Here is a 64,826-nt window from a genome sequence, read left to right on the forward strand (position 1 = left end):
AGATCTCACCCTTATGTCAACCAAACTGGGTCTGGCATACCCTAGCGCTCAATACGAAGATCAGGAGTCAGGACGACGGCCAGTGGTAAAGCGTGAGTATTTGATCCATAGGTCTTGAACAGGTAATTTTGTCTTGCAATGTTTGCTTGAAGAGTTTCAATTGATTGCAACTTGCAAGTCATATTTTGCAGGATCCATTGAACTGCCATGGACTTGCAGTGGCATTGGAATAGAAGACTTTGAGAAATAAAGGGAAAAGTTTGGATAAATAGGATTAGGAGCCCTTGTTTTAGGGTTTAAATAGACCCTACTGTTAGATTTGTCATGTAATCTGAACCAAGCTTTAGTGGATGAGTTGTCATCTCTCTCATCTTTCCAAGTCCTTTAAGCCTTATATGATGAAATAGGATTTGACAAGGAAAAGATTCAGAAAGCAGGCTCTTAACACTTAGACTGGCTTGTCCATTGGTGTAACTTGTATCAGATTACGATGCCTCATTTAAAACATGTCGATCCATACCTTAAAACCAGCTTTCTGGATCACTACTAGTAACTGATTTTCTCTTAATAATCTGTCTAGTTCAGGAAAACCAAGTATAATAAAGATAAAAAGCTATTCTATATAACTAAATAGATCAAAATGTCCACCAAGAGTAAAATGTTAAGACATGCAACAAAGAAGCAAACCTAGTTAGTTAGATATCTACAAGGACTAAATATTCAGTCCAGGATGATACTATTACAGGATCTTTAGCATGCTCCATATGACTCTCTTAAAATGCTGACCATGTTACTATTACTTCATTGGTTTCTTGTATTAATGATTTTTACAAAACACTCCCCTGCCACTTATTGCATATTTCTTTTCAACTAGGTCAAAGCCTCAATCTGGATAGTGCAAACCTATTTTGAATGGTGGAGTAATCTGAATTTGTCCACAGTGTCTCTTTGTTTACTTGCCTGGAATGGCAATGTGCATGTCATTACAGTGAAAGGAGCTAGGCACTGCCATCCTTTTGATTGGAAGTTTGGAAGCTAGGGCAGTGAGATACTTCAACTAGCACTTCTTTGAACCTTTGCAATCTCTCTTTTAGACACTGTTTACCAGCTTTTAAGATCCATTATTATACATACCCAATAGAAGTTGTGACTATTCAGCTTATGTTAGAAGCTTATAAAGCTTTCTTATTCCACTTTCACCATGGACCTTTTACTAGTGTGAATGATAACAATGGAATGGTTACACAAAGAAGAAAAAAAATTAACTAATATAACTTTAACAAATATAGTTCCAGGCATTTGAAACCATGGAATAAAAGAAATAGTATTCCATTGTGGTGGTAGGGAGAAAAAAGGGGATAATTACCAAGGAATCTCCTGACCATCCCAAGCAAAGAACTTTCCATTGTCACTTCTCTTCACATTGTCGATAATGCCTAAGAGCTTCTGCACTGAGAATTCCTTGGTAAAGAGCTTGCCTTCAGGAACGTTTCTCTGGAATGGCCTTGAGAGATCCGTATCCACTGTTCCTGGATGCAATAATATACAAATGACTGGATCCTTCTTCTGCGCAAACTCCACTGATACAGTTTTTGTCACTGCTAAAATAAACAGACACATTAAGAAAAATACAAAAGACTTAAAAAACGTTATGAACTACAAAGATGCTGAATTTGCTGATATTAAGCTTTAGTTACAGAGATGCTCAGAGACAGAACCCACATGCACCTAATTGAACTGACACTTTATTATAACATGTACTTATTGAGAGAAAAGATAAGAGAGTGAAATTGATACTTTCATGTCGGGTATAAAATTTTCATCATTCATACATGCAAGTGTCAGATGTTTGTGTGCTGCCAGAGCAACTTATCCCTGTTTTCCATTCTCTGCCTTACCTGTAAGATCTATAATCTTAACGTAACAGTTGTTTCTCAATATCAAATTTATTATTTAGGGATTAACAAGTCTCAAATTGAGAGATAAAGTCCTTACATAATATTGCAGCATGCATTTATATGGTTATGAGTCGTGCAAATGAAATATTATCATTCCACCTGCAACCTGTAAGTTTACTGCGGTTGAGGCTGTGAAGTTTACAAAGAGGCAAGAACTTGATTTCCAAGAAAAATATTTACTATCAATTCATCACTGAAAAAAGAGTTTTCCATCCATATAGAGATCCGATACTCGAAAAATAAGTCGCTCAAGAAATGAACAACCACTAAAACTGGACCAAAAATCTCATTTTTGCAAATGCCCTATAATCGACAAAAAGAGATTTGAATATTTCCTAGATTCGTCCAACTTCTTTTGTTGCTAAAACAATTCTAGGATTCTAGTTTCTACCTTCAGGTCCTTTAGCTATTTGTATTTTGGCCTTTTGGGGTTGGCCATATTTAGATTTTACTTCTGAACTTTTAGAGTACCTCTAGAAATTTAGGACTTAGAAAGAGGAGGTCAACAATATAAATGGAGTCATTTATAGGGAGGGGGGGGTCTGTATATACCATGTCATGCTTCAAATTAAAGTGGAAAAGTAACTTTATGCTGTTATTCATGTTATTTTCATACATGCAACATCTTGTATCACCTCAATCTTGAACTAGAGGATCTAAGGTAAGACTCCAATCCATTCCTTCATCAAGTTCTATAGTCAAAGCTCTAGTCATATTTATAACCTATGGCAAACCAATTAATCTTGCGAAGATTTCCTAATACTCTCTGCTTTTTTGAAACATTAAATTCTGATACAGAGAACCTAGGGCATAAAGTTGCACCATACCCCTGAAGGAAAAATTTTCTTCCCCGAGAAAGCCATAGAATCAGCTCATTATCCTTCATATCACAATACTGGTGCAAGTGGGTTGGTTTAGGTTGGAGAAACAGATAAATTTTGAACCAAACTGAGCCCAAACCACACCCATCTGGCTCATCTTGGTTCAAAGTTGAGCCCAAGTTCAGCCTGACTGGCACCCTGCATCACAAGATATGACAAGAATTGCCAAATGGTTAAAAATAATACTTCAAGCTTCCTTCCTAGACCAGTATCCCAAGTTTGCCCTGTGGATTGAATGGTTCAGATTCCTTGACTGTGTTGCCAATTGAAGGCAGATGGGCAAGGGGTTATAGCCTTGCCTGCTAACCAGCCACAAAACTTGAAACTAGTAATACAAATTATAAAAAAAAATAAATTTAATCAGTGTGAATGATGTTTCAAAGTCAAGAATTTACACTGGTTAAGTGCTGCCTTTGATGACCGATATGAATGCCAACCCCCTAACTGATTGTCTCCGATGGACCCTACTCTTGCACTTAAGTTTGCGACAACTGCAACATCCCTTTCAAACCCAGAGCCTCCCCCAACTTTTAGAAGAGGCCACATGTGCTGATCAAGAGTCGTAAAATATGGGTTAGTTTTCTTTGACAACAATAGACACGACAGCAATGGATAGAGGTAATAAAACAGAATTTGAAAGACAGTTCAGGGACCAAACTCTCAAAAAAGGAAGGTTTTTGAACAATCATTGTACTAAACGATTAATTGCAGAATAAAACAAAATCGGTTAAGAATAATCTTTATAGATATTGAACAGTTAAAAACTTCTTTCATTCAATGATAAAGTTAAAATGGTAGGAGACAATAAAGAAAATCATATGAGATGCAAGAAACCAGTCTCTTACCTTGGTCACTAAAATGGGGCCTAGTGCATTAACCTCATAAGCAAACAGCAGAGATGATTTTTGTACCTTGCTCAATGTTGTTTCTGTACAGGGTATACAAGTGCATAAGTTCTACAAGGAGTAGGAAAAGGTGAGGAGATACCAGAACAAGACTAAATTGTTCAAGAATTCACATCCGTTAGTTAAAACTATTTAACTCCATTCCTTACTAGTATATGAGGTATTATGAATATTAAACTCCAAATAAGGTTAAGAAGCAGAGTCCAAAATCTGCACCTGGTTGCAACACATCAGGTATTGAAAGAACACCAGATGCATTAATTAGAAGGTTTAAGGCCCCATATCTTTCTCTTATGGAGTTCGCAGATGCCTGAAAAATGTGATTTTGTATCAGCCTATAAGGTGATCACAAAGTTGACTGTAGGAGGTGCCTCAAGACCAAAGAGTAGCTTAACAGCAAGCATCCAGCAACCAAGATTAAGAAACAAATCAAACTACCATAAGAGTTTAAAAGAGAAATCTATGAACTTTGCAAATGTCAAAGGCACAATTCATTTACTTGAAAATTGTAATTAACATAGCAAATCACTAGATGATATTATGAACATTCAACCTCGAGAAGCCGACTCTAAAAGTTGACGAAGCAAGATGTAAAATATTTATCTTGCCGTAGGCCCATAACTAATGGAACATTAGAAGCAAAATAATCCTTTGCAGTTTCATTTACACATGTCCTTGAAGCATAAATCTTTTTGGAGAAGTTTCAACAGGTTGTCATGTGCCATATGCTCTAATATTTATTATTGATCTAAAAGTTCATTCTGTATAGGTTTAGACATTTCTATTTGTATAAGACTAAAATGGAAAAAAAAAAAAAAAATGCAATTACAAAATAAAGCAACCAACAATTTTCACTTTGGCCTTTTAAAAGGGCATACCCAGTGCACGAGGCACCCACCTCTGCGGGGTCTAGGGAGGATCATAATGTACACAACCTTACCTCCGCTTTGCGGAGAGGACGACCACTAGGTCATAATGGAGAAACCTTACCATGGAATTCTAGAGGGAAAGAGATTCAGATATCAAAAAGAAGACAGTGAAATTACCTCTATGGTGTTTTCATTTGTCAAATCCAATTGTAGTATTCTAAGGCGTTCATCAAACTTCCTTTTCAAATCATGAAGGGCTGTTGATCCATTGGGATTGCGACATGTGGCAATTACATGCCCTTTGTCTTTTTTCTCCAACAGTTGTGTGACCTATGAAGCAACAGATAAGTTACACAAGTATGTGAGAGCAACATCAAGAGAACAAAAAATCAACAACAAAAAAATCTCCTTTAAGGAGAATTTAACAGAAATCAGGAAACTGGCTGGAAACAAATTTAATTTCTTCTCATACAAGATGCTGATGTTGCATGGAATAAGTACCAACACAAATCATGTACAACACCCATGATTTTTTTCATTAGCCAAAAGTGAAAATTTGTTCATTAACTAGCTTGAAATAGTTCAACTTTAAGTTGTTGAAAATTGACAATGTTTAAGAAATGAAGATGACTACTAAATTTTACTTGTCTGAGAAAAAGTAGTCTCAAGGAACTACTATTTACACATGTTTTTATACTTTTAACTGCTTATAACAGATTGAAAGCATTTCCTTTCTTTGATTGGTCCTTGAATTGAAATAAACTGGAGTCTGAAAAGAACTCTTAAAAAGGAGTTAGAGATAAATTTAAAATTTATGAGAAAGAGGAAAGAAATGAAAAAACAACAAAATTCTGAAGAATCTCATCATGGACCTGTTAAAATCAAATCAGCTCTTGTCATGATCGAAAAGGTGGATAGTACTCGGGCCCTAATGGAGTTGGTACAAGAGTCAGTAAGGGTATAATATAGAAATGACTTTATTATGGTTGTCAATTTTTATCTGAGTTACACTAACTAAAGGGAACCTGATCTAGGTCATCCATGACATAAGAACCATGAAAATCTGACTGCAGCTATGCATAAGTACTGATTGTGACTGCATTTGTCCAAAGGAATCTAATTTTGTTTCTGTTTTACTATAGTCTAAGGAGTCAATTTCATGGAGTCACTCTCATTCCATCATTTAAACATCAAATTCCAGATAGTAAACCCTAAAAATTACTTGCCTCTTTCACTTGAAAGTGACATTTCTCCTTGAGTTGCCATTAAACCATAGAAGAAAGTATTCATATGAATTGGACTTTGTGTTGGAACAAGGATAAATTAAAATGACAATATAACTGGAAGCCTACATATTATACGTTATTCTACAAAATAGAAAATTCAGTGCGAAACATTGCCTTTGAAAATGCACAGAAAAAAAAATTCTAGCCAAGGGTTAAGGGTTGAAAGCTAAAACCCGAATATAAAATTTTTAGTCAAACTACAATAGAAAAACGCGGTAAATCTGACTTAGAATATCAAATTCACCAAAACGAATCAAATTATTAATTAAAAATGAAACGGCTGTTGTACAAGCATTCCATAGATAAGAAATCAAGACAATTGAGAATATCCATACAAACGTGTAAGAATCAAGAATATTTTAAAAACCAAAAATCCACCTCTAGAGATGAAAAAAAAAATTAGAAATGCTAAGGATGTTACAAGAAGGCGCTTCCGAGCATGGGAAACATGAATAATAAAGAGGAGAGAAATACAATCCATCACAGAATCAAGAACCAGTCGTATAAGATAAACGCGGGAAGGGGGGGGGGGGGACGAGGGATTCATGTCAATAAGCCATAGAAATAAAAAAAAAAAAACCCATCAAAACATAGAAATTTTCTACTAGTGCTGCTCACAAATTCAAGCCCAATTCCTCTTGAAGCTCCCTGCACCATAGAAACACCACCTTCCCATTTAAAAGCAGAATGGCAGAAAGAAGCCCTGCGGAATAATCTCAGAGGTGCGGACATGAAAGTTCGCTGCATAAGGAGCTTCATAGCTTACCCACCACTCAGAATGGAAGAAAACTCTATTGAGGGATCTGGGTATCTCAAGAAAATGCAGAAATTTTTCTGCCATATAATCAAAACTTCAACTTTCTTAAACTACCCACAAGAGGAATTAAGTGCACCAGTATTCTGCTCTGTTTTCAACATCAGAGCTGCCTAGAACAGTTGCAATTAATGAAAAAATATGGCACTCAGATAATTTTATTTTTGGAGGTCGAAATGTCGAATCACTGCGATAAATTTATAGTTGAAGATGTGGTGTTGCTTAATGTAATTCACATTTCTAATATGAGTTCTAAAACCTAAATTAATGTCAACAGTACCCTTATCGTTTTCAATAAAGACAACTAAGTCCTCCCATGTAAGTTTCAGAAGGAATGCTTCCATGATTCCTTGTCACCTTTTCCACTACTTTGAGAGAAAATTTTGGATCTCATCCAAAGCTGTAGATTAGTTCTGTTCATACAGTAAAGTGAACTTTATGAGAATCTGATTGGCATTGTAAGGTTTAAAGGGATCAAGATCCTTATATTTTTGAGAATCACAACATAAACATCATAAATAAGCATGAAGGCCTCAGTACATAGAATTAAACCAAACAGTAGTGATGATGATGAGTTAGGAACATTGATAATGTGAAAAGAACCAATGCATGGAAGCGTTCAATCTCTAACAGATCCATGAAATTGATCAGTAAGTATAGAGCTCAGCCAACTCTTCTAGTGAATCAGAAGTAATGTTTGGATCTGCATTCTCAAGCATCCATAAAAGATGATCAAACAGGACAACTTCACACTTCACAGAGATACCTCCTCCACCAGGCTTTTCCTTTGATTTCTCAATAAGTGCATTTATAAGTGGATGATTCAAGTGTTTTGTACTGATCATGTAACGCTTCCTTGACCTTCCAACAAACACAATCTCACGTTGCTCTTCTTCTGTTGTGTCTACCACATGAAGTTCTTCTCTAGTTGATTTAGACCTCAAGCTACTGTAAGATGAAGACCTCCCCAATTGCCTAGATAAACTCTTGCACTTCCTTATTATCAAATTGATCTTCTTCATCCCTTCAACCATTAAACCCACTCACACATAGATGAACAGAGAGAGAAAAAGGGTAACTGGGTTAGAGCTTAGAAGGTTGAAAGAAGTGTACAGAAGACACAAACAGAGAAATGCCTTAATATACACTCACAGTCACTCTTTAACTGGTAGAGTGGAAGAGGGAGGTTGGTGTTCAATCGTTGTTTTCCGGTGCTAGGAATGTGTGGGGCCCAGATTACAACCAAACAATAGAAATATTTATAAAAAAAAAAAAAAAAAAAAAGTGATCTTGATAGAATTTTCATGGTGGGTGCAAACACACAGAACATTTAAAACAGAACTATTCATTGTCTGAGGTTCTTTGAACAAAGGCAATATATAAGGATCCAAAGAACTTGTGCTACCAAAATTGTATCAGCTTTTAGGAATGAGCCACGTAAGTTGGGCCCCACACATTTTCACTGAAATGTGTGTTGAAGGTGAAATGGGTCACAATGATGGGGCTTGACTGTCTGTCTCACCTAGGAATTGATCTGATAAGTTTTGCACGTGCACTAATTTGTCACATTCTTAGACTCATCATCCCACATGGACCATTCATGGGAGGTTTTGGTCCAATCTGAATAAAATAAATCTATAATAGAGTCATGTATAGATTGAGACAGTGCCAAGTTGCCAACATGTATGTTAATGGCGTGTTTGGGAAGAAAAGTGGAGAGGAGTAGGGGAGGAGGGGTGAGGATCCTCTCCTGTCCGCTGTCCGGATAGGACAGTTTTGTCCCCTCACATGGGGGTACGAAATGATGACCTAATCCCCTGCCCGAACACATTGCTCGAGCAAGGTTAAATCATCTTTTATGCCCCCGTGTGACGGGACAACACGGTCCTATCCGGATAGCGGATAGGAGAGGAAAAAAATTCGGGTGAGGAGAAAGGTAGAGGATTGCAAGCAAGGGATTGTGAAAGCTTTCACTTGTCTTTGACTAAAAATTGGACCTTTATTCGTTGCTGTGCCATCGTGCGGTGCAGCAGTGGCCATGTGTGCACAGCGGCACAACAACGGATAAAAATTCCTAAAAATTTCATTGGGACCATGATTTAAGGTATTGGAAATTGGATTGGGATCAGTCTTGGCCAATACTGATCTGGATTGGATGGAATTGCCCCAATTTTTTTTTTTAATAAAAATTAGTTTTTATTATTTTTTTTACCCTAGGATTGTACCAATGGATCGATCAGCATTTGGGATCATCCTCAATCGATATCGATCTAATCTCGAGATTACGAACCATGTTGGAGACTCTACTCCTCTTCAAGAGAGGATCTATCAAGGTTCTTGTTCCATTCATCTTTAGAGAAGGATTTAGAGGTAGTTCGTGATGTAGCTCAGAGATAAATGCAAAATAAGATAGAAAATGAAGAAATTAAGGGTCAAAGTGGACCACTTACTCAAGGGTGAGTGATGATCCTTTAACTTTAAGGTCTCTTTAGGACTCATTCATCACTAGAAGAATTCAAACTCAAAAAGTGAGACTCACATTGGTGCCCTAAAGTACAAAAATACTAAATCATTAAAACTATCTTCTAAACATGCCATATATATAGTGTCTAAATGACATCTCTATATCTGTAATTAGATTTGACACTTCTTTTAATTGGCCATTGTCTTATTCTAATTTTTTTTTTGTAAACTTCGGGATATGAAAGATTTTTTTTTAAAAATAATTTAAAAAATAACTTATCATATGTCATTATCATGCATAATTTTTAAGTGCACGTGTTATGACAGTATTTACTCTCATTGAAAAAAATTGTGTTATACTAGAAGAGCAAAAAAGTACGATTACAAATTATTTAACACCAATTCAAAAAAGGGAGAGAGACGTTGGGCATTGAGAGGACATACTATTTAATTACATGCCCATAACATCATCATGATTGCATGAGTTTTCTTCTCTGAAAGTCATCTTAGTGAATCATGGTGGTTTTAAGCTGATCATGATTTGGTTTGGTCTCCTTTGCCATGTTTAGTCTGCTTATTGGTGGGTGGTTTCTATGCATATCGCTCTTTAAGTCATCTTCAACAAGAAGGGATTTACAAGCTTGAAGATGCTCTAGTCTCCATTGATTGAACCTTTAATCTCCCTAATTGTGAGTTTCAGTCAAAATAGCTCATATTTGGTGGGCTTTTGAGAGGGGTGGGTGACCTGAGAAGACAGAGCACCGACAAAGAAATCTGATATCTAAGTTTGTCTGGATACTTTCCTACCCCATACAGCCAAACGTATTCAAATTATCATGTTCTTAGGAAAGTTGTCAGACTTTTCTTTACTATTCATTTCACCCCATTGCCTCCTTGCTAAACAAAACAAACAAGATAAGAGGAGGAAAACCTTTTTTTTTTTTCTTTTCTTGGGGTGATGTTCTCAGTTTGGGAGCGCACGGGATGTAAGCTACACTCAGACACATGGGTAGAACAGGACAGCCATTTCGGTCATTCAAGGGGCTGACCAGTCATTTCGGTCATTCTAGCAAATCTGTTCTAAAATCGTCCAATTTTATAATCAATCCCAAAATCAGTCCCAGAACTGTTCCGTTAGGAACAAGATAGATCGGTTCCACAGGCTTGACTGGAATCAATCTGATCTTAATCAGAATCAGCCGATCCGACCCAATAAACGTTATCACAAGTGTTTAAATGCTCTAGGCTCTAGCAATGTGATTGGGTCATCCAGTTTAAACCAGCAAGAGGCTGGTTTTATGGGTTAGCCGGTTCCTTCCACCGGTCTAGACCGGGTTTTGTTACTTGAATGGTAGAGTGAGAAAAGATCTTTGAATGGACTTGTTACCTAACTCTTCTACTAGGGTACACAATGTCAGCAATAGCCATGTGCCCTTAAGAGATCCAGTAGCAGTCGTAAAGATCTTTTTTTTATTGATCCAAGAGAGAGAGAGAGAGAGAGAGAGAGAGAGAGAGAGAGTATGGATGGCCCTTCCATAAATATCTTTTCATGGCCATACCTTACTTTTTAAGGGACAGCTTCAGTTTTAACGTAGAAATGCTAGTAATAGGTTCATTGGTTGTGGTAGGTAACTTTTTGGCTGAGGTTCTAAAGGATAACGTTTGGATCAACTCTATGGAATTGAATTGTTAAATTGATATTTTATACCCATTTGGGCTATTACCATAGTTGGAATTATAATTGGGTTCTACACATTTTACTATTTGTTTTTTGGAAGATTCAATGCTATCCGGCTGCATAGTATATGTTAGCATCTCTCATGTTTATCTCTTTTTTCTCACAATAGGGGAGAGATATGTTATTTTTTAAGGAGGAAGAGGAGAGAGATAGACAATGAGATACGCAAGCATACAGTTTTTAATTTTTTTATAAAAGAGTTGAACTCATGACCTCATAATTATAAGGTGTTGGTCTTTGAGTCATCGCTAGAAGACTATAGACTCGAAAAGTGGGATTCACATTGGTACTCTCAAGTACAAATAAATGCAAACAATCGCTTGGTTGGTTGGTTGGTGACTTGTCGGTTAGAATGCATGTCCCCAGGAGGTTAAGGGATTGACTTATTTGCAAATTGTGAGATCAAAGTTTGAGAGGAAGAGGAGTTGAGGAGATTGGAGGAAATGGAAGGAGGGAGTCATTGATAGAGGTGGTTGTTGTTGTTGTTGTTGCCGCTGCTGCTATGATTTTCGATTGTCTGCTATTGTTGCTGGTAGTATGCATCCTCTCTGTCACCACCCTGATGTTTTTGTATGTTTGAACACGAGAGAAAAAAGAAGACCGTTGCAACTTTCCCTATACTCTCATCAAGAATCCTATCATAATTGGTGGGATTTTGAGAGGGATGGGGTGGAGAAGATACAACACCTACAAGGAAAATCTGATAACTGAGTTTGTTTAGATACTTTCCCACTTTATTCATCCAAGCGTTTTCAATTATCATGTTCATGAGAAAGTTGTCAAACTTTCCCATACTATTCATTTTCAACCCCCATTAATTCCGTGCTAAATAAATAGGGTCAAGGGAGGACAACCAACTTTGATCATCCAAGAATGCGAAATTGACTTAGAATACGTTCCAAGAATGCATATCGAAAACAACTTTAAATGTTCCAGCAATGTGATGGTCATTCATTCTTTAAACCAGTAAGAGGCTGGTTTTATGGGTTAACCAGTTCATCCCACCGGTCTAGACCGGGTTTTGTTACTATGGTAGATTGGTAGAGTGGGAAAAAAGAACTTGGAATAGACTTCTTACTCAACTCTTTCTATTATAGGGTCATAGTGTCAGCAATACCCATGTGCCCTCCAGAGATCCAGTAACAGTCACAAGATCTCCTAATTGATCAAATAGAGAGATAGAAAAGGGGAAATGGAAGGCTCTTCCCATAGTATCTTTTCATGGCCACCATACCTTTCTTTCTTATTTGGGGACAACTTGGGGACAACTTTAGTTTACATAGACGCAAGATCTACTTGTTAATGCAAGTAATAGGTCCATTGGTTGTTGGAAGGCAACTTTTTAGCTTTCATGAACTGAGGCTCTAAAGGACAAAGTTTGGATCAACTAAATGATTGAATTGTTATACTGATATTGAGAAAAGAACGCTGCGAGGTTGTGTGGCGTCTGTGCACCTAGATACAAGAAGGGCCAAACGATCTTCCGGACCTCTTATGAAATGAAAAATCTCATTTCTGTTGGATGCTCTTGCACAAGTTCTCATTGGCCTCCGCATTATGTAGAGGCCAAAAAGCTTAACAACAATCCCTCTCCCATTGATATTATAATCAAAAGAAGGGTTCAAGGTTATAGATAATCTATAAACATGGATTTTCAGAAGTATTTCAGCAGTCAATCCGTTTAGAGACCGCAGGAATGTGAAGAACACCTCCATGAGCAACTATTGCTTAGAAACATTCAGTTAGATTCTCCCCACAAAACCCTAATCTCTAACTTAGGAACACAAGAGGTGAGCGCAATAGACAAAATGTAGGAGGAAGAGGAGGAAAGTTTCTAGAGTTGGAATGAATCTTCCTCTCTCTTGGCTGCTATTTTATAAATTGGGATAATCAAATTCTTGCATCTCTTAAATTGTTAAGTGGTGAGATCCTATTGGATGATCAAACCAAGGTTTCTCTATCTAACTTAATCTTTAGGGAGAAAGAACGTCACCTGGTCACACCAAACACATCGCCCTACACCCTGACACGTGGGTGCACAAAATGACCGCCACACCCCTGATCATTTCAGGGGTTCCAGGGGGTTGGGGTACGATGATCATTTTGCACACCCTTGTGTCAGGGCACAGGGACAGCGTACACTGTGTGATTGGGTGACGTTCTCTTTTCCTAATCTTTATTTCCAGCACTGCCTAGGAAATGTAATCTAGACTGGTTAATAGGTGGACCATCTTATGGATAGTACATTAGTTTTGCCTTTACTCTTTCTATTCCAAAAATGTACTAGGTTATGCTACACAAATTTCTTTAGCTTTTGGGCTGTCACAATCTAAGAGAAGGCCAAATTGCACAGGCCACTTTTCAACCTACCTTGAATAGGGCACCATCATACACACACACACACACACACACACATATATATATATATATATATATATATATATATATGTATATGTATAGGACCACATCTTTGAAGTATAAAATGGCAACACCATCACTTTTCTACCATTGGATGAAGATCAAGTGGTTTTCAAATGTAGGCTTTACATATTTCAGTGGGCACCAGTTTGAAACACAAGAACTTGGTTTTCAAGCTTTGCTACCAGGGAAACAGCTGTGAGCATTTGGATTTGCTTAGAAGCAAAAACACCAGTTTCTCAATTGATAAAGATTTTGTTCAACAAAGAGACACACTCATATACACATCAGTTTTCAAGAGACAAGAGAGTAAATAAAAAACAAATCATTCTGTTAGCTCAGAAAGGGACTTCTTATCTTCCATTCTTAAGTTCAGCCAAAGGAAAGGCTTACCCTACAGGAAGAATATTTGAAAGATGGTTCCCCCCTTTCACATGGGTTTTTTCTCTTTTTTTTTTTCCTACAGTGATCATATGAGACCCATGCGCGCTGCCATTGGTGTAATGTGGAAGATTCCATCCACATTGGGAAAACCCTCTCCCTCGAAAGATTTGTGTTTTTGATCCAATTACTCTGTCATGAGTTTGGGTATCAAATCCTTTGCTTACTCATGAAACTAAACAAGGACAATTGAGCTGCCTTTCTGGTATAAGAAGGATGTTGCAAGCATGTGGGTTATATGGGGGCGGAAGATTGGTCCCTACCCTACTCCAATACCCCCTCTAAGAAGGGACATGATGGAGTGGGTCTGATGGGGTTGGAATCTAAAAATAACTGGTTAAAGATACATGTCACATGTAAGTTGGGTGGTTCGACGACTTTCCCTTGTGATAGCTTAATTGGACATCAAATTTTGTAGACATGTTGTACATATCATTAAACTTATCATGACAGCTAAAATTTTTACATTTGTTTTACCACATGGCCTGATAGGACTAAACATACGAGCAAAGTACCTAGGATACATCCATCCATAAAATTTGAGCTTCATCTGATCTACCACATGACAGTTATTGGCATTTAAAATCGGTGTAAGAAAGATTTCTATCATGTGTGTGTAGGAACTGAGCTCCCTAATTTTCCCCAATTTGTTGCGAAATCACCCAAAATGGATCTTTGAATAAAATAAGTTAATTATTCAATAGGCAAAATTTACAATTTCCTTTGATATAATTAAAGAATAATCTAACCAAGTGGTTTATGACCGGAGCCCAAACCCAGCATTTTTCTTACAAAACAAGCTCATTCATTAATAGAAGAAAGTTACCAGAGCCTCAATAAGACCAAAACTGAGGGCTGCCCTGAATCGCTCTGTATAACTCCAAGCAAATGAATAAAGGTATAGGATATAAAACGTTTTCTCTTCAATTCAACAGTAGTGAAGTCAGACATTGAATCGAAAGAGCATGACATCTCCTTCCTGTACTGTGTAATCTTTCCCCTCAGATCTCAACTGCATTAAGAAAACAACTCAAATCCATCATTTCACATCTAGCAAATCACTACAATTCAGGACAGAAATTACTGCAGCAAGTTATAGGCAGATTAAATGCAGTATATAGCTCCACGTCTTGATTTGAATTTCGAGTCAAAACTTTTGAATTAGTTTTTAGAATTATATTTAGATCAGAAAAGGCCTTTAATTTCAAGCATAACCATAAGAGGTTGGCAATTAATGATTGGATCTATTGAAGCAGTAATGAGGGTATCTATCTAGCACATCCATATGAATCTCATGTATTTCCATTATCGATAAAGCATAGTTGGCAAGGCATCTAGGCGAACCAAGGCGAGTGAGGGGGTCAGAAACCAAGTCGACACCAACAAGGTGACAAGGGGTCGCCTAGGCGACCAAGGCGACACCAGAATTTAAGGTGTGACAAAGGCGCCTGGACGCCTAGGCGTCGCCTTGACAACTATGCGATAAAGTGGACAAATACAGTGGAATGTACTCTCATGTAATCCCAGTTCCAGTCAGTGCAACTTTGTGGTAAACTAGTCTTAGCACCAGCCTGTCATTGAAAATTGAACACAGTGATAGTGTTACCAAGCCCAGAATATACCTAGCTCATCCCCTACCAGCCTATAGAACAAAGCCTTCAAGTTTTTTTTTTTTGGGGGTGAATTCAAAGCCTTCAAGTTGCTGCCACAAATTATAACATTTCAACCACCAAAGCTCTATGCAGCTTTAAACATTTGAATACATATATTTATAGAAAAATCTTCTTGTAACCAAACTTGGTGAAAAAGTTGTAACCCCACTTTTTTTCCCTTTATGTATAGCACACATTTTTTTTCAATGAGGGTGAATCCCATCATTTCACATGGACAATGATAGCTCTTGAAAATGACATAATGATAAGTCAACTTCAAATAATTTTGAAAATCCATTTTTAACTGACCTAAATAACTTTTGAGAATTAGACAAGGGGCAATCAAAAGAAAGTTACAATTTCTCACTTCACCACCTTGGTGACGACAAGGTGCACTGCACCCTTTACCTATTTATTTATCTATTTCCTTATCAGTAACAAAAGTTATTGATCTGAAAAAGATACATAAGGGTGTACTTTATACAACGTCCAAAACTCAACTCATTAGTATGTATGAACTAGTGGTCGTATGCACAATGGCTAGGGGTAGGTTGTCTTCCTCCTTCCAAGGTTCTTCTATGTACTCTTTACAAATTCCAGTAAAGATGTCAAAGGCACCATCTTTCATTACCCCAAATATACTTCAACAGGCAGTATAGATCATATCAGGCAATACTAGCAGTAGGTCATATGCAAATATTGAAGTTATGCATAAGAGTTTCCAAAACTTTGTCAAGCACCACCAAACATTTGTCAGATTTGCAGAATAGATATATTGAAGCAACATGTTCCTCTTCTTTCTTACAGATGAGGCATCTCTGACCCAGGTGAAAACCTTCATTTTGTTAAGAAGTAGCAGTACCTTGTGAATTAACACAAAATAAAAGGTTTCCCACTCTTGGTGGGACTGGTAGCTCTTTCTTAAAGGATAAGGTTTTCAGTTTCCCCAATAGGTCACTTGTAGTAGGATTTTATGATAATGGAGCAATTTGAGCTGCTGCTCCTCTTTTTCTGTTTCTTCTTTTTATGGGTGAGTAACAAGTTACCAATTTAAGCTCATCTTCATTCTAGTGCTGTCCTGACATTTTGGATTAATTGTCACTCATCATATGTGTGACAAAATCAAGGAGAAAGAAAACCAAAATCTATCAAGAGAAGAGAGAGACAGAGACGATGTAAGAACAAATGCAATCTATCATGGTGGTCCACCTTTATCTATACATCTAGCTAGTAGCAAATAGACAGACTCTAAGTAGGAATCCTATTAAGAGTACAAGTACAACTCTAGTTACAAACTAATAAGGATACTAAAACATAAACATAACACAACAAGGACACTCCCCCTATCGTGATCAATAACAGAACCCAACAGCCAATAGAGTCCCACAGGAGATCATTTCAGATGTCATAACATTAGCTGACTGTAGCCTCATCAACAATGTATAGAATCTGAAAATGTCTTACAGTCACCCATATTAGCCTCCTAAAGACAGATTCTATCCCCATGCGGAACACATGCAACCAGAAAATTCATCAAAGAAATGTATCACCAATTAGCTGGTTTTACCTCTTTTTGGATCCCAGTGATGGTTGCATGAGCTATATTTCTAATTCCTAAAAATTCTCCAGAGAGAAATGTCTGCATCATTTGCTCAACAGGATCTTACTCATCAATGTCCACCTTCAAATGGCAATGCCCAGTAACTCCATTGTACATACTAAAGAATATTTAACTAACTGGAATTTCTTTATTGGAGATTTCCTTCATCCCACAAACTGGTTTCAGAAGGGACATGTAGTATAAGGGAATTCTAGAAACTGCATTTTTCTAGGTGTTAAATCTTCTACAGGGAGGAAATATCTTCTCTTCCATATGGCTAATTGTCCTTCTCTACATTTGAAATCCGGATGCAATCCATGGTTGACCTGCTAGCAGCTCCAACTGGCAGCATCAAGCTTGTAAAAGCCATCTACCCCCCCCCCCCCCCACATACACACACTAAACAGCCAAAGGAACCATCATATTTTATCTTAAAGCTTAACCTTATCCCCAACAATGCTTGGAATCCCCTTAACAGCACCCACATCAGAGATTTGGCCTGAAAGGCCACAAGAAAGAACCAGTGTATCATCAGCATATTTTAGGTGTGTAGCCTACCTCTTACCTTTTAAAACAATCATGCCCAACACCTCAATCAATTACACAAATCCTGTTTTGCCATTCAACTCTATTTATAGTAAATTGTTGTCAATCCAAAGACATCGATTTCTTTTGTCGCCACTTCTCCCCAGGTCTTTCCAACATTTTATTTTACCAGTAACTCCTTATTTCCCAATTTCCACTGTTTCAGAATATCCTAACAAAATTTCCCTAAATAACTGTAACTTGTTGGGGGAATTCATTGAAATGAAAATCACGAGGCTCTTGTAACAACCAAAACTGGGATGAAATGGCTGAGTGAGGCAACATAGGAGCAGCAGTGGTAAGGAGTGTCTACATAAATCTGACCATGAACGATTAGAAAGAGTGTGTGTGAATGTGCGCATGCAAGAAACGATGATGACAGTAAAGTCCCAACTCACAAGTCCTTTCTCCCTTGCAGCTGCAAATGAACCAGCAGTCACAAAGTCATCATACGCAACCTGATATGAACATGTTAGAAAGCACAATAGTTAGTAAAACAAGGCAATGGGGTTAATGTGCAATGGCAAACTCCTGAAACCTAGTTAAACCTACTATAAAGTAAAACTCCCTTAGCATTGGCAGTTTTCATGGACCAATAAATACATACCAAGGAATCTATTTGGTCAAATGTTGTTGTTTTACCATTTATAAACAAATAATTATATTCCTCATAATTCAAGCAAGGTGTTAGAGGGAAGTAATAAAGTATCCAGTGATTACGATTGAATCACATGTGCAGCAAGGGATGCAAGCATGTGCAATAATAGATGAAAGTGATACAAGTACCATTTACTGCAAATTAAAAAGTCCAAAAAGCACATCCATGTGGCCTATTTAATATTATAATGAATTTGCTAAAAAACAAAAGCCAGTTAATGCAGGTATGTAATTGAAACACGACCAATTCACTTCAAATATAAATAGGAACAGAATATGAAGAGTCTGGAAAACAGAGATATGACGAATTAAATTGTAACAAAATGGAAGAGCCAGCATGATCTGAGATATTCTAGTCGGAAGATTATGAACGTGGCCCCTCTTTAGAGAACGGACAGTAGTACATTGGGTCAATTATATTAAATTTCCGTGAAACTTTTTGAACATGTCAGACTAGTTCAGATTATCAAGTTTTTTCATAATGTTAGCTGACAAAGTGACATTCAATTGAATCAAAATTTCAACACAAATGACTCATGTCTTGCACAAACAGTCCCTGAGATAGGCTCTGAAAGAAAACCAAATTATTCGAGCATCCTAGAGAACCTTCCGTTAAAGACTCCACGAAGAGAGATAGAGAGATGAGCATTTTATATTGTTCCCCTCCTATAACCAGGTCAAGCTTGAGTATTTGCAGCATAGTCAAAGCACCAACTAGGCAACATCAAGCAACGATTTCACCTGACCAGGACCCTTCCACCTATATTAGGGTCTAGGCAGTGATAAGAGTAAATTACCCAAGTCCTAATGTGGTTTGTGAAATAAAAATTGAACTTCATAATGTCAAATAAGTGCAGCTGAGATGAAGATGTTATGATGGATGAATGGTAAACTAGAAAAATATAAAATAAGGAAAGAACACATTAAATAGAATTTAGGAGTAGCTCCAAGACGTGACAAATTGAGATTTCTGAGACTTGTGCATTTGATAAGGCAACAATCAAGTGATAAAGCAGAAGGATGGTTTAAATCAAAAAGGATTCGTAGAGAATAAAAATGGATAGACAGTTCTAGGATATGATGGATTAGGTTGCTTGATGATTGCTTTTATCTAAAGACCCTGCAGCTTGAAGTCTCAAAATTACAGGTTCTAAGATCTTTACCTGCAATAAAATCCAGATCTGAACCTGACCAGAAGCAAGGAGAAAATGGCTAACAGTAGCCTATTGGACAAACCAAGAGGCAGAAACATCTATATCCAAAAACAAGTTTTAATTTCATTCAAAATAAGTCCTAGTGTTACACCACCTCATATCCTTCCAATATACAGAGGTTAAAAATAAATAAATAGCAAGAAAAATTACAACAGCAAGAAATTCCTGAAAATTACTTCCCTATTAAGATTTTCACTTCAATAAACTCTTAATTTAAACCAGCAAAGATGCTAAATTTAACTAAATGAAAAAAATTTCCTCAGAATGGAAAGAAATCCTACCTGGAACCAAATTAAACATAGATACAAATGAAGTAATTGACAACTATGGGGGAACCCAAAATATTTGTATACTTGTATGGGACAAAAAGCAACTAGGTTCAAGGCCATCCAGCACTGGGTTGCTCTGACACGGGCCAAACTAAAGCCCATGAAGAGGCCTACGGCAGACTTGACCATTAGCCCTTCAAGAGGTCCAAGTTCAGGCCCAAGCAACAGTTCAAAAAGGCTCTGTATTAATTTACAGGCTTATAGCATCAATTTGGTGTTTTGTCGTGTGCCAGTCACCTGTGTAACAGAAATTGAATATTTTAAGTGTAAAATGGTCACTTTGCAGTCAATTTATTCCATGAAGTCAAAGTCTAAGAACCCTTTTAGGTTTCTCATTCAATCCTTTTTTCACTTAATAAATTTCTTCTGGGGTTCAACTTGGTTGATTCAAGGTCGTCTTTGCTACAACCTTCTAGGGGTTCAAACCAAAGGAATTCAATATTCAGAGTTGTCACAAGTTGATCTCAAAGTGGAAAGGAATCAATCAATATGTTGATTGATGTATTCTCTGGCTTGATGGATGGATGGTTCAACATGGCGCCAGTCATACCCAGCTATTTCATCGCTAGCATAAGCCTAATAGGTGACCTTTTCTTTACCTTATCTGAATTGATGAAAGATATGAAGTAGCCCAGTAATGTAAAAGATTTGGTTCTAATAAATATGATAGGATCCTTGGTTCTGATGACAAACCCAATGCAGCACAGGGTAGGGTCATAAGTTTGCTAGTTTGACTGCTAAACCATGGGTATCTAAAAGGATCATACCTAGTTTAGGATATACTAATAAGAAAAAGGAACTCCCTAATAGAAGCAAGTAGACGAATAAAAGGGGATGGCTACCAGTTTATATTGACTTGTCACAAATTTCGTATTAATGACACAAATTGACCACTGACTGTTGAAGACTAAACCATCCTAACTATCTCTTTAATGACATTAAAAGACAAATACTTTCCCCACTCTAAAGGATTCACAGAATCAGGATTTTGAAATAACCACCTTCCCTCATTATGGTGAGGATCCCCTGCTGTCCCTTTCCTAGGCCCATTCCAGGAAAGTAGTTCATCAACCTGAACATATTAAGAACGTTGGTGTTCGGGCTGTGAGGAAGCGGGATTTTCTCCTGGGGAGGGTCATACCATACGGTTCGACCGAGAGGAGCAGTTATCTATGTAATTACGATGGCTGTTGTTCCAGTCGAGCACTCTCTTTTCTTTGTCCAATTCCATCTTACCAACCCGCGAAGGGTTGTGCTGCTGAACCAGGTATGAAGAATGAATCTATATCTGTGCACGGAAGTTGCTGGCCGGCTGGATAATATGCCCCCTAGAAGCTGCTATCACCTCTGGAACCGCCGGATTGGGCAACACTCCGGGCGCGCTTCTTCATTCTTCGATCAGGGGCGGGCTTCTTCCCTTATATACGATGACATAGATAGAGCCTCCTTCTTTGATCCATTCATTGATCGGAGCAGCTTTCAAACAACGTATAAGCTACAGGATAAGCTTAGAGAAATGTTCATTTGCTGAGATACTGGATGCTTACCGAAAGAGGGGAATTGCACGAAAGAAAAGGGTGAATCTTCATGGACTGGTTTCCACCAATCGAAGTTTCGCGCATTTCAGATGGTGTCTTCTCTCTGGCATCATTAGATCCTTGCATATCAAAAGTGTGATATTCATCTTGATTAAAGGCTCTGCCATAGATTCTTTCAGGGGCACTTGATGCCTCGGACAAGGCGCTATTTAGCCTAGAAGACTACCTTTTAGGACTTAACAACCTTTATATACGTTGAATCACAGAAAATATGAAAAACTTAATGACTGATCTACACAAAATACCCCCAAAAATTTAAAATAAACAAACTTAAGAAAAAACTATAATTTAAAATGTAATTAATTTCTTGTATACCAGACAGCTTGCATAAAAGGGATTAAGAGTGTAGGACCCAAAAAAACTGTAAGAGACAAGAATGACAACTTGTATTGAACCCGATGGGCTGTTCACTTATGGGGCCAAAGAACCAAATTGTTGGGTGCAATGGAGCCTGCTTGCAGCCTATGATCAAGTCCACTTGGAGGCCCATGAAGAAGCCCCTTCCAAGCCCAAGTAAAACCACAAAACAAGCCTCATGCCAGAGTGTGTGTGTGTGTGTGATGGTTGACAAAGCTCTCCCACATCATGAAAGTGCCTATGGCTGTCAAAATTTTCCTTTCCCATCGAATAAGATAAACATAAACTACTGAGCTTCAAGAAAAGATCATATATTTTCCTCATTCTGTGGGGGCAATATGTTAAAATTAATTTATAAACTATTGAGTGATCATGTGCACACCCACTAGTGATAATTCATTGCAAAAATTTAAATATGCAAGGATTAAGATCTGGCAAATGCTCAGAGGGAAATTCACAACAGATGATGACTCTTACTGTCTCAGCCCTAATGAAGCCTTTCTCAAAGTCAGAATGTATAACTCCAGCAGCTTGTGGTGCCGTCATTCCTACATGATCAGAGCTGCTTAAGAATCAAACAAACATTTAAACCAAACTTATAGTTTAATCAGGATAAAAAGAGATACCATCATATTGTTTCAGCATGTAAGTATGCATCTTAACATTTTATCAGACCCTGTGATCAATCTAACACAGAAGCACAAATCCAGGTCAATGCTTGTCCTAGTCAATTCAATACTAGTTACTCCTGTTGATAATGGAGTTTCAGGTTTCAGTAAAATTTGGTTATTTCTGTGAAAAGTTTGGGTTTCAACCAACCCAAACAGAAGTGAAATTGATTGTGGCCACACAAAAATGGCAGTGATGTTGGTGGAGGTCACTAAAATATTTCAGTTTCATACGTGACAAAAATCAGAACCAAGATCCAAGTCCAATCTCTTGATCCAAAACCGAAAATGCTAGGTCACAATTGACTTGTCCTAATCACATCAAATATACTTGTGTTATTGCCAACTCAATGGCATTGCCTGAGAAAGTCAGGGTCTGATACCAAGAGTTTAACCTCAGAGTATGGTGTACAACAATAAACTACATAAAGAATACAAGCAGACCTGCAAGTATAGTCCAAGCTTTTGTTTCCTGTAAACAACAAGGGAAAAAAAGTTAATCAAATGAACTAGAGTGTAACTTGTTACATTCATAGTTATCAAGGCGTCGCCATGGCGTCTAGGCTCCTTGGTCACCTTGGACACCTTGGGCGCCTTGCCGCCATGGCGGTGTCGCCTTGATTTTTTACCCTCTAAAACGCCATGGCCGCCTTCCCGCCTTGATAACTATGGTTACATTGTATCTTGACTGTCTGCTTCACCTTCTCTCCAGATGTAAAATAAGTACGCAAACCAAGAAGGTTGTATGTCGCTCTAATAAGATTTCCAAGACCACTTTCACTGACACCAAGAGATTTCAAGTACTCCGTTCTTTCTTCAGAAGGAAGCTCAGTAAGCTCAGACTCAACCTGCAATGAAAGGGCATGCTAGTTCAGTAAATTCCTTCTTCCGTTCGATAAATGCAGCATTAATGACAACTATGCATTAACAGAAAGAACAAACAACATAAATAAATGAAGGGTTTGCAGGTTCAATCAAGGTTTAAAGTATTGCTCAGCCATCGTATTGGAAGGGTGATTTAAGTGACATATCATATCATATCAGAGAGATACAAGATACGCTAAAGATACATATGGAATAATGGAAATGGTCAAGAACATATGGAAATGCTTAGGATATATCCAAAATACAGTTGTGAAGCATAAAACACTATAAATAAGTAATGAGTAAAATATATTTATATATGAAAAAGGAGAACATAGTATAATGAGAATGTGTAAAATATTTTATATATGAAAAGGAGAACATCGTATGATGAGACAAGTACATTCGATTGATTATGTAAAAAGGATGAGGTTTCTTACATGTACTAATACCAATTTTTTTAGGTATCATATTGGTACCTTAAAGATACAATACGTATCGGTTAGTATTGACAGAGACGATAGGATACTTAAAATCTTGGGTTCAATAACAGCACATGGCATGATAAGCTTCTCAAAAATTATTTGTTAGTCAATGAAGATGTCTTAAAAGTTTTAGCGGCAAAAAAAAAAGATGTTATATTCTTCAAAGGAACAGATGAAATGGTATAGCTCTCCCTATTAGGTCAGGCAACCAAGACATGATGAATTCCCAAGCATGATTTGGAACAATCATATAGTATCATACCTGTGCTGATATCGTCACTAGCCCAGATTGCAGCTCCGAGGCAAGGTTCATCACTTCCTTGACATGGGGATTATTATCAGGCTCAGCAACTTCAGATTCTGCCACATTAGCAACATATATGACTGGTTTCAACGTGAGCAAACAAAGATGTTTTATGGATTCCTTTTCAAAATCTGTTAAAGCTACTGATCGTGCTGGTTTTCCATCCATAAGTGCCTGCTGAATTCTTTCCAAGGCAGACTTCTCTGCTTCTTCCTGGGAAAAAGAGAAATAGATACCCCATGTAAGGGCCTCTATAAGACTTGAACATGCATTAGACAAAGCAATGACAGACTCCATGCTGCTTGCAGGGTGCATTGGATGAAAGAAGAAAAATTTACCTTCAGTTTTGATTGTGGATTATTTCCTTTTCCTTTCTTTAGTTTCTCCATTCTTTTCTCAATCTGCATTTCTTATCAAATATAGAACTTAGTTCCATTAGTTAAAGTATCTTCATCACTGTAAGCTCCAAAACATGTCAAGAAAGGTTATAAGAGAGTATAACATTTCAAGGTTGCAGCTAGATTCCATTATTCTAAACATAGTTTACAGAAGACGTTAGCAATAAGAACTCTTCCTACAGTTCCTACTCCACATCATTGTGACAGAATAAGCTCTGACTTGCATACCTGGTCTAAATCTGAAAAAACTAGCTCTAAGTTTATAACATCAATATCTGACTTTGGATCAATTTTCCCATTCACATGAATGATATCGTTATCCTCAAAGCAGCGTACAACCTGAGACAAGATATTATCTAGGAAAATTAGGCCTTTGGTGAACTGGAATGGAAAGTGAAGGACACCCCCCCCCCCCCAAAAAAAAAAAAAAAAAACTGTCAAATAAATCTTAGAATGGCTTCACTGTTAAAGGATTTGGAGAATATAAGAAGCGATATGCAAATTCTAATTAATTTGAATGATCATGAAAAGGGAATGCACTATAGAATGATCAAGAAAAGGGAATGCACTAGAACAAGTTTAATGTTCAAATTTGACTGCATGTGGCCGATTCCCCATAGATGCCTCCAAATCACAAAAAGTCAAGTAATTCATCAAATACACAATGTGAGACAAAACAAAGGCTGATGCATTGTACCTAGGTTGACATATTGGGCATACAAGAATAAAAATCAAGTCCGTAAATACTTCAAGTACATGTTGGTTGCAAAAAAGTTATAGGATTTCAAAGGGCACTCGGGGACAAAAAAATTCTCAATATTGACGTTACTTGTACCATTTTTTCCCCTTCTTTATCTCAAACTCAACTTGGTCACAAACTGTAAGAACTTTTAATGAAAAGTGTCACAAATGTTGACAGTCTAAAATGGCATTTGAAGTGGATTGACATTGAAGAATCATAAAAGGAAATTGGAAATCATGACAGAAACAACAAAAGACACAAAAAGGAACATGTGTACAAATATGCAGTCAGAACTGCACTGATATTTGAATAATAAAAATCAGCTTTCTCTTTCGAATTTTTGGTTCAAATGTTCTCTGGTTCCAAAGTCAAAACAATTAAGTGTCTTAAGACTAATGACAGGACCTAGCCTGTTAGCGCAGATTCATGTTTATTCATATAAAAACAATTCATACCCTACTTCAGCTGATTAAAAGAGTCATTCAGATAAGTTTCCCAGACACATCCAAACACTCCAGCTGTTTCCCGTAATGGGTGATGGCAGAATATTGGAATGGCGCATTGGTGTTTCAACAAAATCCTAAACACAAATTTAATATAGCACATTAAAATATACATCACTCAATTCTCAGCACCAGCAAAGCATAACAGTTGCTGGACATAGTCAAATAATTTACGTATCGAGAGAGACACAAACCTGAAGTATGGAGTCCACTTCACGAATATGTGAGAGGAACTTATTTCCTAATCCCTGCAACAGATGAAGAAAATATTTCAAAGTCAACAAATTGTGGTACAAGCACAAAGAAATTGAAAATTTCATAGTACTGAAACCAAAATTGCAAAACCAGAACTTCACTTGACACCATGAAACTCAAACTCTAATAGTGAACAAATCGCAAAAGTATCACCTCACCTCCCCTTGACTGGCTCCTTTTACAAGCCCAGCAATATCCACAAATTCAATAGATGCTGGGACTGCACGTTGAGACTTGCTGAGATCAGAAAGCACACCCAACCGTGGATCTGGAACCGAAACAATTCCAACATTGGGCTCTATTGTACAAAAAGGAAAATTGGCAGCTTGAGCTTTTCCATTCTCGACCTGCACAATAAAAACATTAACCATCTCAATTAGATGTACTTATACCTGGTAGACAAGTGACCCTCCGAATTCACTATATTTCTTTTCTCTTTCAGATGGGAAAATTCAATTCTAAGGAAATTTAAAATCCACCCAAAAATTCAAGCCCAACTCGAACAGAAGTCCAAATTAGTAAGCTTCATTAAAACAAGCAAGCAAAAGAACTTGAAGAATTCACAAATAACATACACTCTTTCTAAACTATTTCATATAACAAACACAATGAGAAGTCCTCTTGAAAGTGAGAGGTCAAAAGGACAAAACCCTCGTGGATTTAAGTAACCAAGCGAAGCAAAGAAGAGGCTCAATGAAGAGAACTTACTACAGCATTAAAAAGAGTAGATTTTCCGACGTTAGGGAGTCCAACGATGCCGGCTTTCAAGCTCATACTAATCTTTGATGAAGAAGAGAATCGCCTCCGATAAACAGGACTGCTGATGAGATGAACGTTTCCCATAAGGCTTCTCCATTGGAGAGATTGGTTTCTGCACATAGAAGACTTAAGAGGGTAGCCCAGAACGGGAATAAATTGATGGCAGACGAGTTTCGCCATTGTTGCAGAGGGAGAGAGAGAGTTGTGATGAGAAAAGAAAGAGAAGGATTGAAAATAGAGGGAAACGAAACCACTAATTTCTCTGTTCTTTAGGTAAATGACAATAAACACCTTCGGTAGGGTCCATGGGTTATTGTGAAGCCCAATGAACTTTACGAACCAGCCCAGTTTAATCTGGTTATCAAGGGAGATATGTAAAAGCCCAAGTTATCAACAAAGAACATGGTTAAAAATAATTATCACCTCCAATTCACGGGCACCTCCAATTCCTCCAATTCCTCTAATAGGGGGGAGTGGACCCCACCTTGGGCAGTGTTTTCGGGAAGGGGGTAGGGTGGTCATTTCCACCCCCATGTGAGGGATTGGAGCGAATTGGAGGGGATAACGATTCAAATGTTTAGGCCCTTTTTTCTCTGTGTTTTTTGACAAAATAAGCAAAACTGTATTCTGCTCTCTACTCTAGAGAATGACACACAAACAAGTAAGTGCAAGATGGGCCCAAGGCCAGCTAAAAAATTTCCAGATTTGGGCTGGGCTAGGGTTAAAATAATCCCAGTCCAAGGTTGGTTGAGGCTAGGTTAGGTTTAATGCCTTGGGTTAGGCCCAAATTGAGCCCATTTACATTTAGATATACTATAAGTATGTGAATGTGTACTTCATTTTCCCATATGGGGAGATGGATCTACACGTTTCCTATATATATTGGCATCTTAGGCGTCAAGTCAATAGTGGACAACGAAACAATAGATTTAACGAGAAGAGAAAAGAGGAACCCACATATTTAACAAGGCAAGACTATGAGAGAAGTATACTTCATTTTTGGAATCGTAACCGTTGGACTTGGACATGTTTTTGAAACTCTCCTTGGCCCATCCTCCAAGCGTTCTGCTCACATTGTAGTTAATTAAGTAGTTCGCGCGAGAAGTTTGGCCGGGCATATATGGGGTGGGCTAAGGATTCACCTTCAAATCTACTGTCATAATTACTTTACCCTTACTAGGCAAAGCCGCAAAGGTTCAAAATACCCTTTACTATTCCAAGACTCTCATCCAAGAGCAATGATAGCACTCAATGAATGGAATTCTCCTTCACACATTGGGCTTATAGGAACACTAAAATATAAACAGAACTCAGGCCCGGCCAAGAGACAATTAAAATCCATGACAATGAGCCCAAGCCCATCCCACTTAGAATCCATGGACCCAATACCAGATAGATATGCTTTATATGAAGGCCTCTAGCAATCCTTTCATATTAAGAAATTTTTTGTGAGAACCCAAATCCTTATTTGTGAAGTTAAAAGTTTTATTTAAGAGGCTGAAACAATTTTTGGTGATGCTAATTGTGCAAGTCTATTATGTGGTGATGCTTAATTATGGAAGTCTATTTTGCTGTGATGCTAATTAATTAATTAATTAATTCACTGTTACCATACAAAAATTAATTGATTGACTTGATCAAATAGTTTCAAACCTGAGATCCATATTCATAGAAACGATATAAATTTTTTTTGGGCATATAGAAATAATATAATTCATGACTAATCAATTTTTTTTAGATAATACCAATTGACGAAAAAATTTCAGAGACTGGAAAATTAATTAAAAATTAGCTTAAGCTTGAAAGGTAATATTAATAAATATGCAGCCAATTTTACTAAGAAAAATGAAAAGGATTCCTACTTTCTTAATAATATTAATAAGGGGAAAAACAAAATTGCTTGTTGGTCGCATGGTTCCTAAACCCAAGTATAGGAGCACATGAAATTACCATCTTGTTCCCTGTAAACTAAAAAATCCCATCAATGTTGATTCACCTCCAAGTGACCAGGTAGCAATCTCTTGCCCTATTAATAAAATTTTAAGGGTTAGCTGAATCGTTATCCCCTCCAATTCGCTGCCCCCTCCAATTCCTCCAATTCCTCACATGAGGGTGGAAATGACCACCCTACCCGTTGCCCGAAAACATTGCCTAAGATGGGGTCCACTCCCCCTTATTAGAGGAATTGGAGGAGAGAGAGAGATTACATTTAGTAATAGTAGTAGGTAGTAGCTCGTACCTACTTGATGAGATGAGTTGTTCTTCCATCTCGATCCTTAAAACACTGAAAGGAAAGATTGGATAGATTAGGTTTGGATCAATAACTTGCCCCAGTTCTCTCTCTACATGTGATGTGATTATTTTTACAGTTTAATATTTGGTTCTGATACAACAAAAAAAAAAACAAAAGAAGAAAACAATATTAATTAGTTCCTGAAGAAGGAATGGTAAGATCTAAGTAGCTGATTGGGAGATTAGCTGCCTAATTAACCTAACATTCCAGCAAATTAGGTTTTCTTTTTCATCAGCCTTGTTTGGTTGAATTGCTTTCCATGAAACATGTGTTGGGAGAAATAAATAAAACTGATTTCCCCCCTACCGGCTACCCTACAGTGTTAATTTGGTCACAATTATGAGAACAATAAAAGAAGGGGAAGGGTTTCTCGAAAATTATCTCTTCCAGTTTTTTGCCCGGCCCAATTCCCCAGTTCCTCTAATAGGGGGTGGTAGACTCTACTCGGGCAGAGTGTTTGGGCAGGGGTAGGATGATCATTCCAGTCCCCATAATTAGAGGAACTAGGAAACTGGACCGGGCAGGGGATAGGAGGTGATAAAGATCCAGGGTTTCCCACTTCTTTTGTGAAACACATTTGGGAGGAAACACCTGCCTGCATTAATTGTCATGGGATTTTTCTTTGCTTTGGAAGGCAACCAAACACAAGTTCCAAAATTTTGGGAATCACTTTCAATTTCCTTTCGGTCATTGTAGGACAATATTCCCATAGAGTATGAATCGTTATCGTCTACGGTTCCCTGACCATTGCGGTTCCCTAGTGCCTCTCACAAGAGGGGGGTGGGACCCACCTGGGGCACCTGACCGAACACTCTGCCCGGGTGGGGTCCACCCTCCTCTTGTGAAAGGCACTAGGGAACCGCATACGATAAAAATTCCATAGAGCATATATTAGGATGTATCTTTCCTAAACCCAATAGTGGCAGGAGCCTCGTGCACTAAGTACGTCCTTTCTTAAGACCTCCTGATAGGATGGCGGGCTTTACCACACCACACACTACTAACTGTGCTAGGCAGTTGTCCTCTATTTTAACAGTTGATCAGAGAGAATCTTCCAAAACCCTAAGTGCTTCCATTGCTAGATACGTATATATACATATAATGCCTCAACAACTAAGAAAGCAGGGAATGTACTAATTAAAGTACTGTTCTTAGATTGGAAGAAAACACAAGCAAGGAAATCGATCTTATCATCCACTACTTTGTCATTAGAGAGAGTTTCCTAAGCAACTAGGTGACTTTTTTTTTGAGCTTTTCAGAAAAATCATCTTCTGAATTAACCATTCCAAGTCTTTTTAGAGTCATGATCACTACAGTTTGATCCATTAAAAACCAAAATACCCAAAAGTTCAAACATATAATGACCTTTCTCCATCAATCAAATAAGAAAAACCCATTTGAAGAGAACTTTAGATTACTGTTCCTTTTTGTTCAAGTGGTAAGAAAATTTATCAAAGTGGGTTGATGATTTGACAGAAACTTTAGCATATATTGAAGTAAGTCCAAAAGAAAATTTTCACACTGAATTGCATTTGTGGCTACAAATGAAAATAGAGTCTTCTTAGTTTACCAGGAGAATCATATGAGATGTAAGACACTACAATATTTGATATTATTTTATCAATTTTTTTTTTCTGGCTAAAAGGATTCAAAATTGTATTAAGATGAGAAAAAGGATATACATAAACCTGGAAGAGTAAGAAACTAAAATCAAGACCTGCTGGACCTAACTCCCTTCTACGGCAAGACCCTCAGAAAGGGAGACGAAGCAGTAAAAAAGAATTGCAAATTTACAAATTAACACCACTGAAACCTAGGTCTTCCTTGGGCATCAACTCGAAGATCTTCTATAGAAGCAGGTATTATTTTGTCACAATTAGCAACAAAGAAAATAAAATCGAATCAGCCTACGGATTCTGGCTGTTTTCTGTTTATCCATATTGTCTCTTGGATTCAGGAAAAAAAAAATGACATTTTGGGCATCTTGGATATCATCACCACCATAACTTTTGTTATTAATAGATCCTATTGACTTGGGTAGCCCTCAGATCTAGATCTAGCTTACCATTCAGGTTAATTAATATCAATACAAGCAACAGATTTTGTTGCAAATTGAAACATTTGCTTAAACAAGCTAGGTGTTCTTAGAGTAATGAAACTTTTCTTATTGTAATTCAAACCCATGAACTAGAGAATAGAGAAGAGAGCAAAAGAGGAGATATTCTCACAAACAATCTACAATAGCTGATACACTTTAATGTAAACCTCCAAAACATACAATTTGGAGAAAGGGAATTCAAGAACAGAAAGCAGTGGAACACAAAACCTGGTATTCTCTATCTCTCCTCTTCACATTTCTTTAAAAAGGACTGATAAGATAAGTCAAGCTTTTCCTTTTTCTCCCCTCCACTTCTCTTTTGTAATCTTTTATTTTTTTATTTTTTTTTTCTCATGATCAAAGCAAGTAAAGCATGGGTTTTCTTTTCTTTTCTTTTTCAGGAGTACCCATGAAACCAACTTAGGCTTTGAATTATTTTCCTCACTTAGAAAGATAAGAGAAAGGAAGAAAAACAAGAAAGGTCCCATCTTAAATCAACACCCTTTGCAGGGGGCTTTTCAGTCATGTCTGAAAACGTACTTGGTGTAACTGTTGAGAGCTTCTGTTCCTCAACTTTCTGTCCCATCCACCAGTATTCCATAGAATGTGAGTCTCATGGGTCTGTTCCCAATCAATCAAACACTCTATTCTGTTTTCCCTAATCTGCAGACTGTTCTGGTAAATAACAATAAAAAAGTAGAATTGAATTCCTCTCAATATCATATCATATCATATCATACTGGATTTTAAGGTTTATAACCAGACCTTAGACTTTGAAGTGAATGAAATTCCACCACAAATTAATGCAACTAGGTTTAATTAGTAGCTTTGTTTCATCAAGGTCTTGCCATAAACCCCACCTAGATTTTCTAATTATCAATTGTTTCCTGTCCAATCAAAGAGGGTGAAGGGATCTAAGCCCTTGTTTTCTCTTTCTTCATCCATTTTCTCTCCACTAAATCCTTGAGAAAGCAAGAGATTTAGAGGGTCTGGTTCTAATTCTGCCAAATCTGCAAAGAAGTCATCAGATGGATTAGAATCTGGTGGTGCTGGTCTATAACTCTGATGGAAACCCTGATTGAATTCAGTGTCATCTATCATGCCTACTGCCTTATCTGATTCAGTCTCTTCCTCCTTAACAGCCATGGAAGCAGTTAATCCCTCAGGATTAATAGTGGTTGGGGACACACTATCAGTATTGTTGTCTTTCTGTTCTTCCTTCAAATTTGTGGATTTTTGGGTTTGTGAGGATGGTGAGATTTTTGAAGCTGCATTATTCTTTGTTGGTTGAGACCTTGTAGACCCGGCAAGAGCATTTCTCTGGGTTGGCCATGGATGATTATGTTCTGAGGTGTAGGTAATAACCAACATGTTTGGATCAGTTCGACTCCTCTCGACTTGTTTCCTCGCAGAACAACCTTTAGAACTGCTGCATCTATAGTAGCCCCTGGATGGTTTAAAGATCACAGATTAATACAGAATCAAACATTCCATAATATATGAAACATGAATCTATTGTATTGCAAAATGTACGCAGCCTTACCCCTGCTTTCGCAGAGAGGCTGTTTCCAGACTCAAACCCGTGACCTCTTGATCACAATGGAGCAACCTTAACGACTACACCAAGACCCGCCCTCCCGAAACATATATGGGTATCTAACAAAGATAAGCTTTGTTTTTTGGGTGAATGACTAATATATTTAACAAAGCGGAGAAATTCTCCCCCCTTAAAAAAAATAGAGGAAAGAATAATAAAGACGAAAGAAGAAGGAAAAAAAAGAAATGAAAGAGAGAACTCCCCAACTTTTTTTGTTTTTTGCTAAAAGATCATTTGTATTAAAAAAAAAAAAAGAGAGAGAGAGAGAGAGAGAAAGAAGAAGAATACAAAAAATGCACCAACAGAAGCAAGATCAAAGAGGAAACACCTGAAACCTCGGTCTACATTGGGCTTCCATTACAATAACTTATCCCTACATCTAAATCAAGTTATAAAAGAAGCCTGAAGAGGATACAAAAGGATAGAGAAAACAAAAAACTGCTAGGCACCAGAGCCAACTCCAAGAAGATCAACATTACTAACCCTCCCCTTGAGAAGCAAGAAGATCCTAGTTGACAGAGTAGGGTAACCACTGGACCTACTAAGGGCTAACCAAAAGCAAAGCAGCACCCCTAACAAGAATGAACTTCCTTGATCTTACATGTTATTGAAGATTGAAAAAAACCACATCTAGTTGGATACTGTACCATATATATATAGTTTGCACTCTTTAGATTTCTTGATAAATAAAGAGAGTTAAACTATCAAAAGTAAGGGAACCCAAAAAAAAAAAAAAAAAGATTTTTATGAATTTCCTTAAGTGGCAATTCTAATCATCATAAAAAAAATTGAATCTTAATTACCTTGGATAAGGAGAACCTTTGATGGGTTTCTGGCCATACTTTCTCCATGCCCAGAGATCTGATGGCACTACTTCGCCAGTAGGTCTGCTGTTTCCAGCTGCTGGTGCTGGGATGCAAACTACCTTCTTTGCCTGGCTCTTTCTGAACAACAATTGCAAAATTTTGAGTTTTTTTTTTTTTTTTTTCCTTCAATCAACAAAGAAAAATAAGAAGAACAAGTTCTAATGAAAATAACTGAAAATTTACTCACAAGGGAAAGCTCTATCTCCCTCTCTAAAACTCCTAAGCAAATTAAGTAATTCCATTTGTAGTGACAGTTTCATTTGACACAACTACTTTAAAGAGGAAAAATTATCTTTCAGAGAGGGAAGATAAAAGTTCCATTCTTTGGTTCTTGTTGAGGAAAGATAAAATCCTTTCAGTCAAGTTGACAACTTCAAACAAACAAAAGTTGGGTTTGGCAACAAAAGTTTCAGACAATTATATATTGTGATACCTAAATCAAAAAGCCTTACAAACCCATATGAAAATTAAGTTTTTAGTGGTAAAGTTCTTAGATCGTCACCATAAAATAATGAATTGGGCTTAACTGAAGGGAAATTAAGTATTAATAATAATATTATAACCCTAGCTAGATCATAATTCAACAGATCATAGAAATCTGATTCTTTCTTTCTACTATATATCAATGTTTTGATCAGGGAAAAATTTAGTCCTTACCTTCTCTTGATACCAGGATTTCGTGGTGAGGGGATCTGTAACCCTGCATTCTCTATTGAACAACCTGTAGAGCCATTAACCCTAAGTAAATGATCACTTGCAGCTAAAGAAGAACTCTTAATTCCCCTTGGTGATGAAGAAGCCACCATCGTCGTCGACATGTTTCCACCGGGTGAAGAAACTGGCATCTTTGTGTTTGATGAGATCTGAAGCATCCTTGAGAGGATATTACAAGGCCTCATCTCTTCATCCAAAATCTTCTGAGCAAGAAGACTATTAGTAACACTACTACTCTCTTGATGATGATGAACATTCATCTTAACAAGGTTGTTATTAGAAGAATTTGAGTGATCAAAGAAGCTTGATGATGATGATGATGAACTCGATATTCCGAGATCGTGTAGTAATGGATCTCGCGAACTAACAAATGGATCACCAAAATCATCAGCAACATGTTGTTCATCCAGTGTTGAGGACTGAAAATTTGTGGGTTCTGAAGAGAATTGCCAATCTGAAATTGGGTTGATGTTTGTACTACTACCACCACCACCAGCACGAACTATATCTGCTAAGTCACCTTGATAATTCTCCATCATTTGCCAAGATAAACTACACATATTTAGAACTATAAGTAGAAGGAATCTGATTTCATTTTGACTTTGGTTTGATTGGTTTTTTGAACCCAACAAACAAACATCAAAAGAAGAAGATGAATTTTTAGTGAAGTTTTGGGGATTTGATTTAGGTGGAAATCACACTTTTGGGAAGATGGGTTTTGCTGGGGAAGCAAAAAAAAAAAAAGGAAAAAGGTTGAGAAGGTTGAGATTGATTTTGTTCTCAAAAACTAAGGGAGAAGTTCCTTAGACTACATGAGAGAAGAGAGAGAGAGAGAGAGAGACTCTTTCTTCCTCATATAATCTTTCAACGCTGACTTTTCATACCTATCTCTTCTTCAGAGAGAGAGAGAGAGAGAGAGAGAGAGAAAAGAGATTAGAAGAGAAGAGAAGAGATGTATGGAATCTTGAGATGGGTGGGTTTATCATTTAGTATCAAAAGAGTTAAATCTCTCTCTCTCTGTGTAAAATTTTGTTTTTATTTTATGAACTTTTTTATGTATTTTATTTAAGCATTGAAAGCTCTCTCTCTTTCTCTTTTAATAACAGAAGAGGTTTCCAAAAAAAAAAAAAAAAAGGGTTTTTAAATAGGGGGTGAGAATTATAGAATTGAAAAGAAGGCGGAAAGTAGCCGCATTTCTCGGGGGGTAGCCGTTTCAATTCATGGCAAGTTGTTCTTACAGATTCTATCTTTCTCCCTTTTTTTTTTTTTTAATTTTCTATTAACCATAGCTTGTTATTAGAGTTTCAGTAGCTCACGGCTTCTTTTTCTAATTTTTTTTTGTGAAATAAAACCAATACTGTTAACACTTTTATACAGCATCATTTGTCATTTGCACCGTTTTTCATTTATTTTTTATTTTAGGAAGAAGTTTTCCTTCATCCATAAAGCACAGTGTACCCATTATCTTAGGGTTCACAAACCCCTCCTGGGAATGTTCCAAAGTACTTTTCCCTATCCTCTCTAGCTCTGCAGTGAATGGGATCCCATTCACCATGGGTGGAGGGAAACTAAGTCTTTTATTTTATTTATGAGAAATAGTTTTATGTCCAGAAGTGTGGCCTACATTAGTACTCCCATGTGTCTATCTCTCTTCTCCTTAAAACAATGGGGCAAAGGTGTCTTTACATATGGGGAGGAGAGATATGGACTCATGGGAGTGCTGGCGTAGATCACACTCCCGAACAGAGTTCTTTTTCCCTTTATTCATACTCTCTTTTTCTTTTCTTTTTTTAAATTTTATATTAATTCACTCAGTCTGTCTTCATTTGATTATAAAGCTTAAACTACTGTACAGTAACAAGTACACAGCAGCCATGGCATTTTTTTATTTAATTGTATTTTAATCTCTCTCTCTCTCTCTCTCTCTCTCTTGATAGGATTGTGTGGATGAAACCTTAATCAGACACCTTTGAGTTCTCTTCTATAATCCAGAGGAATAGGATTGATTGGGTGGGTAATTATTGAATCTGATATAGTTTTTTTGTACTGTAGCCAACAAATAAATAACCACAAATCCAAATTGGTGGTCCATTTGAGTTAAAAATGATAATTTTTTTTTTATTTTTAAAAAGTTGGTTTATTCAAGATTTGGTTTAGGGAACTGAGTGATCAGAAAGCATCTAAGTCAAAGAGGAATCTAAGAGTTTTACATTAAAAAAAAAGACTCATTACTGATCAGAAAGCATCTAAGTCAAAGAGGAATCTAAGAGTTTTACACAAAAAGGGGAAATTTTTTTTTTTCTATTTTATGTTTAAAGCAATTTATATGTTCATAATTAACATTAAGATGTTAATTATGATCCATAGAGAGTATTAATTAAAAAGAAGTTGGAGTGTCAAGAAATAGAAGACATGCTGGGTTTGGAGATAACATAGGCAGTTTCAAGCTAGAGCATTGAGGCTTGGCTAAACATAGGCATAAATGCAATATTAAAAATAGAAAATTTCTATTAGTTTTGGAGTTCAAATTAGGTTCTTGAAATTATTATTAAAACATTAGTTATGGACTTTTTGGGATGTTAAGGTTTGAAAAAAGGAGATTATGATTAGACTTAGGGAATTAATAAGGGGTCATTTAAGCTTGTCGGCATGAACTAAGACAAAAAGTTTAGTTTTTAGAAGTCTAAATAAAGCAATGTGAGGTCTCTAATTTTGTGGAAAGTGGGGGGGGGAGGTAAAAACAAAAAAAAAGTGTTTCTTTTGTAGGATTGAGTGTGAGAAATGGATTACTACCTATTCTCCCTTAACTTTATTACATCATTCATGGCATTGTTTGTTTCAAAATCAGGGTTCTTCAGTTTATGGACCGAAATGCTTGAAATTATTGAACTAATGAGGTGTTAACCCTTATCTCTCTAATGGGTTTTTGGCGTTTTGGGAATAATTTATTGAAGGAAAGTGTTTTTGGCATTTCTAGGAATAATTATTAGGGAAGAGAGAGAGAAAGGTGGAAAAGGGTTACTGGTCTGGGGGAAGGACTAAGGAGAGGTGGGGTTTGTTTAGTGTTTGAGTGATTTTGAGTTTTCAATGGAAGAACCAATGTTATTGGGGGAATCATTGACCTCTTCTCTTGGTTGATGGGACCTTTTGAGAATCTTCTATGACTTGGCCTCTCTCTCTCTCCACTACTTCAAGTTTTTTGGTGTGGAATACATCAAATTTGCTTCCTCACTTACTTCATCTTTGTCCATCCACAGTCCTCCACTTTGATGGTTCTAAAGGTTTGAGGGTCCTCTCTCCTCTCTCTCTCTCTCTCTCTCACTCTCTCTCTCTCTCTCTCATTGACTTCTTTGAATTAAGGAATAATATTGAGGGATCTCTAGCTTGTCTATTCCATCCTCCGTAATTAATACTCCAAATGATGCTTTGAACGAATTTAAAGGAGAATATATAGGTATTAATGCTTGGTGTCATGACTAGTGATCTACATATAATCTATCAAACTAGTATTCTTAGTCCTCCATTCACTTACTTTAAGAACTTGACTCATATGAACCAATTACTTACTACTTTTTCTTAATTTCTAGCTTTATGGATCACTACTAGGGTTAGCTAGCTATTGTGGTCCAACCCTTAGAATCCAAGTGTTTAGTCATCTAAATCATTGATTGGCTTCTAAAACATCACTTCTCCCACGTTCCTGCATGACAAGCCACTCAATCTCTCCTCTCACTATCTAGAAAACAAACCCTTCAAACCCTAGCTAGCTTTGTTCCACAACTAATTAAGTTCTTCCCTCCCTCAGTCTCCCAAGAATCACAAGCATCGATCATCTTCCATGTGATGCAGACCCATTAATTATATTAAATAACAAATTAATTAATATATATTAGTTTTGAGTCATGAACCAGTACGTGCCACATTATAATACCAAATCCTCTTCTTCCTCATTTTATTATTCAATTCCCTGTTCTTAATTAAAGTCATGTTTAATGCCCACCTTGGTCCTTACTCCTTACCTTGTGACAACTATGTAGATTTGCACGCAAGCAATACCTAAGCATTTGATGCAATGACGTCACCCCGCCTACCGGCATCCTCCAAGTAACGTTGATCTTGGCCGTTCATTGTACCTTACATGGACAGCCGTGATTCTTATACCACCTGTCATATCCCTCAAATGTCACAATTTGAGACCCCTAGCAACAAGGTCAAATGACAAGAAAACCCAAGCGATTAGTAATGTAGGGTTAGATGGACTAAACCCTAAAACTATATGAATGTCTCAAACCGTAATTTGGAGGTAAAATGGGATGGGCACCTCGATAATATAAGACCCATGAAATAGATATATATAGGGAAACTCCAAATCCAAAGCTTCCCCTTCTTTCCCTTATTTTTGTATGCATTGATTATTAAATATAAAATAAGGGTATATATGGACAATAATAAGCCTAGAATTGTGTAGCACGTGGCTCTTTCCCATGTGATCTAAATGGTTTTGCTTTCAAAATGAGAATAATTTAAAAGGGTTTAATTGGCCTTCATTTGGGGGATCATTTTAGAGATCCCATGTCCCTTTATTTGCATTCCAAGCCCAAAAAACCAGGGTCTCTTACACTTGTCTTCTATTCCATTTACCTTGTCATCACTAGAATTCAGTGCAGATCATCAATGACAAAACCTCAGATCTTTTTGGAAGAATTGGGTTTTTATTCTATGTTCTCAATGGCACCCGATTAAGATGAATTGGGCTATTATATAGGGAGAATGCTCTCTACGCCGAAGCGCAGGCTGCGCCCAAGCACATGGGCAGTCTGTGCAGGGGGCAGGGTGATCATTGCACCCACCCCCATATGCCTAGACGCAGTCTGCGCTGTAGCACAGAGAACAACGCCCCATTAATTATATTAGGGTTTGATGCTACTCACCAATTCTAGCTAGCCTTTCTTCTCTATATGTTTCATGTATCAATATTGCCCCACAAGATATTGTTTTCATAGATAAAGAGTACCAACACAGATCTTCTATGAGGCGCTGCCCTGTCCTGCCTGTGGTGCGTAGGCACAAGGCGGCGCGCATTGACCTCCTTACCCCCCCGCTCGGGCAAGGCGCTCGGGCAGGGGTAAGGCGGTCAATGCATGCCGCCTTGTGTCTGCGCAGCACGGCAGGATGGGCAGCCCGCGTTGTAGAAGATCTGGATCCAAAAAATGCATAGTCACCAGTAAAATCAAAAATCACATCCAAACCAATGCTTCTATGCACATTCTCATTGGTTCTTACGCTGGTGCAGAGGCTATATGACCGATTAGGTTCTCTTACCTTTTTTTTTTTTTTTTTACAAGAAATATGGTAGAAAATGTTGATTAAAAATCAAGAGTACCAACTGCTTTTTATAGACTAGATATTCACCTAACAGGGAATCTCAGGAGACCATCAGTTCTTATCCACAGATTACAATAATACTCATTAGGAGATAACAATAAAAGTTGTTGCCCTGTTGGAAGGCATGCATCATAGTATTGATTAGATTATCCAAGCTGTGATTACAATAATATTGATCACTTATTTTTTTGCTGCCCTTTCTCTTCGCGTATTAGAAGGAGGTTTCTCCCCCTTCTTTTCTTTGAAAGTGAAGGAAAATGGGTTATGCAAGAATTCAAAAGCAAATCGGTATGTAATCTTGTGGTCAAAATGGTTTTCTGTGCTTCTATATCATATATGGTGGAAAAAAAATATGCGTAGATGGACTTTCTCATCTCAAGCCTACAATTAGATTTGGAGTTCAACCATCTCCATGCCTCGGATTTGGATTCTACTAAAAATTGTCACATTGTATCTTCTTGGGATCTTCAGACCCGACATCTCTAAAAAACCTTTTGTTTTTTTTGTTTTGTATCTCTGTTTCTTCTTGGGATGATTTTGTATGTTTTTTTTATTTTTATTTTAAAAAAAAAAAAAACATAAACAAATATGCATAACCCAATCAAAGAGAAAACAGCAAAAAATATTATTTATACTTTTACTAATTCAAGAAAATGAAACTTCTAACCCAATACCCAATAGTTGTCCAACATTGTCACTTTCTCTTTCTTTATTTCTTTCTAATGTTGTAGGCCTAATCGGATGGCATACTTCATGTCTGCAAAATCTTGAACAGAATGTTAAGTTGATGATAGAAAACATGCTTCTTCTTAAAATTGCAAATAATTTATGCATTTTTTTTTCTTCATTTGGAAAAGTAAACTTACACTGACCATGGAAATTAAGGGATTCCTACACTGTCACTTAATATTTCACTACATGGATTGATGATTTACTTATCATAAATAGCCATTGGGTAGATGGGAAATACCTTAAATAGGTCAAATTTCAAATTTAGTGGTTTATCTTAATTGTACAACCCACAATTTTCTGGGGTCAAGGCATTTTTTTGATTTGAATGATGTTGGATTTGGTTGAAATTCGACATGATTAGATGATTATATAGACAACATACATAAAAAAACTTGGGGATAATCAATAATGCAACGTGGCAAAAATAGCCAACAATCCGTAGTAGTTTTTGTGCCACCTAATGCTCAAATTGACTGAATAACCTTAAGGATTATATCGTCTTTGAATGGTAGTTTAGGCATTATTCTTAGATTTTTGCTTGGTAGATTGTCGTTATCAGGAATGGGGTTGATAGTTCTTCCCTAACATCCCAACATGAGATGACACCCACGTAAATAGCCCCCAAAAAAAAAAGAAAAGGAAATAAAGGTAAAAGTTCTAAATCAGTAAATGAAAAGGGTATCTCTAGACTCATATAGCAAGTTTTACCACTTGAAATTAAGGGTGATATGATAGTTTTGACCGTGTATGGGTATCTATGATATGGTTTTGATTAGCGAGATATTAAATTTCAAACTCATTCAATTCTATTTTTTTATTAGATTTTCAAAGTTTTATTTTGCCACTTGGTTAACTAGGTTTTGGGCTGTCTTGATCGACGAGAAGTGAGAAAAAAAAACTTGAGGTCTAATTGATCATAAAATTTCATCTCTAATCAATTATATATTTGTCATGTGAAAGACATTCATGCCAGTTTAGATCAGGAGTCTAGAGATATCCTCTAGACCTGATAGACTGGAAAATTTTCTCCCAAGAAAAAATTGCAGGCAACAAGTTGATTCATATTCCCATTAATTTCCTTGAAAGTGGCTTGTCATATTAGAATTTTGTTATTCTCATTGCATTTTCCAAACAACCAAATGCTCCATGAAAAGAGTAGGAAACCAGCCATCATAATTCATAAAGGAATAGTAATTAGGTTAAAGATGTTAGATGTTGGCTTGTCAAGAAAGTCTTTTCTTAACAACTTTCTTTTATTTTATCATTTTATGAGAGGAGGAAGGAGTGGTGATTGGGGGAGGGGGGAACAAAATTTGAAATTGATATTGAAATTGAACCATTGGTTTTATATAATACATTTTGAATAAGCCAAAAGTCAAATTTTATGATTTATGTTCCCATTTCCCTTCATTCTATTAGAAGCTTGTCAAACTACTTTGTTTAGAATTTTGAATTTTAAACCATTTTTAAGAGCTTCATGCAACCATGTAGGGTAGTTGATATTTGAATTGAACTTGCCACATGAGTGAGTTGGAGATGGTACCAGCAAATTCAAGAATTATTAAATTGAATATTATATGAAATTAATTCTAAAGTCAACTTGATATATTTAATATAGGAATTTATGTAAATGACATTTATATAGGTGTATTTAGAATTTATAATCATCTTTCGATTTCCTCTTTGTCTTATTTCCAAAAGTTCATTAAGTAAGAAAGGATATTCAAAATAATTTTAAAAGTTTCATAATATTATTATCAGTATCTAAATAATTGTTTCTAACAATTTTAATGTTGCATTTTATGCTGTTATGAAAGAGGCTCTATACTAATAAGACACCTCATGAGATGTTAGTTGTTAAATTTTAATCTCTGTTATAATTTCTATAAGGGGAGGTGGGGCCTTCGGTATTGCTTTATTTAATCTGAACAAAGTGTTGGTCTGTGTAGAGAATGATGTAAGGAAAATTGTTACTCATCATAAGGGGCAGAGGCAATTGCGGACCGAGGAAGGCGTTAGGCACCTCAATTCATTCTGTTAAACCAGACTCCAAAGCATATAGATATGTTAAACGAGTCTTAAGCCAATATACGTCATGAATAAATGAATAATAGTAAAAAAGAAAAGAGGAAACTCATCGCAATCTAGTTGTTTTACATGGTTAGTATATTGAATGTAAAACAGATGTTCAAAAGAGCTAGGAAGATTTCAAACCTGGACTAAGGTTAGAGCATGCCAAAAATTACAAAAATACCCTTATACATTTAAATGTTGCATATAGGCCTCTAAAACATGAAAACCCTAAGACACATGTTGATTGAATATTAGTTACATGATAAACAGAGAAATAACAATCACATGAACAAGAATAAAACCCTAAGAAATTTGTTTACATGTGAAAAGATAAAAATACCCCTAAACATCCAAAAGAAACAATTAAGCTTTGGTGAGTAAGACCTAGAAATCAAATCATGAACAGGTAAAGGATCGGATTTGAACCCAAGTTGGCCATGAATAAAAGTGATGTCTCACTGACAGAACAGCTTTGCCTAAGATCATTAATCTAGGTCAAAACCATTGGCCAAGATTGAATTTTAAGTAGCTAGCTAGCCCATCCACTATAAATAACAACAAAAGCAAAGGCTTCCTTTTGGCAATAAAGTCTTTCCCAAATTGAATGATGAGTATCGAAGAAGTTTTTTTAACATGCAAGTTGAAAAGTAGCAGTGAACGTGACCATATATGCACTTTTGATCAACTTTTTTAAACTCTTAGGATGTAAGGCCCCCCAGCCCACGTGGGTCTCTAAACCAAACCAAAATACCAAAATCATCCTATGTTCAAAATGCTCAATGACCTCAGCAATCTTGCAATCTCGATATGTTTTGTTTTTGGTGCTTGTCCCTCCCTCTCTCTCTCTCTCTTTCAAAGCTCCAATAGGAATAGGAATAAGAAGATCCAATACTGTTGGGGTACGATATCTTGTATTCCATTGCTTATATTAGTGGGTTTATTATAAAGAACCGTTAAGAAACTAGAAGCCCAAAGAATCCAAGACCCATCTTGCATGTTTATTTTTGTTACTGGGTCTCGGCGAGCTAGTAGGTCCATGGTGGGGATTCGGTGATGGCAGGTCTTGAGAATTTTTGTTTAAGATTATATGGGTATTTCAATAAATTGCATATATAGGGTTTCACTATATATTTGTTGTGAGACTTCTTTCTCTGTAATCAATTTGAGAGAGGTATGAGAACGAGAGGTTGTAATTCTATTTTCATTGATAGTGAAATAGATCTCATCTTACCGTGGATGTAAATCTTTTTGTGTATTGTGAGAGTGTTGTTTGTGATTTCTATTCTTTTCTGCATCGTGATCATTAATATGAACTGCACCACCGAATCTCAATCAATATTCCAAAAAGTTGGGTATCTGATGATGATATGATAGTGCTCTAGGATACATTATCCTTCTATACATATAACCTGTAAAATTCTAGGGTTTTTTTAAAAAAAATCATAAAGCATGTAAAGATATCTCAAATGTAAGTAGAGCATAGAAGAAGCTTAAGCATGAACCCCCTTTTATTCCATTTGACTGCAAGATTGCTCATGAGCTGTCCTAACTTGGGACTCAACTCCTCTTAGGTTCCCTGCCCGGTTAGGTTCATAGGTTCCTCTCATAGGGGATCGGAAATGACGACCTCACCCCCTGCCCGAACACACTACCCGGGTGGGGTGAGGTCGTCATTAATTTCCACCCTCCCTATGAGAGGAACCTACGAATTGAACCTGATCGGACAGAGAACCTGAGAGGAGAAAAATTCCCTAACTTGATATGTCCACCATAAACTAGCTACTGACCTAATGATAGAGGATTAGCACTTATTTATTACTTAATGGTGCTTGGGAAATTTTAATGCCTAACAATGGATTAAATTAAAAATTCTAAAACCATAGTATTAAACTGAGACCCTTTGTTACTGATCATCATTTAAATGAGAAGAGCTCACTAACTCTCCTAATTAAACTTTTCCTACAATTGTTTCCCTTATCAAGTACAAATCTTTCTTTAGCACCCAAAAATTAAACTTGAGTTTACAAAATACTCATTCAACCTTAATTCTTAGCATATTCCAGTACCTCTAATGGATCTCTAAAAAAGAAAATTATCCATCAACCAAGGAGGATAGAAGTAAGTCCCCCCATAAAAAAATTGAGAAGAAATGAATTACATAAATTAAGTGATATTGAAGTAATTCACTTCTTAAATACACTAACATTTGAAGAATGTTCCTTGTTGGCTTCCATGAAGTAAATATATAACTAGATATATCCTTAGTTGCTTGTCCAACTAATTGGGAAGAAGAGAATGTTTTCCTTAAAAAAAAATTAAATTACAAAAACTTATACAACATATGTAGCTTAATTTGACAAACTCTTTCTTAAGTACCAGAATCATATTCAAAATTTAATGTTAATTAGTGCATTATTAGGTGAATATTCTCTCAGCATCATCAGTTGCTAGGCAATTGGTTTAAAACTAAAAAGAATAAAGATTTCATAAAGTCAGAAGGATAATTTTGTAAAAGCCGCACTTATTTTTGACAAGTTCTCCAAAATACGTTCAAAATGCTCCCAACCTTGTACATATATTTTTGTACCCTGATCATGGTTTTAGTGCAAGGAATCGGAATGGGTATCGGCGATCCACAAAACTGATATGATATCAATACGGTATCGACCTGGATTGGCTGTATCAGACAAAAATACCCCTAAATTTCCTTTAAAATGAATTTTTTGATCATTTTACCCCTTGTTCGTACCGTGCTATCGATACAATATCAGCATGGTATCAATATCGGCAACTAGCAAAACCGATACATATCGTCCGAATGATACAATACCAATACTTAGAACCATGACCCTGATGGGCTAAGTCTTATAACAACCTTACAAGGAAAAATCCTACCTTATATTATAATATTATTTCCTGTTGCAAGAAACTAGACAAGTAAATCTAGAATGTATAAACTATTCTTGTGTATTTGTTATCCTACAGTGTCTCACTTCTGGACCACATTATCTCTTCTCATAAACAGCAGAACAAAACTGTCATAAATTGAATGGGACCCCTAAATTTATTGATCAAAATAATAAATAATTCATGTGTTAACCAGAAATAGATAACATGGTTTTGTCAACAGAGATATACTATACACATGTAGTATGATGTAGAGTTTCAATTTAAAGGTTTGAATTTTTAAATAAAATGGTTTAACTCATTGTGACCAACTCATTTTTAATGTAAGGATTTTAGGTTTGATGTAAGGACCCCCCCCCCCCTTATGGTTTGCCCTTAGACAAACTAAAATTCTTTTTTTTTTTTTCAAATTTGACACTTAAAAATGCACTCAAAATTTTTGTTTCTTCTTGTAGAAGCTACTCATTGATGGTATTGATACTAAAGAGACAATTCAGAATTTTTTGCATGTGGACCCCATTTGTTGTCTTTGTTCATAAGGTATGGAAACCCCTTGACATTTGTTTTTATCTTGTAGTTTGTCTAAGAGGATCCTTGCAGCTGGACCATTAGGTTTTAGAACTGAGACTCTCTCTGCTCCTAGCATTTTTTATTTGATTAAATCCCTCGTTACCAATCCCTCTTTATAAAAAATCTTCGGAAAAAAACTATTCTCTCTATTTTTTCCATCGCCTCTTATTTCATTTAGTCGGTTCGGGATGAGTTTCTACTGAAACATGTCAAACCTAATCCTAACCATGTTGTTCACTTAATCTATATTGGATGATGTATGTAATTATATCCTGATCTGTCCTCAAGGCCGGATTGGGCTGACCCTGATTGGTTCTAACCATGCGGTTGGATATTAACAGAAATCTCATACATTAATTAATATATGAGAATTTCAGTATATATCCAACCAAAATTGTATTCGAACTTCATAAATATTGCTGGGACAGCTCCTATTTGAGCCGTGCTATCCGGCAAAGAACCGATTCATTTTATTGCTTACTTCTTGTTAGGAAATCTAAAATTTGACCAAACTACCAAAAATATGCAAACAAATAACCAAAAATCCATTACTTGCAAGTCCCAGGTGCGTACTCAAACAGTCTCAAAGATGAGAGTTTTGATAACTTTGATCACCCTAGACTAGTGAGTGAAAAAGTGGTCAGATTTAGTGCAAAATTCATGGTTTTATTAGTAAAATCAGAGACCAAATTTAGGTACCTGTTTGGTAATCAAGTAGGTTCCTAGATAATGGTTTTAAGAGTTATTTAAGTGACTACAGGAAAAGAGAGAAAATTATAATTATTTTCATCTACACAGCTAGCCATACCAACCAACAATGTAACGGCAACTGAGCTATCAAGTTCATTTAGGTGACTTCTGCTTCAATTTCAAAAACTCTTCAATGGCATTTCTTAATCCATTTTGCTATCTATAACTAACTTTATAGATCATGTTGCTACTGTTATTAAATAATGAAAATTATTATCAAATTTGTCAAAGGTAGGTATATGGTATTTATTTATAGGTCGGGTCTATGATTAATGGATTCAAACCCTAATCCCCTTTCTCTTACCCCAAAAAAAAAAAAACCCCTCACATCATATAACATTTTTCTCCTGTTTAATCTCTACTGTACTACCAAACTATAAGTTGCAAACATAGTTCTGAAAATCAGAGCAGACTCTACAACCAGCATCCCAGCTTCAACCTATACAACCCAATGACCCCTTCCCCCAAAAGAAGAAAACTTATATTAGTAAATTTTTTTGGACAAAGTTTTCCTCCACCCATAGAGGATGGTTCATTCACCATTCTAGGGTTTTAGTACGTTCCAGAATATCCTCTTGATATCCATTCTCGCCCCTCAGTGAATGGGATCCCATTCATCCTGGGTGGAGGGAAACTCTGTCCAATTTTTTTTACTGGGTTTTTTCTGGTGTACATATTAAAAAAAGAGTAAAATAAAGAACTAAAACCATCACCAACTAACTAAATTGGATGAAAACCCTCTTCCCATGTACTAAAATGCAAACTTGAAGATATAGTTGAGGAATGAGGAGCATGTAGCTACTGCTCTCTCTCTCTCTCCAATATGGCCTGGTTACATTGCATCAATGACCAGTGAGATTGGAAAAACGAGACTATCCTGCAAGTGTGATATGGATAACTAAGAAATATGGGAAAAATATTGCCACAATGCCAGTGTGCAGTTTCTCTCACATGAATTTTATTATTATCTCCCATGCTCTTGAAATGTGGATCCCATATAAATGATACCTTTCTCAGAGCACCTATTGGTAGGGTATGTAAAATCCTCCCACACCGGCTATGTGGGGAATCCTCTATGAAGGTTATTCTATAAAGGAAAAATCATGATATAACCAAAATTGATGGGAAAAGTCTTTCATTTCACATATGTACTAAAAAAAGGTGCAAGATAGTTGCAACTATGGTTTCAAGATTGGCCCCAATCAGCTCTGAAATGGCCGAGGTCATTCCCAATTCTGACTGATCCTTGTTTGGAAACTAGCATTAAGACATGTTTAGACCAATTCTAGCTGATTTCTTACCAATCTTCAGATTGCGACTTTATCACCAATCCAGATCCCGATTCAAGATTTTAAACCTGATGGCAACTCTTAAGAATGACAAAATGGTAAGTCATTTTCAAAATATTTTGAAAACCCCTTTTTACCTTTGACTTAAAAAATAAAACTTTCAAAAATAAAACAAAGAGCACTTCTATCTTGTCCATTAATTAATGAAAAATCCAAGTCTAAGTCCATCAATAATAAACCTCAATTCTTATCTCCAACAATTGCTCAATCCATCTACAACTTATTTGTTATCATCCCACAAGAAGAGCAGAAAAGTATAGTATTTACTATTCCATATATGACACAATCAGAGGAGCCAAGAATACAAACCCCTCAGTGACAGTAGCTGGAAATAAATTTACAAAGCGGGGTCAAACTAGACCATCTTTTTCCCTCCTTTCTTCATCCTATTCCATCTGGGTTATAGGGATTGTTTCTTTTAATAAAAACTGAATAACGAAGGCATAAACACTGCAAAACCCAAAAAAACAAAACGAAGAATCTATTTCATTCACTTTCTTTTGTTTTCCCTACTATCAGTTTGCTTTTACTATTAATAGTTACATGTGAGGCTTGCCTTGTTTGTTATCTGTGTGAAGGCTTGTGCTGATATGGTGGGGGTCTACTAGGGCGAACAGGTGATTGCTCAGGACTTTCGGAGACCTCCACTTGAGTAGGCAACATGCTGATAAAGCTTCCTTGGGCAGGCTGATCATGAGAATCAGCCGTGTCTGTAAATGACACCACATTGTAAATTTCAATCCAAGTTAAAGAGGTAAAAGCTTAGCAGGGAGATTAAAGTGATCAAAAAACATACCAAACAATGACTTGATTGATGGCCGCTTCGGCTTATTAGTCTTTTTCTTCAAGTCAACTGCATTAAGGTCCCAGCACAATACATCAGCAAACTTTTTTTTTTCCCGCTGAACAAGATTTGGACTTGTTAATGTTTAAAGGAGTACAAAAAGAGCGCATCAGCTAATTTGCTGAGATTAAACCAACCTCCCACAAAATACGCTCTACCAATTAGAAAAATATGGACATAAGAGCAGATCACCAATTGCTATGAATTCCTTCTCCATAGTGAAAGAAATATGCCCGATATGCCAACATATCCCAGCAGAAATCATATGAAGTGATCATTATCTACTCACTCTTGCAAAAGATAGAACATGGTTTATCACGTAACATTCTTTCTTTCATTATTACTTGTATCACATATTATTACATTTCAATCAAAATGCACATCTAAACCTTGAATGCAATCTCTCACACATTGTGAAGCTTAGTAGTGCCAAGACAGGTAACCTCACCAAAAAAGTACAACATATAAAAGGTGCATGCATGTACTTTTAAGCATCAATGGGTGGGTGGGTGGGTGGGTGGGCGGGTGGGATGTGTGTGTGTGTGTGTGAGAGAGAGAGAGAGAGGACAGACCAATGCCAGGCATGTGATTGTCATTCACAATTTCAAAATTCTTGTACGTGTAACCCACAAAATTTACATCCTTGGATGAAAGCATCTGCAAGAATGATGGAAGACAAGATTACATTAGTTTTTCCAGACATTGAATGAACATTTTACGTTACAAGAAGAAACAATAAGTTGAACCACAGATGAATTCACATGCTATTCAAAGAAAAATGGTTTCTCCTAACAAGAAGAATGGGAGTGAATTACAAGAAGCTGAGAGAGAAGAATTCATTTAATATTATATACTTTTCTCAAATTATAACAATGATGCCCTTCCATCAACTACTTTAGCATGAAAGATTTCCTTGACAAGGGAACAATCCAGTAGGATCATGTCTCAGCTAGATGATAATTGGTGGGACCAAACTTTGTGCATTTAGCACATAGACGCATAGGCCTGGCCAACATCTATGCAAATCACAACTGGAAGTACATAAAAAAGACTGGTTCTTCATATAAAGAAGGTTTCATTCACTCCAGAACATGAACAATCTGAGTAGAGCTACCACAACATGTATGCATTATACATTGTACATAAAAAAGACTGGTTCTTCATACAAGTCTACCTAAATGGTCCTTATACCTGACCAAGCAATCAATAAAATTTAAGCAAACATGGAAGCAAGGCAGTCAGATCTACAGTCTGTCAATCCTGATCTAAAGTGTTCGGACAAAACATATTTTTTTTTGGGGGGGGGGGGGGGCGGCGCAAGGATACCTCGGAGACAAGTAAGCTATTTAACACATTCCCTGTACTTTCTATTTCCATCAGAATAGTTTCTTCATGGGATACTGGATACCTATAGGAACAAATCATCTTTACAAATGCACTGTCTTCTACAGACTCCTTTCCATAACATGATAGAGAAAATATAAAAAGGGCATACCCAGTGCACGAGCTCCCGTCACTGCAGGGTCTGGGTAGGGTGATAATGTATGCAGCATTACACCCGCTTCGGGAGAGGCCGTCTCCCGACTCGAACCCATGACCACTAGGTTGCAATGGAGCAACCTTACCATTGCACCAAGACCCATCCTCTATGATGATGAATATATGATGACAAAAAAACTTAAAAAAAGAAAGGGAAAAGAAAACGACAATCAATTCAAAGAAAAATACTTTCTAGCCTATCAAGCAGCAACATTTTAAAGTTTGTGTAACCATTCGAAGTTAAGACATAGTCAAATATAGGTTCACAGTTTTGCAGATAAGCTACCATAGTAAGAATGACATATACAGAGAATGCAATGGTATTTGATACAGCAGGTCCAGCAAAATATTATCCCCAAAGCAGGCCAAGCCAATCAAATAAAACTTAAATAAATCTTATGACTACCAAAGACCACATACAACAAAGTAATAGATCTTCTTCATGCCAAAAATAAATTAAGAAATAATATGCCCCAGGTTAAACTAGCAATATGCAAAACTTGGGAGATGAAAACCAACAGAGAATACTTTAAAATGTGAGACATGAGTATGCTAATTGATAAGAGAGTTGAAACTTACTTTTCTCCATGGACCAGACTTTGATGAATTTTTCATTGCAGGACCTGACTGCATTCATGCAAGAGAGAGAGATATGATTATTAAAAAATATAGTAAAAGATTTGTACACGCCAGCTTAATTTCAAAATTGCATACTGGCACCCCTCATAAGACTCAGATTACTGTAGCACACCCCTTGTAAAATGTCTCCTATGGCCCCCCTGTTTTTAATTTTTTTTCCATAATGCCCCTCTTCCAAGGCATGAAACTGCACACTGTCCATGTAGCAAACCCTCTTAAAAAAATAAACCCAATTGAGGCAAGAACAGTTGAATCAATCATCTGTCACCCTAAGCTCCATTTATGCAAGTGGCGGAGTTGCAATAAAAAAACTAGAGTCAATAGAAAGCCAACCAATCATGAAAATAGAATACCACCCAAAAAAGTGAAAGTGGCAGTCTGGAAGTGTTCCTTAGAAGAGTATAACACCTCCAAACTCCCCATTAGATTTCGACAACCCTGACACTTGTCTTAAATCCAAAACTGGCCACAAATTTATTGTTTTTTTTTAGAGAGGAGGGGGGTATAGCCGTATAGGTAAAATTTTCATAATGTTGGTCCCACATCATCAAGCCGGGCCTATAAGGTAGTCAACAAAATGATATTTCATGCAGCCTCCTAAGAATCCGTTCAATGGTATAATTGAAACCATCCAGAACAATTCATCTTCCATATAAAATATTCATAAAATAAAAGAAAAGATCATCATTACCTCCTCAAACTTTTCAAAGTTCTGAGTATCCAGCTCATCTTTAACCTCTGGTTTAAAAGCCGCTTCCATCTGGTATAGTCTGTCCCATGGGATGCCTTTGAACCATGGATGTGCCTAGAGTAGGGATCATAATCAAACTCAGTTTTGGAATTTGATCCAGTTAAAATTTAAAAACAAAGAGATTGATAGCAAAAGAGCACGAACTTTTATTTCATGTGCTCCTTTGGTCCCAAGCCTCTGTTCTACATTGCACAGAAGTTTGCATACGAGATCTTTTGCCTCAGCAGAGAGCTTTGCCTCTTCAGGGAATTTCAAGTGAGTTCTCCAGTTTACTATCTGCATAGCATCAATGAATCAAATGCTGTTATAAGGAATTATAACTAAAAAAGGGCATGATTATCCACACTAGATTAAGTAATCAATTCACCATGACATCATAACTCTAATGTGCAAGGTTTGCCACCTCTTTGGTTGGAACAGATTTCATAAAGCAATAAAGACAGAGAACAACCATAATTAATGTGCAAGGCTTGCTACTATTATACTCTTTTGGTTGGCAAAATCCATGGAAATCAGAAAATTACAAATTCAAGTGAAGAATCTCCATTCAAAAATTTCACCTACCTTTCTGCAAGTTGACATTGGTTCTTCAGAATAAAATGGTGGATAACCTACAAGCATCTCATACATAATTGCTCCAAGCGACCACCTACAATACAGATCAGATTTAAGGCATGGAAATAATTGTAAAGCAGTGATGGTGCTTCCTGGGCAAAACAGACATGCTTGTCCTCCTTTAATCGAAACATACATTTGAGTGTTGATAGAATAGGCTGAGGCTTTATGACTACTTCAGTAAAAACCAACCTCAGGCAATTCTATCAACACCATTGACAAAAAGGCCAAGCAAATGTTTTTAAATCTGAGAATAACGCTTGCTGTGATCCACAGGAGATACCATACGACAATAAATTTGAGAGGTAGTAATACATGAAAAAAGATAACTAACCAATCACACTCCATTCCGTATCCTTTCTTCAGCAGAACTTCAGGAGCAATATAGTCAGGAGTCCCAACTGTGGAATAAGCCTGAATCCACAAGGAAAATAAATACCATAGTTGTAGGACAAAGCCTCCAAGTAGACAAGTGAATAAAAGCACATGGACCATGAATCATAAAAGCTTTTCACAAACAATAAGGGTCCGGAACAGAACACAATGACATGGGAAGCTATACATTGTTAGTAAATGGCATATATGCCTATCTTTCGATTTCTGGAATGAAAAATATAAGGGAAAATTTTAAGTAGAACTTTTCATCAAGTAGAAATGAAAGGCATAAATATGTAAGATGACAAATTCACACATTACACAGTCACATTATATGATTATTTTCCTAATTGGAAGCACAACCAAGTTCAAGAGTAAAACAATATTTTATAGGTCAATAAAGAAGAAGGATCAACATAATGGCTGACCAAGACAACCACTCTGCTCTGTCAGGACCATAGACACCAATTGGTCTTAACAAGTGGCAACATATGAAACAGGGGAGGTGGAGTACAACCAGACGCAATGAAGCATCATGCTATACAAGCATACCCAATTTCCATAAAAAGTGGGTAACTCGATAGAAGAATTCTTTCCACTTCCAGAAACCTTTTTAAATTCCAAATCATTTGTCTTCCTTTTCTTCTACGTTTCCTTTTACATGGGCACAAATTAAAGTTAAGAGAAATGAAAATTTTCAAATCATGTTGGGTAATAATTATAACATTTTTCACTTCCCTTCCCTTTAATTTCCCTTGCAAGCAATCGGAACGCCAGTGTAAATTTTTCATTACGATAATGAAAAGATCATGAAAAGAATGGAAACGATGCAGGAGCATTTGAATATAAAATCTGGTGACTTGATCATTAATTATCAGTCATCAGATTGGGATTTCCAGCAGAGAAGTACGTATTATCAAGTGCTGGGTTGTATTTTATTGTTTTTAAATGAAAAGGGGGGGGGTTGTAATATTATTTTTTTCTTAAATAATGTAAGTGGTTAGTCGTGGGACATGGTGGAAAATTTTCAATCAACTATGTCTAGGGATGGGGAGTTTTGGAGAGGTTCAGATTTGGTCAACTTCTTTGAAATGTTAAAACGGCGCAGAGATTAATTGGGTTTTTGGGTTAGGATTCTCCTAAGAGTGGAATTAGCAGGTAGATTTTGGATAAGTCATTTATGACGTAACTGTTATTACTGTTGGATATGGTTTTATTCTCTATCTATCTATCTATCCATCTATATACTCAAAATAAGCTAAACTACCTCTTAATCCATTCATTCAATTGTGGAGGGCTGTTAAAGCCTTACATGTATCATAAAGACTGAAAACAGGGATAAGAAAAGAAACAAAAGCAAGTAAAGAACCTCCTACAATCAACTAGCAGTAAGGGTATCCTCAACAGAGTCAACTACCTAGGAAATAAAATAGAATAAAACCCAAATATTTTAAAAAAAAGAGCCTTCCCAACTGCAGGCTATGTTTGGGTGTCCTAACCTGATCTAATAACTGACACACAATAAAGATAAGACTCTAAAACAAAAAACGAAACTTCCTACATGCATGGGCTATGTGGAAAGCCCCCTAACCTAACCCAACAACCTACTTAAATAAAATAAGAAGCTAATATCTGATTCGATCCCACCATAGTATTAAATCTTGTTTCGGAAGGCCATTTTGGCCAAACAAAAAATTTAGAGATACCGAAATTTTGCCGAAATATTGTATTTATTCTGAGTTTTGCTTGGCCAATTCTGGGTGTAAAATGTCGAAATACCGAAATGAATTGACCAAAACAGCCGAAATTTTGACAAAACAGTGCATTCTTTTGACCAAAATTTCCGAAATATAGCATTTTTTTCATTTCAACATAGCAATCTCGTCTCGGCCTGGCCGAAATATTCGAAATTTCGAGATTTTGAACTATGATCCCCACAATCTTGGTTTTAAGGAAACCAAAATTATCCATACCAAAGACTAAAGATAAGAACCCCATGGCCTCAAGAGACACAAAGAATATCTCCCTACTACCATCCACTACGACACTTAAAACAAAGACTCAAAACAACTTCAAAAAACTATCCTATGTATCTAGCCTTTATTATTACAATACATCCAAGTTACAAAGTACAAATCACTTTCCGCAAATAAAAGATTGCCACATCCAATGGTGGTGATCATGCTCCTGCATTACTTTCACTTCAAAGATCCATATCTTAAGAATTCCCCAGCAAATAGCATGTCATAAGCATTTTGATAACATCCCTTTTGCTTCCACAATTTATTTTAGGGAAACGAGCAAACAGTATCCTGGTATCTTTAGGAGTGGTACAAACTTAACATCTTGGCATTTTGTTTTTCTCAACTCTGATATCATTTATTACCTACAATATTATGCTATCTATTAAATAAATGTAATTAAGTTTCATCATCAAGACATCAACTCAGCTAGCTATGCATTGACTTAACACACTCAATATACTAAATAAGAAACAAATAATTGTTCTCTCCCCTTCTATTATCTTTCTTCTTCTTAATTTCACTGATCAGTTACAAAAAATTATTCCATTAAGTAAAGAGAGCTTTCTACATGTTGACAATTAACAAAACGGCAAATTTTTTGTAGTGTGCAAAGACAGAGAGTATCTCTAAATCAGACACCAAGTTTTTCCACATAGAAGGGTGATGTGGCAATTTTAACCATGTGTATCTAAAAAATGGTTTAGATTGGCTACACACCAAATTTCAGACTCAGATTCATCCATATACCCCTCCCATGTCTCGGCAGATTCATTAGATCTTTAGACATCCATTTCCTTTTAAGAGAAGTTTTAATTCTTCACTGAATATTTAAAGCTTTATTTTGCCACATGACCAACTCTGTCTTGGGTGAAACTTGCCATGTGAACGAGAGGACCTTGAAGGTCTACCTCTCCACAGAATCTGCTAGGTGTCAGTCATTGCACCGGTCTAAAGATAACGTCTAGATCTGCTACACTAGAAAAACTACTCCCTTAAAATAATGCATTCATAAATTTCGACCAGGATGCACACTGGCTGAGTTGATTAGCAAGGTTTCAATTTCTTTAACACTTCGTAAGTTTAGTGATGGTAATATTCGTTGAATATACCAATGCCTAAGAATAGTGTTCATTATTTAGTAAAAAATATGGTTCTGAGAATGATTATCTACAATCTAATAAATTTCCTGTTACTGGTTAATACTGTTACTAGCAGATTTAAGCTCCTCTAAATAAAAAGATAGGGCTTAAGGGAAAAGAATTACCAACATCCGCCGGTTCTTTTGCCAGTGTAATAGCTGCTCCTGCTGTGTACGCCTTGGTGCAGGAGGTGCGTTGGAATATCTATCACTCTCCGTTGTAGTTTTGAAATTCCTTCCCGCTCCAGAATCATTTTCACTAAGATTTGGAAAACTGCTACAGTCCAGGGGTTTACATAACCCAAAATCCGAAAGCTTCATGTGGCCATTACGATCGAGCAACAAATTGTCAGGCTTGATATCCCTACCAAGGATCAGAACAACCATTTTTACTTTGTGGATGCCTTATAAAGTGTCTCCTTATGTATGTCTTGCAATGACTATTTATCTCTTTTTTAGGTCTAAGCATAAAGATATTTTATAGAAGCAAACAAAAAAGGAGGATATATGTGCATATCATATGGATCATAAATCTTTTAGCAGCATAATGTTATATGTGGTGCATAAAAATTCAGTTGATTGAAAATTTTTGACCAACTGATTGGCTCGATAGTTTGCAGAGCAGATCTCATAGGTGGAGGAACCATAAAAATGCTGGCTATATCCCCCAGACTATGCAACAGATGGTTTTTACAAATTGGCTTTGTCCAGATGGTCTAAACAGTGAGCAGTGAGATCCCTCAAAATGAAAGGAAAGAAAATGTTGTTACACACCTGTGAATGTAATTGTGCTTGTGAATAGACTCGATGGCAAGGACAGTCTCTGCAACATAAAACCTGGCCTCATCCTCTGTCAAGGTATCCTTGCGCATTAATAATGTCATCATGTCTCCTCCAGGAAGATATTCCATTACGAGATACAAAAACTCTTCGTCCTGAAAGGAACAGTAGAGCTTGACAATGAAAGCACTGTCAACCTCAGCAAGGAGATTCCTTTCAGCTTTAACATGCTCAACCTGGAAAAATGTGAATGCAAATGATAGGTTATAAAAAGTTAGATAAGTGTAAAAGAGTTTTTCGCCTCATTAGAACTGAGATTGTTAATTCTTTAGTAACGAGAGACTTCTAAGGTATCAGCCATGATTGGGAATTCAATTCCCCTTGCAACTTTTACTTTTTCGATATTTTCTTTCATTGAAATCGAGAAGTTTAATTATGAAAATTATATAGAGCAAACAATAGATGAATTATTACAAATTTAATACCTGGCCTCTGCGAAGCATCTCAGATTTCTTTAGTTTTTTCATCGCATACACATGACCAGTGGCCTTTTCTCTACAGAGCCTCACCTGCACAGTTTTCCAAATTTGATTTCACAACAGAAAAACTCAATATGCTGTGTCCTTTGATAAGTTGAGAATGTGTAATACAAAAAGAACAAAGAATGATATAACATTTAATGAATGCTCTTTAATGGACGTCTTTGAAGGAAAAATTTCTTTCTTTGTCACAAAGCCAACAAGCAGGATTCCATAGAGGGGAAATGGGCACCCTCCACAGGATTAATAACATACGAAATAGTTCACTTTGCTAGTAGATAGCAGTTCTCCCCCCCCCCCCCTTTCCCTTATTCTAAGAAAGACTGGTGTGATCCAGGGGTTGAAAAACCCTATTTGGGTTCGCTATGGGCCCACCCAAATGTATAGTAGCCAGAAGTAGAGAGAAAATGGCAGTTCTGGTAAATATAACAAATGTTGCAAAGGGGGAGTGGCAAACTTGTAATAAGTCAGAAACTGAATGAATCTATTGGGTAATTCAATAAGAAAAGGATACAGTGGGGATTAGCAATTATTGTAAAGGGACAAACTTGGAATGAAAGTTAAAATAAGGATCTAGAGAAATAAAGGGGAAAAGTAAATGTAAATATGAAAAGGGAAGGAATAAATAAACAAATTTGTGGGGAGGGAGGTATAGTCTTCAACCTCTAAACCCCCAAGCCAGAAGCGGAAACCAAGAACTCTCTCACACTGCCACAGATCAGCCGGAAACTAGAGGTAAGGAGTCACAATGACAAACTCTCTTAGTAGTAAACAACAATGATCCAGTAATCAGGTAAGCAATGAGTTTATTTTCGGCAACTAATTCCAGCTCATAAACTGGAACCAGCATTCAATTTCAGTTCAAAACTCTTACTCCGAGTAGTACTTTGGTCAGAGGGTTTGCATGGAGAGTCACCCAGAGATTGAGATTAGATCCCTAAATTTATAGAAAGAGAATAAAGGAAGTGAAGGAGATCGACCTCACACCCTCGGACTGAAGTACAGCCCAGACACAGTAGGCCAGCAAGGAAATAGTAACACGAAAGAAGAAGGAACAAGGTCTCACAGGGGGGGGGGGGAGAGAAAGAAGAGATGAGAGAGAGAAAAGGGGGGAAGAGGACGACAGCCAAGCCACGCAGGCACACACTCAACCCAAAAAAAAATCAAATTTAATCATTATTATGGAACTCCATGTAGGTATAAGCCATATAGAAGAAGAAACCCAACTAACAAAGAAAACTTACTTAACTAGGAAATAAACTCAACAAGGAAATTATAGCAACTAGGAAACTTGAAATGGGGAAAGTATCTCCTAGCATCTAACTCTATCTAAAACAAGATAGGGCGTACCAAGTGCACAAGGCTCCCGCCACTGTGGGGTCTGGGGGAGGGTCATAATGTACGCAGCCTTACCCCTGCTTTCACAGAGAGGCTGTTTCCAGACTCGAACCCGTGACCACTTGGTCACAATCGAGTAACCTTACTGTTGCACCAAGGTCCGCCCCTCTATAAAAGATTACAAGATAATTCAAAATAAATTTCTAATATCCTACTAAACCACAACCACACTTGGACCCGGAGCTCGGTCTAGGTGGCCAAACTGGTCAAGCCGGTTCAACCACGAATCTGCATCAAAGGCCCTGTTTTGTCTAGAAGTGGGTGGGGAAAGGAAAACTACCATAGAAAAAATATATATTGAAATAGAAAATGCCACAAAGGGAATAGTAGAAAACAAAATTGAACTCCCCAAAATGTTTGGTTGGTTACTAATGCAAAATGGAAAATTAGCATTTTGGAATAACCAATTTGCATTTGTTTACAAAGAAAATGGCTAGAAAAACAGGTAAAAAATAGAGAGGAGACCAGTCCCTTTATTACCATGAACTTTTGAAAGGATATTTTCATAGTTCTTCTGAAAAATAGCCAATTTAATGAATATGGAAGGAAATAATGAGTAAGAAAAGAACAGAACAAGCTTGGATTTTCTGTTTCAGCACAACCAGATGGATTGAAAGTCATTTTTGCATGGGAAAACTCACATTTCCTAATATTTTCCATTGGAAAACCACACGAGACGTTCTAAATAATTGAAAACAGACTATTAGAAATCAACAGAATGATTGTGCTTCCACAAACAATAATATTACAGAGATAGTAAGAATAACGCAGAGAATAAAATTGGGGTATGCCCATGGTTCAAGAACCAGTTTCGACCGAGATATCTCAGTTTTGCAAGAGACCGAGACGAAACCAAGGGTCGAAATCACATGTTGCTTGGCTTTGATGGGTTTTGCATGGTTTCAACACTGTTTCGACCATATTTCAATAATTTCGCAAGTTTCAACCTGAACACCTATATAAATTCACTTATCGCCATTGAAACTTGAGGAAACCTGGCTCGAATCCAGGACAGGCACTTATTTATGCCAAATCTCATTTAAGTAAATGTTTTTATATTTGTTATTTCATTTACTTAAGATATTATTCATAAATATCCAAATACCCCCTATTTGAATCAAGGTTTAAAGTATCGGTATTGGGTATCGTATCAGAAGGGTGATATTAAGAGACGTATCATACCGTATCGAAGAGACGCAAGATACACTAGATATGTATGGAAATGGTCAAGAAACATATGGAAATGCTTAGGATGTATGCACAATACAGTTTTAAAGCATAAAACAATATAAATAAGTAATATGTAAAATATATAATGTATAAAAAGGAGAACAAAATACGATGAAACAAGTGCATTCAATTAATTATATAAAAGATGTGGTTTCTTACATGTACTAATACCAATTTTTTTAAGTATTGTATCGCATCAGTACCTTAAAAATAAGATACGTATCGGTTAGTGTCGGAAGATATGGAAAGATACTTTAAACTTTGATTTGAATCCAATAAAAATAGTTTAAAAAATCAATTTCTAAAAGGATAAAAAGTAACCCCCCCCCCCCCCAAGTTCAATAACAAAAACTGGATTTTTGGCGGTAGGTGCAATTTCCAACTTTTAAATGTTGGGGTTTTCCTCAAATTTAAAAATTCCATAAATTTTAATATGATAAAACTTTGCTAAAAAACAAAAGAACGCTAAAATATTCATTTGTTTTTATGTCTAAAATTTTATATTCATTCAGAAAGATTTTAACAGCCTTCAAGCACCAAATAAGGTTTGACCGGAACATAACTTTATCTATATAAATCAGATTTAAGCAATCTTAGACTTGATGGAAGCTCATTGTTTAAATCTAATTTATATAGATAAAGTTCTGTTCCGGTCAAACCTCAGTTGGTGTGCGTGAATGCTGTTAAAATCACTATGAATGGATATAAAAGTTTAGACATCAAAACAAATGAATATTTTACCGCTCTTTCGGTTTTTATCAATGTTTTATCATATTAAATTTATGGAAATTTTAGATTTGAGAAAAACCACAGTATTTAAAAGTTGAAAATTGCACCTACCACCGAAACCCATGTGTTATAAAACGGTTGATTTCTGTTGTATATGTTTAATGCTATTGATAAATTTGCAGCGCATTATAGGTTTACTGGTAGGATAAAATAGAGCAGATAGATTTGTGGTTTGAAAGGGTGAGTTTACATTGTGATAAAGAGAGAAAAGTTTTGAGGGGGCAAAGGGTTCATGTCTGCAGATCATCGGGCATGGTATTCTCAAGCAAAACCACAAAAAAAAATGAAGAAGAAGAAAAAAGAAGAGGAGAATAAAGCACCACATTTTTTTTTTTGATCTAGAGAGCCTCAAAATCATCACATCTTGGAGAGATTTGGATGAAACCAAATAAGCAGCATACAGCCCACACATATTCATTAGCGTATATAGATGTCACATAAGTATACTTCTAAATAACCAAATTCCACGAGATATTGAGGTCACTATAAATATTACTAGAACAACTCTCAGACGGCCCTATAAATCAAAATGAAAAGTTTTCACCTCCAAAATAAGGGGCTAGCAAGTAGTGGTGAGGGATGGTACCTATACTAAAGAATACAAATGTAATAAAAGACGACTCAAAAGTAAGTGTCGCCATTTTGGTCACAAACTGCCTTCGTAAAAGTAGCCAAAAAAATGTATAAGGTTGACTGAACTTGAATTCAACTCCTCCGCCCACCAAAGAAAAAACCCAAACTTCAAAAACACCTGTCAAACTCCAAGAATTTGAGATCTTAAAAAATTATAACCCAAAGGGCATCCTCCATTTGCCACAGCATGGTTTTCCATGCCCTAGAGTTCAAGTCCACAGGACCAAATACAACCCACTTGAAAGTAGTCTGTTTTTCTCATATATATCTTGCTTTTTATCACATCCATGACACAGTATTTACAAGATGTCATTTTCTTCAGGAGTGACTACATATCAGAATGCTGTAGCATAGGAAGTAAATGAAAGCTGGACTGATAAACATTACAAGCCAGACAACCATGTCTTAAAGAGACACCGAACTAGGCTAGCTGATAAATGGTTGATGTTAAAACCATTCTTACTGAATCATCAGGGAAGATGGAAAACAAATGCAGCCTTGACTCGTACTTTCTTAACATAATAACCAAGATTCTTTTTAGCAGGATACTACTCCACTTTTCTAACCCCAAGAATGAGGACAGGAATCATAAAATACAGAGGCATATGAACTTTCAACTATAAATATTATATAAAAGGAGTCAAAACAATATTTTACCAGATCCATTAGGAGCAGCCCCATATTGGGAACTGCACAAACAATACACAACGCATTGTCTGAAGTAGATTTTACAATTTTCAGTAAACTAGAACACATAAAAGCAGAAGGCTGGATATTTCAAAGTAACATGGAATAACTAAAATTAAGACGAAAAAAAAAGGATCGAAGATTGAGAAAAGATCAACCTCTCCAAATGCACCCCTTCCTATTATTGTCAGGAGTTCAAAATCATCGACACCCATTTTATGTCTCTGAAGGCGCATATACTCTGTCTCCTTCTTCTCTAAGTGTTTGAGAAGATTGTTCTGTTCTTCAGGGGAAACATCAGCATCGGCTAACTTCCTCTCCAAAACCCAACGTCTGGATGTAGTAAAAACAAAGTCAAGGAAATAAGGCGAACACAAGTTTAACATTTACACTTCATGGATGTACAAGAGAATCATCAACAGATAACTGGAAATGCAGCAAAGGTGGATCCACTCCAATCATGGATCTTAAACATCAATAGACATCTCATACTATTGTTATTTGGCGGTAAAACAGAAATATAGCACAAAATGACCAACAACAATACACATATGGTTGCTCGTGATCTATGAATTTCTATTCAATTATATAGTTGGATCCAAACGTTGCTTGAAACAAGATAGATGGCTAATTGAATGGCATGAAACATCTAGAATGGTCCCCCGTATATGTAAGCAATAGGTACTTTTCTTCACTTGGTCGACAGACCAATTCAAACCCCACATTTAGTGACCCGTCCAAGTATCTGCAGGTTACATAAAAAAATAGTGACCATACCCATTGTCTGTTAACTTCTTGCACCTATCAATTGATCAATTCTAGAGCAAAAATATACAAAATCACTGTTACTGGATGGAGAATCACTTCTTTCAACAGACTGCCATGCTGCAACAGTTTTTTCCATTTTCTGTTTTACTCATAAGTTAAATTTTAACACTTACATTGGGAGGAATATTTTCCAAAGTTGAGTATTGCAAATAGTTAGTTTTAACAATTGGTTTACCATGCTATTTCAGGCAATTCCATAGCTTCAATTTCATACCCTATTGATTAACTCACATCATATACACACTATTAATTACTTCATGCATGGATAACTTTGACCACATTTTGATGAAAATTTTCAGAGGTTAACATTTGGTACATGTACCTCTCCTTCCTATCTTGCAAGGACTTCATTTGAGCCTTGTAATGATTCTCAATGTACTGCTTTGCAGCAGCAGCCTTCTGTTTTGTGACAGTTGAAGGTGCATCATCAAGTGGAGGCTTCTGTGCATCCTTTCCATTCTCTGTTTCTTTCTTTGTGGTCTGTCCAGGCCTCACTCTATCAGCTCTAGGCTGAAATTTCTGAAACCAACTCCTTGCAGAATCCATTATGGATCAAAATACAACACCACCATCACAGCAACAATTCAACATTCATTCTTCACCTATTGGTAAGCCAGTAACAAAGACTTCAAATCTTCTTCTTCTTCTTCTTCTTTTTCCTTCAATCCACTATTCTGCCTCATAAATTAACAATGAGAATTCTCAGCAAAAAAGGAGAATAAGCTAAACACAGTGACTATAATACAAAATGTAGTTATTATAATATGAAATCAAAGGCTAGTTTTTCTCTGCATTATGATGTCTGAGAGATCACAAACCTGAAATTTTTAAAAAAAATATATTTGAAATTTTAAAATTATTTTGTGAAAACTTTAACTCACAAGATCCAATTTTAACAAGATCTTTTATTTTTGCAAATAATTTGAAACCATTTCATACAATTAAAGGAAATACAGATAGGATAGCTAAGTGGGAAGGGGAAGGGTAAAATCTAAGCATATCAGGGTAGGGGGGAAACTTTTTGGGAAAAATAGTACTCCTTCACGAACCAAAACAGGACTCAAAATGGTCATACCATATACTCAGTGCTGCACCAAACTCAAAACTAGAAGTCTCGAGAACATCATCAACTAAAAGCCAGCAAGTCGACCGCGAAAACCAAAAAAAATTTATCAAAAACAGCACAGAATCTCAAAGCTTCCCAGAATTCTATTGGTATACAGAAGCGCAGTATAGAAAGAACATTATCAATTCAAGTAAATATCATCTTCCGAAGAAATCGGCTTCAAAACAGGAAAAAAGCGAGAAAGAAAATATCTGAATCCACCAACCACTTTAAAAAAAAACGATAATTTTCCCCGAATACTGCAACTTAGACATCAAGCTACAACTCAAAATCCAAAAAATAGAAAATAAATCCAGTAATAATCAACTGAACCCTAATCTCACTGAAAGCAACTCATTTCGGCATCAAACTTAACTCAAGAAACTTTTACAAAAAAACATAAAAGAAATACCCAAAGAACTACAAAATCCACTAGCATCGAAGTCATACCTGGATCAAGAGATCGAATCAATTGTTCAAATTAACTCGTCAACTCTAAATCAACTGTTGAGACTCTCTCTCTCTCTCTCTCTCTCTCGCTCTCTCGCTCTCTCGCTCAAACAAACTATTGACGACGAAGCGCTTTCTCTGCACTTTCCTTCCTTCCTTCCTTTCTGCCTCCAGCCTAAAGAGCAAAAGTAAAAAAATCTTCTATAATGTAAATTGAAAAGTATATCAAATTACTATAATACCCTTTGCTTTTCAAAACTTGGCAAATAGTGACATACGGTTCGAAGTGACTCATGGGGGTATTAATGGTTAAATGAAAAAGGCACTGGCAATTAAACATCGTGCAAGTTACGGTGACGTTGACGGCAGAGTTACCGTCAGTTTA

At 36.6% G+C, this 64,826-nt stretch overlaps 5 protein-coding genes across 7 annotated transcripts; all 5 read right to left on the reverse strand.

The window, feature by feature from the left end:
• Positions 1 to 700: 700 nt before the first annotated feature.
• Positions 701 to 6,864, reverse strand: LOC122649924 (C-factor-like). Of its 2 annotated transcripts, none has more exons than XM_043843187.1 (7): positions 6,518 to 6,864; positions 4,791 to 4,943; positions 3,961 to 4,054; positions 3,685 to 3,767; positions 3,235 to 3,388; positions 1,106 to 1,523; positions 701 to 1,066 (listed from the first exon to the last, which is right to left on the reverse strand). In XM_043843187.1, the coding sequence occupies exons 1-6, from the start codon at positions 6,656 to 6,658 to the stop codon at positions 1,363 to 1,365; spliced, it is 786 nt and encodes a 261-aa protein (XP_043699122.1). In that variant the 5' UTR covers positions 6,659 to 6,864; the 3' UTR covers positions 701 to 1,066; positions 1,106 to 1,362. The 2 variants fall into 2 exon arrangements, with proteins under 2 accessions (XP_043699122.1, XP_043699121.1); XM_043843186.1 differs by having other exon boundaries at positions 712 to 1,066; positions 1,106 to 1,598; positions 6,518 to 6,862.
• A 308-nt stretch (positions 6,865 to 7,172) lies between these two features.
• On the reverse strand, positions 7,173 to 10,697 carry LOC122652283 (auxin-responsive protein SAUR77). The gene is made up of 2 exons (XM_043845983.1): positions 10,659 to 10,697; positions 7,173 to 7,771 (listed from the first exon to the last, which is right to left on the reverse strand). The coding sequence occupies exon 2, from the start codon at positions 7,745 to 7,747 to the stop codon at positions 7,361 to 7,363; it is 387 nt and encodes a 128-aa protein (XP_043701918.1). The 5' UTR covers positions 7,748 to 7,771; positions 10,659 to 10,697; the 3' UTR covers positions 7,173 to 7,360.
• Positions 10,698 to 14,445: 3,748 nt separating this feature from the next.
• On the reverse strand, positions 14,446 to 26,953 carry LOC122651955 (ribosome-binding ATPase YchF). The gene is made up of 11 exons (XM_043845546.1): positions 26,693 to 26,953; positions 26,143 to 26,331; positions 25,924 to 25,977; positions 24,713 to 24,823; positions 24,425 to 24,487; positions 24,045 to 24,299; positions 23,135 to 23,281; positions 22,878 to 22,905; positions 22,243 to 22,313; positions 18,009 to 18,068; positions 14,446 to 14,785 (listed from the first exon to the last, which is right to left on the reverse strand). Exons 1-11 carry the CDS (start codon positions 26,921 to 26,923, stop codon positions 14,717 to 14,719), a joined length of 1,278 nt encoding a protein of 425 aa, XP_043701481.1. The 5' UTR covers positions 26,924 to 26,953; the 3' UTR covers positions 14,446 to 14,716.
• Positions 26,954 to 31,680: 4,727 nt separating this feature from the next.
• Positions 31,681 to 35,146, reverse strand: LOC122651954 (probable WRKY transcription factor 14). Its single transcript, XM_043845545.1, has 3 exons — positions 34,255 to 35,146; positions 33,535 to 33,675; positions 31,681 to 32,581 (listed from the first exon to the last, which is right to left on the reverse strand). The coding sequence occupies exons 1-3, from the start codon at positions 34,869 to 34,871 to the stop codon at positions 32,011 to 32,013; spliced, it is 1,329 nt and encodes a 442-aa protein (XP_043701480.1). The 5' UTR covers positions 34,872 to 35,146; the 3' UTR covers positions 31,681 to 32,010.
• Positions 35,147 to 48,324: 13,178 nt separating this feature from the next.
• On the reverse strand, positions 48,325 to 64,205 carry LOC122651739 (serine/threonine-protein kinase tricornered-like). 2 transcript variants are annotated; one of them, XM_043845254.1, is made up of 14 exons: positions 63,962 to 64,205; positions 63,209 to 63,555; positions 62,217 to 62,391; positions 57,268 to 57,351; positions 56,777 to 57,018; positions 56,129 to 56,366; positions 52,800 to 52,879; positions 52,415 to 52,499; positions 51,995 to 52,126; positions 51,791 to 51,904; positions 51,040 to 51,087; positions 49,494 to 49,578; positions 48,874 to 48,930; positions 48,325 to 48,787 (listed from the first exon to the last, which is right to left on the reverse strand). In XM_043845254.1, exons 2-14 carry the CDS (start codon positions 63,430 to 63,432, stop codon positions 48,642 to 48,644), a joined length of 1,710 nt encoding a protein of 569 aa, XP_043701189.1. In that variant the 5' UTR covers positions 63,433 to 63,555; positions 63,962 to 64,205; the 3' UTR covers positions 48,325 to 48,641. The 2 variants fall into 2 exon arrangements, with proteins under 2 accessions (XP_043701189.1, XP_043701188.1); XM_043845253.1 differs by having other exon boundaries at positions 63,209 to 63,560.
• Positions 64,206 to 64,826: the final 621 nt, after the last annotated feature.

This window comes from Telopea speciosissima, chromosome 2, assembly GCF_018873765.1.
Source record: "Telopea speciosissima isolate NSW1024214 ecotype Mountain lineage chromosome 2, Tspe_v1, whole genome shotgun sequence".
Lineage (NCBI taxonomy): Eukaryota > Viridiplantae > Streptophyta > Magnoliopsida > Proteales > Proteaceae > Telopea > Telopea speciosissima.

Excerpts from the sequence above, each read along its gene's own strand:
- LOC122649924 (XM_043843186.1), bottom strand. The coding sequence starts at position 6,658 with ATGAAGCTCCTTATGCAGCGAACTTTCATGTCCGCACCTCTGAGATTA. Across the intron at positions 4,055-4,790 it reads CAAATGAAAACACCATAGAG|GCATCTGCGAACTCCATAAG; the intron begins GTAATTTCACTG and ends CACATTTTTCAG. Across the intron at positions 3,389-3,684 it reads GCCCCATTTTAGTGACCAAG|CACATGTGGCCTCTTCTAAA; the intron begins GTAAGAGACTGG and ends ACTCTTGATCAG.
- LOC122652283 (XM_043845983.1), bottom strand. The coding sequence starts at position 7,747 with ATGGTTGAAGGGATGAAGAAGATCAATTTGATAATAAGGAAGTGCAAG.
- LOC122651955 (XM_043845546.1), bottom strand. The coding sequence starts at position 26,923 with ATGGCGAAACTCGTCTGCCATCAATTTATTCCCGTTCTGGGCTACCCT. Across the intron at positions 24,300-24,424 it reads ATCCACAATCAAAACTGAAG|GAAGAAGCAGAGAAGTCTGC; the intron begins GTAAATTTTTCT and ends TCTTTTTCCCAG. Across the intron at positions 14,786-18,008 it reads CTGCAAGGGAGAAAGGACTT|TTGAGATCTGAGGGGAAAGA; the intron begins GTGAGTTGGGAC and ends TTCTTAATGCAG.
- LOC122651954 (XM_043845545.1), bottom strand. The coding sequence starts at position 34,871 with ATGTGTAGTTTATCTTGGCAAATGATGGAGAATTATCAAGGTGACTTA. Across the intron at positions 33,676-34,254 it reads AATCCTGGTATCAAGAGAAG|AAAGAGCCAGGCAAAGAAGG; the intron begins GTAAGGACTAAA and ends ATTGTTGTTCAG. Across the intron at positions 32,582-33,534 it reads AAAGGTTCTCCTTATCCAAG|GGGCTACTATAGATGCAGCA; the intron begins GTAATTAAGATT and ends TAAACCATCCAG.
- LOC122651739 (XM_043845254.1), bottom strand. The coding sequence starts at position 63,432 with ATGGATTCTGCAAGGAGTTGGTTTCAGAAATTTCAGCCTAGAGCTGAT. Across the intron at positions 57,019-57,267 it reads AGATGCTTCGCAGAGGCCAG|GTTGAGCATGTTAAAGCTGA; the intron begins GTATTAAATTTG and ends ACATTTTTCCAG. Across the intron at positions 52,500-52,799 it reads TACGGAATGGAGTGTGATTG|GTGGTCGCTTGGAGCAATTA; the intron begins GTTAGTTATCTT and ends TCTGTATTGTAG.